The following is a 72,089-nucleotide window of genomic DNA, read 5'->3' as shown; positions in this document are numbered from 1 at the left end:
CAACTAGAGAAAGCCCTCGCACAGAAACAAAGACCCGACACAGCCAAAAATAAATAAATAAATAAATAAATTAAAGAATAAAAGAAAGTAACAAATGTTCAAGTACAATTGGTGTTTTTAAAAAAAAAAGTATCTTGGAATTCTTTATTAAAAAAACATGCCTCATAATAAAAATGATGAATACAAAAAGTAATTAAAATCTTGAATGCAGCAAGAGAATTTACTTAGATTTCATTAAAATGTCAAGTCCTTTAAAAAAAGGCACTTCAAATGTATAGCTGACAATGCTTATAAATCAGAATAAAATGGACATTTGAAAAATTTTAGAAAAAGAATCATCACAAACAAGGGGACATCATTAACAGTTGACTTCTCATTAGAAACAGTGGAATCCAGAAGGCAGTGGGACAACAAATTCAATGTAGTCAAAGTAAAAAACTGTCAACCAAGAATCCTGTATCAAGCAAAGCTATACTTCAAAACTGAAGATGAAATAAAGGCATTCTCAGATAAACAAAAACTGCGAGAATTCATTGCTAGCTGACCTGCTTTATAAAAAATACTGAAGGAAGTTCTTCAGGCTGAAAGCAAGTATTCCCAGGCACTAATTCAAATTCACATGAAAAAAAGAAAACTGTTAAGGGAAATTATGTAATTACGAAAGGCACTATAAATAGATTGAGATGTCAGCAGGATGGCAGATGAGGAGGCTCTAGGCCCTTGCTTCACCACAGAAACACTAACTAAGCGAAAAGAAATGGACTAAAATAACTTTATAGTAGCTCTAGCAATCAGTCAAAGAGCTATAGCAACCAAGTGAAAACCCAATCAAGGAAAAAGCCTAAACCTGGTAAGAATATTTTTCTTTTAGTTCTTTTATTTGCTGTATTTGAAGTCCCAACCATCAGACTTCTTAAGAATGGATTACAAATTCAGAAAGTTTGAAGTTTCTCAAATTATTTGGCTACATATTCTGAATCCATGCACTACCAATAACAACTTGAAATGATTTTTTCTTCTAAAAATCAGTTTGATGTAGACAAAGCCAACCTTTGTTAAATTATGTACAGGTGGCTTATCAGAGCTCCCTACCTATATTTTCTGTACAGTCCTCAGCAAAACTAGAGGAATGATTCTTCTTGAATTTTAGACTTCTGGTATCCTCATTCTTTGTTTCATCCTCTTTTTGCTTCCCCATTAAATCCTACAAAACTGTTAAACTTCAGGTATCCTGCTATTATGAGAAATATTATCTTGGGTCAGATTGATTATTTCTTAGAAATGAAGACCTACCATTGCAATAAAGAACTAATGATAGAAAAGGAGGGAGGGAGGGAAAGAGGGGAGGAGGGAGCAAGGGAAGTAGGGAGGAGGGAAGAAAAGAAAAAAGGGAAGGTAAGGAAAATAATCATGAATGTGTGGGGATTAGCCAACATACTTATTATATTTAATATAGTTATATACGGTAAGAAAGGGGACAGGGCTCTCACTGCTATAAAATCTGAGAAGGGAAGCCTGCCTTCGGCATGGGACAGAGACACCAATGACTGTGACTCATATTTATTCATTCATCCACCATCTATTCATATAAATTTTCTCAGTACCTATTATGGATCAAACATTGCAATAGGTCCTAGGAACACATAAATGAAGATACAATTATTGCCTACATGAATTGCTATGTTTTTTTTTTAAAAAATAGAAAATATGAATAATAGGAGAGGAATGTAAAGGACTCAAGAAGCCTGTGAAGAATTTAAGGGTATGGGCATGCTTTCCTGAAATCTGTAAGGAAAGATTAAACTTTTCTAGTGCCTTTCTAGTGAAAGTTCATACTACTCAATTTTAAATAAACCTTACCAAAGTTTATTTTATGTTGAAAGAATGCCTGAACTGTGTCTTTATAGATGTACTTTTCTGTGGTCAACCCCAAGTGTCATACAACAATAAAAACCACAGATTATACTGAAATTTAAGGGGGGGGCACAATTTTATTAACTTGATCATTTTGCTCAGATTATTAGGTACCATATTCAGCTGCCCTTTTCATTTATGTTTCTTTCAAGGAGGCTGTATCTACTTCACTTATTGGATCAAATGGATTGTTTAGAAAGCCATGGCTAGAATGACAGACTTTCAAAAATTTAGAAAAACAACTGTATTTTAAATGTGATGACTTTGTCTTCTGATATCTTTGTTCAAGCTTTGCATATGAAGAGAGTTGTTAAGAAACTTTATCCAATACTTAGAAATAAGGAAAAAGGAAAGAAGAATGTTCTTTCAATATCATGGAGGCAATATTTTTCAGTCTCACCCAAGAATTATTTAAGTTAATATACTTTGACTCACTGCTTACTATTGGTTCAAGGACCCAGAGTTATTGAAATTACGTGTTAATGTGCAAATTTTTTTCTGATGCAGATGTAAATAATTTACCTTCAATCAAAAATAAACCCCCAGAGTTTATTAATTTTGAAGGACATTGACAACTTTTGGTTTTAACTTAACAATTGTATCCTAGGCTTCATTAATTAACATTATAGGGGAGGAAAAAGTTTTCCGTGGTCCTTCTTAGGGTCATTGGCTGGGTCTGAAAATTAAACTGATGAAGACTAATTAATAGGAGAAAAGCATACAAAGTTATTTAATATAAGTTTTACATGACATGGGAGCCTTCATAAGGAAATGATGACCCAAAGAAACAGATTTGAGTATTTTCATGCTAGGCTTGATGAAGAGTGGACAGTTGTGGAGGAATATGATAGGAGTATGGGGTGAGTGTAATAAACTGGGGGAAACTTAGCAAGGTCTTTTTGTTAGAATTCTTCTTAGTGTCCCTTTGTCTTTGGAGGTAAGGATGCTCCTTTCCCCCAGGTAGAGGGAGAGTACCTCTCACGTGAGAACTTAAGGACTTGTTTCTGAGGAGATGGGCAGGGTTGAGGTGGGCTCAGGGGAAGGTCAGAGTGGACTTCCTGCTTCTGCTGTTTTCTCAAACTCTTTCAGCTTAAAATATTCAATATGTCAAGAGGCCATATTTTGGGAGTTGTGGGTTCTGAACCCCATCCACTTGCTTATAGATATCTGGCTCTCCAGATTCTTTTGGAACCAGTTTGCTAACTTACTGGTTCCCACATCAATGTCTAATTTGAATAAATATTTGATGTGTTAATTTTATATTTGTATGAATTATGTTTTTAACTTTTAGAAAGTTCTACTTTGTTAAAAAATAAGGGAGAAAAAACTACATTGTTTCAAAGAGCTGCCATATAAAATTATTTTGTTAAAGAGCTTTACTTGCTCTAGAATGTGGCCACTGTCAAATTCGTATATTCATGTCTGAAGAAAGAATGAAATTTAATTCCTTTCCTGCCCTGTATGAGCTGCAAGTAAATAGATGTATTGCACAGAAACACATCAGAGAAAAATTGTTCTTTGCCATGCTGATGTCAAGAAAAGTGAATTACGTTTTCCTCAGAGGTGAATGATATAATACCAAATTTTCTATTTTATAGGTGTTATGTTTAGAGAGAGTAGAATAATCAAATCTAAGTTCCCATGAGTGATATTGCAAAACAGATTCTATAGGAGTTGAATGCTCAATTTTAATGAAAACATAAGCAATCAAATGCAAAGGTAAATATATTTTATATTATCATAAAAAGAAACTCACAATGATAAGAAAAACATAAGAGATGTCTGAAAATGCTGATATTTTATGAATGTTCTCAGATTTTTTTCATGCCAGCATTAGTGGGACACCATGTTTGTTTATATTGCTGAAAAAGAAAAGAAAAAAATGCTATTGCCTTAAAAACATATAATAAGAGAATCCTAAAGATGCTACCAGGAAACTACTAGAGCTAATCAATGAATTTGGTAAAGTAGCAGGATACAAAATTAATGCACAGAAATCTCTTGCATTCCTATACACTAATAATGAAAAATCTGAAAGTGAAATTAAGAAAACACTCCCATTTACCACTGCAACAAAAAGAATAAAATACCTAGGAATAAACCTACCCAAGGAGACAAAAGACCTGTATGCAGAAAATTATGACACTGATGAAACAAATTAAAGATGATACAAATAGATGGAGAGATATACCATGTTCTTGGATTGGAAGAATCAACACTGTGAAAATGACTCTACTACCCAAAGCAATCTACAGATTCAATGCAATCCCTATCAAACTACCACTGGCATTTTTCACAGAACTAGAACAAAAAATTTCACAATTCGTATGGAAACACAAAAGATCCCGAATAGCCAAAGCAATCTTGAGAAAGAAAAATGGAGCTGGAGGAATCAGGCTCCCTGACTTCTGACTATACTACAAAGCTACAGTAATCAAGACAGTATGGTACTGGCACAAAAACAGAAATATAGATCAATGGAACAGGATAGAAAGCCCAGAGATAAACCCACGCACATATGGTCACCTTATCTTTGATAAAGGAGGCAAGAATATACAGTGGAGAAAAGACAGCCTCTTCAATAAGTGGTGCTGGGTAAACTGGACAGCTACATGTAAAAGAATGAAATTAGAACACTCCTTAACACCCTATACAAAAATAAACTCAAAATGGATTAAAGACCTAAATGTAAGGCCACACACCATCAAACTCTTAGAGGAAAACATAGGCAGAACACTCTATGACATAAATCACAGCAAGATCCTTTTTGACCCACCTCCTAAAGAAATGGAAATAAAAACAAAAATAAACAAATGGGACCTAATAAAGCAGAAACTAACACACCATTGTAAAGCAATTATACTCCAATAAAGAGGTTAACAAAAAAAAAATATAGTAAAGTAGTCTTAGAAAATACAGGTTAACTAGCAAATGTTGTAACTGCCATGTTTTTTTTCAAAGTAATAGGGTGATATCTTTTATACCGGAAGCTAGCAAGTTGATATTTAATATGCATCTTGAGGTACCATTTTTTGAGATAAACTACTTTTATAATTAAAAAAGTTAAGTGCCTGACTGAGGGAAAAAAGCCTGACAGCAATACAAATAACTCCTTACTGTTAAATTTTACCTATCTGGCAAGAGAAGACACTTCTAGTTATAAAACAGGAAAGAAATCCAAACTGAAAAGGAAAATCACTGCCATTTACTCAGTATTTGTGAAATTGAGGGGAAAAATGGTATCACAACATATAAATATGAGACCATGTCTTTTCCAACTATATTATGCAGAAGTATAGCCTTTACAATTTGTATAATCAAAACTAAGTATGCCATCAAAGCAAGAAATCCTATAAGTAATTGATCATGATATCCACTTATATACCCTGCAGTGTCTGTCAGTAGAATGGGACTTGATAATAGATTGTAGCCTTTAATTAAAACTACCAGTAAAATGTAGGAGACAGGAAAAGAGCAGCATTTCCCATATAACTCAAATGGTTGCAGTCATTTAAAAAATTTCATTCTCTCATTTAAAAATAATCCATGGTAGCTTAGGAAATAGACCCTTTGTTTAAAAAGATGACATTACTCATATGACTCCTTAAGGCAAGTACCCCTAGATAATATTTCCTTGCTTCAAAATATTTAGATTTTGCATCGAGCTCTTTAGATTTTGCCAACAGTGTACATTTGTACCCATATACTCCATGCTCACAGTGAGGGAATGTAGAAGTGGAAAAAATTTCCCTTCTCCCTTCTAGGTTGTTTTGGCTGGTCTAATAATTAAACTGATTTGTCAGGTTAACAGAAGAAGAATCAAACAGGAGTTTAATAAGATGTATACCTCTTGTATACATGGGAGAGACCCAGGAAAGCTGAGTAACTCACTGAAATAGCTGAACGCATCACCTTAAGTGCCATCCTCAGCTAAAGACAAAAGATGTTGGGGGTGGGAAGTCAGATATGGGAGGTGACCATGTAAATCACAGTAAACAAGGGTAAGGTTGTTATGCAGATTTAAGTTGTGCCTTCTCCATTGATAAGAGTTTCTAGAGATTCAGAGTCATCCTTCTCTTCCTAGTACACAGAGGGAGACACTGACAAATGGAGATTTTCCTTATAAATGTAAATGTTTCTTATAAAAGGTAACTTGTGCTCAGTTTTCACAGATTCTCTCATGTCTGCTGTTTTTCTTTTAATAACCAGCTTAAAATAATCGATATACCAAAGAGGCACATTTTGAGATGGTAAAATCTGCTCCCCTCAAGGAATTTTCCTGTGTCTCCTAATTGATTAAATTCTACCACTTCATTTTGAACTTATTGTTTTTTAGACTGGTAAGAAACCTACACTAATTGAGTAGCAAGATAATACTGAAATCTCTTCCCTCCTATTTACACTTATTTGTTTTAGTTTGACAATTCTTTTTGCCTTTTAATTTTAATTTTTACCTTTTTTCAATTTTATTGAATTATAATTGACATACAGCTCTGTATAAGTTTAAGATGTACCACATGATGACTTGACATACATATATTATGAAATGATTGCTGCAATAAGTTTATATTCCCAGTACTTATCTATTTTAGAACTAGAAATTTGTACGTTTCGACCATTCACTCTCCCCTGTGCCACCCCCACCCCCTGCCTCTGGTAACCACAAATCCGGTCTGGTTTTCTGTGAGTTTTTTTTTCCTTTAAGGTTGCAAGATGTGGTTTTAAATCAGTCCTTCTTTTAAAAAATTGAAGTATAGTTGACATACAATATTATGTTAGTTTCAGGTGCACAACATAGTGATCGAACAATCAAATACATTATGAAATGATCACCACTACTAGTTCAATAACCATCTGTCACCATAGAAAATTATAAGAATGTTATTGACTATATTCTTTATGCTGTATATTATATCCCCATGACATTTATTTTGTAACTGGAAGTTTGTATCTCTTAATCCTCTTCACCTATTATACCCAACCCCTCACCCCTCTTCCCCTCTGGCAACCACCAATTTGCTCTCTGTATCTATAAGTCTGTTTCTGTATTGTTTTGTTTGTTTTGTTTTTTAGATTCCATGTGTAAGTGAGATCATATGGTATTTGTCTTTCTCTGTCTGACTTATTTCACTTAACGTAATACTCTATAGATCCATCCATGTTGTCTCAAATGACAAGATTTCATTATTTTTTTGTGACTGAGTAATATTCTTTTTTGAGTGTGTGTGTGTGTGTATAATCTTCTTTATGCATTCATCTATCAATGGACATTTAGCTTGCTTCCATATCTTGGTTTTCTTAAATAATGCTGCAGTGAACATAGAAGTGCGTATGTCTTTTCAAATTAGTGTTTTTGATTTCTTCAGGTAAATACCCAGAAGTAGAATTGCTGGATGGTGCAGTAGTTCTATTTTCAATTTTTTTTGAGGAACCTCCATACTGTTTTGCATACTGGGGGAAACAATTTACATTCCCACCAACAGTGCATGAGGGTTGCAGTTTTCTCCACATCCTTACCAACATGTGTTATTTATTGTGTTTTTGATGGTAGCCATTCTGACAGGTGTGAGGTGATATTTCATTGTGGCTTTTATTTACATTTACATTAGTTTATTTACATGACTTGTGATATTAAGCATCTTTTCATGTGTCTAGTGGCCATCTGTATGTCTTCTTTGTAGAAATGTATATTGAGGTCCTCTGACCATTTAAATGGATTTTTTAAAATATTACTTTTCTGATTTCTTTATGTAATTTGGATACTAACCCCCTATCAGATATATCATTTACAAATATTTTCTCCCATTCAATAGGTTGCCTTTTCATTGTGTTGATGGTTTCCTTTGCTGTTCAAAAGCTTTTTTGTTTGATATAGTTCTCTTTGTTTATTGTTGCCCTTGCCTGAGGAAACAGATCCAAAAGTATTGCTAAGACTGATGTCAAAGAGTGTACTGCCTATTTTTTTTTCTAGGAGTTTTATGGTTTCAGGTCTTACATTTAAGTCTTTATTTGATTGCATTTATTTTTGTATATGGTGTAAGGAAATGGTCCAGTTTCATTCTTTTACATGTAGCTGTCCAGCTTTCCCACTACCATTTATTAAAGAAGCTGTTTTTTCCCCATTTTGTATTCTTGCCTCCTTTGTCAAAAACTAATTGGCCATACAAGTGTACTTTTATTTCTGGGCTTTCTATTCTGTTCCATTGATGTATGTGTCTGTTTTTAATGCTAGTACTATACTGCTTTGATTAGTATAGCTTTGTATTATAGTTTAAAATCAAGGAGTGTGATACATCCAACTTTGTTCTTTCTCAAGATTGCCTTGGCTATTCTGGGTCTTTTGTGTTTCCATACAAATTTTATGATTATTTTTTCCAGTTCTCTGAAAAATGCTATTGATACTTTGTTAGGGATTGCATTGAATCTGTATATTACTTTGGCTAGTATGGTCATTTTAACAACATTAATTCTTCTAGTCCATGAGCATAGTACATCTTTCCATTGATCTTTGTCATCTTCAATTTCTTTCATTAATTACAGTTCTTAAAGTACAGGTCTTTCACCTTCTTGGTTAAATTTATTCCTAAGTATTTTATTCTTTTTGATGCCATTGTAAATAGGATTGTTTTCTTTATTTCTCTTTCTGATAGATCGTTATTTTTGTATAGAAATTTTACAGATTTCTGTATATTAATTTTGTATCCTGCAGATTTTCTGAATTCATTTATTCTAATAGGTTTTTTTGGTAGAGTCTATAGTGTTTTCTATGTATAGTATCAAGTCATCTGCAAACAGTGACATTTTTACTTCTTCCTTTCCAATTTCAATGCCTTTTCTTTTTCTTGTCTAATTGCTGTGGCTAGGACTTCCAATACTATGTTGAAAAAATGTGGCAAGGGTGGGCATCCTTATCTTGTTTCCTGATCTTAGAGGAAAGGCTTTCAGCTTTTCACCATTGAGTATGATGTTAGCTGTGGGTTTGTCATGTATGGCCTTTATTATGTTGAGATATATTCTCTCTATGCCGGCTTAGTTGAGAGTTTTTATCATAAGTGGATGTTGAATTTTGTCAAGAGCTTTTCCTGTATATATTGAGATGAGCATATGATTTTTATCCTTCATTTTGTTAATGTGGTGTATCATGTTGATTGATTTGCAGATATTGAAAAATCCTTGCATCCCTGGGATAAATCCCACTTGATCATGGTGTATGATCCTTTTCATGTATTGTTGGATTCCGTTTGCTAGTATCTTGTTGAGGATTTTTGCATCTATGTTCACCAGGGATATTGGCCTGTAATTTTGTGTGTGTGGTGTCTTTGGTTTTGTTCTCACACTGAGGCTGGCCTCGTAGAGTGTGTTTTAAAAGCACTACTATGTATTTGCTGGCCCCATCCCCCATGTTTTGTTTTTGACATAATCTTTTACATCTTTTATTTTGTGTATATCTTACTAATTATTGTGGATATATATAATTTTAGTATTTTTGTCTTTTAACCTTCATACTAGTTATATAGTTGATCTACTATTTTTAGTATATTTTTGCCTTTACCAGTGAGATTTTTTTTCTTTCATAATTTTTATATTTCTAGTTATGTTTAAAGACGTCTTCTCCTGTTTAAAGAAGTCTCTTTAATGTTTCCTGTGAGGTCAGTTTAGCAGTGATGAACTCCTTTAGCTTTTGCTTGTCTCAGAAACTCTTTATCTCTCCTTCAATTCTGAATGATAACTTTGCCAGATAGAATATTCTTGGTTGTAAGTTTTTTTTCTTTTCAGTACTTTGAACATGTTGTGCTAATCCCTTCTGACCTGTAAAGTTTCTGCTGAAAAGTCAGCTGATAGTGTTATTGGGGCTCCCCTATATATAAGTAGTAGTTTTTGTCTTGCTCCTTTTAAGATTCTCTCTTTAACTTTTGACATTTTAATTATATTTTATCTTAGTGTGTTTCTCTTTGGGTTCACCTCGTTTGGGATGCTCTGTGCTTCCTTGACTTAGATGTCTGTTTCTTTCACTAGCTTAGGAAAGTTTTCAGCCATTATGTCTTCAAATAGGTTTTCTGTCCCTCTCTTTCTCTCTTTTCCTTCTAGGACCCCTATAATGTGAATGTTAGTACACTTGATGTTGTCCAAGAGGTCCCTTTAAACTATCCTCATTTTTTTGGCTTCTTTTTTCTTCTCCCTGTTCAAATTGGGGGAATCCACTAGCCTGTCTTCCAGATTGCTGATCCTTTCTTCTGCATCATCTAATCTACTATTCATTCTCTCTAGTATAGTTTTCTTTTCTGTTACTGTGCTCTTCAGCTCTGATTGGTTCATTTTTATATTTTCTCTTTGTTGAAGTTCTCAATGTGTTCCTCCATTCTTCTCTTGAGTTCAGTGAATATATTTATGACCATTATTTTGAACTTCTTACCTGTAAAGTTGTTTACCTCTGTTTCATGTAGTTCTTTTCCTGAAGTTTTTTTGTTGTTCTTTCACTTGGAACATATTCCTTTGTCTCCTCATTTTGCCTAACTCTATGTATTATGTAGATCAGCTACATCTCCTAGTCTTGAAGGAGTGATTTTGTGTTGAATGTGTCATGGGGGATCCAGTAATTTGTTCCCCCCAGTCACCAGAGCCAGGTGCTCCAGAAGTGTCCCCTGTGTGGACTGTGTTTGTCCTCCTGCTGTGGCTGGTCTACACTTGTTGCAGGGCCATTATTATATGGGGCTGTCCCTGGAGCAGCTGGCTGTAAGGACTGTTTGCAACTGTTGCCGGTTCTCTGGTGTGTAAGGCTGGCTCTTTGGGGGACACTGTTGCTGCCTAAGGCATCTGTTGGTTCTGATAGGGCAGGGGGCCCCTTTAGAGGTGCTTGCCAGGATTGTTGCAGCATGGAGCTACATTGAAGGGGCTCCATTGCTGGCCTACGGTGCCAGCTAGGACTGGAGGAATGGGGGATTGCTTTGGAGGAACTCTGCTTTTGGTCAAGAGCAGCCACTTGTCCTGGTGGAGTAGGTGGTGCTACTTTGGAGGAGCCCCTGATGTCAGGTCCACAGGTGAATCCAGATCAGGTTGAGTGGTACTAATTGGTTAGATGGGGAGAGTCAGAAGTAATGCCTGACAGTGCTGGGCCAGCTAAGTAGAAAGTGAGCCATAAATAAACAAACAAAATGGCACCCATCAGCTCTTCTGTACCCAGAGAAAGTTCCAACAGATCCCTGCCCCTTGGGCACACATTCTAAAATTAGTCAATGAATCTCCACATATGATTCAGATGCTTTTCAGACTGCTGCCTCTGAACTAGGACATGGTTGACTGAAGTTTTGTACCTGCTCTTTAAGAGCAGAGTCTTGGTTTCCTGCAGCCCTTCAGCTCTCTTGGATGTAAGCCCTGTGGGTTTAAAAAGCCAGATATTATGGAGGCTTGTCTCCCTGGTGCAGTTCACCTGGGCTGGGGACCCCAATGTGAGGCTCGGAGCCCTCAGTTCAGGGGAACCTCTGAAGCTGTGGCATCCCTTCTGCCTTATGTGTTTCAGTGCCAGGAATGTGGGGCCTGGCCAGACTGCATCTCTGTCCCTCCTACCTATCTCAATGTGGCTTTTGCATTTTATCTTTTAGTTGTGGAAAATCTTTTCTGCTAGTCTTCAGGTCATTCTCAGAAATAGTCTGTCTATATGTAGTTGTAATTTTGGTGTGTTCATAGGAGGAGGCGAGCCCAAGATCTTCATACTGTACCATCTTGTCTCAACGTCTTGAGTATGACACTTTGAATTTACCTTTAAAGTTAAAGTTTTCACTCTTTCCCAATTCTCTGTTTTTAAACAGTTTGATATCTCAAATTGCTTTTATAACCAATAAGGAAAATTAATTTTGCACACTCCAATAAAAATTGGAATTTCCCAGCAAGGCTGTCTTACTCTACAGTGTCACTTTTCATAACTGGCACAACATTGGAGGAATTCAAGTTATAATTTGTTCCTCAAACTCCACACCAAAATGTTCTGCCTGCTTGAATAAAACTATTCCATGACCATTTACCCAGCTCTAGTTGTCATTGTAGATATGGTACCTATGAATAGAAAAACATTATTCATTCGTTAAATCATTCCTTTTACTTCATTATCATCCCATACATATGCCATCATACTGGATAGGACTTTTAAAGACATTCACAATGCTAATGATAGCTTTTTCTAACAGCACTTTGACTATGTTAAATAGCTTGCAGTTTGCATCCCATCAAAAACGTGAAGCAACAAAAAGTACCACATTGAAAAAAATCTTTTTTCAGTTCCATTATTAAAAGTACCAGTTAGTTCTAAGGTATACAAGTGTCACAAAAGCTAGGAAGTGAAAACTGGCCTGGCCCTAGGAAAAAAATATCATTCACTATAAACTTTAACTCTCTAAAAGTAATCTTTAGAAGATTTCCAAGATACACTTGGAAATTCCAAGATTTCCAAGTATATTCCCTCTCTTGAATTTGCCAGTTCAGAATAACAAAATTGTTCTAATGTAATCTCAGAGCATCAGAGTATAGCTGATATTTCTTGATACATAAATACATTAAATATTAACATATCTTTTTTACCTGGAATTCCAGACCCTAACTCTAAATAAGTCTATCTATAATTCTTTGTAGCCCCTCCCCACCAAAAACATATTAGATGTAAAAAAGATAATATGATAATTGTCTTTAGGAATAATATTATTGTTAGAGTATTTTCTTGCTTTTTCTTTGGGGTGTGTATTTGAAAACTCACTATTAACATTTTGTTTTTATTTCAGCTCATTAAGGGAATTATTTAAGAAAATAAAAATGTTTTTGTAGAACCTACAATCACATATGCAACTTTTCATAGTCTCATATAATGTAAAAAATAAAATGAAGAAAAAATTTTCTTTAGTGTTGTCCAATATATTTATTTATATTTTCTGTTCATCCTTTTGGCTTTTCTCTCCTTTAGGGCAGTTATTCAAAATTTGTTTTTGATAATTAGAAATTTTTCTTTAAGCTTCAAAAGTTGTTATTTAATGTTTTATATTATATTTTAAATTCTTGTCAAATTTGGAAAACCTGTATAGTTTCTTTCCTATATGAGTTTTAAGATAAAGGTTAATTTTCTGCATACTGCTTTTGTTGTACCTCCATCATCTATATACTTATGCGGCTGGGTGAAATAATCTCTGTCCCTACACTCTTATGTCATGATGGTTGGGTGGCAGGATGAGCAGGAGAATTCATCGAAGCCTTCCTACCCTGGGACAGCTAGCAATAACTTAACTATCCACCACAATGATTGGCAAACACAAACATATCCCACTAAAACCAAAGTAAATGTGTCACTTTATGTGTTACCTCTCCCGAGCTGGATCCTAAAATTATCCAGAGCCATTCCAATATGAGGGAAAGTGACAATAATGTCAAATGACAAAAATAATACAATTTAGTAACAAGTTTGATATCCTTTATTTAAGGAAAACAATCCATGGATTGGGAGAGTACAGTGTCTCACAAGCAGTAGAGCACCCTTCTTGAGAGATTTTGGGCAAAAGCGAGTTTTACAGAGCATTAGAAGCAGCAACGTGGAAACAGGGCATGATTGGCTAGGAGGTCAGGGATTTCCTGGTAAGCACAGTGAGTCCTGTTTTATAGGGTAAGGTGAGCTAGCTAAAGCTGAGTTGGAGGATTGTGATTGGAATACGTTAAATTTTCTTGACAGGGCCTTCCCATAAATGCAGGCTGACTTAGGTTTAGGTTTGCGACCACTGGGGCAGCCTCCATTTTGTGGGTTCTGATGTACGGATTAACTCTATCAAACAGAAATTCAAAGTAACAGTGGTCTTAAAACAATATATGTGGAACCTAGAAAAATGGTACAGATGAATCTTTTTGCAGGACAGAAATTGAGACACAGATGTAGAGAACAAACGTATGGACACCAAGGGGGGAAAGCGGTGGAGGGGGGGGAGTGGTGGTGGGATGAATCGGGAGATTGAGATTGACATATATACACTAATATGTATAAAATGGATAACTAATAAGAACCTGCTGTATACAAAAATAAATAAAATAAAATTCAAAAATTCAAAAAAAAACAATTTGGGTTAAAGTATCATCTTTTTGATGCTTTCATTTACTAACTTTGATTTTTAAAAGCTAATTGTTCCCAACACCTTCTCTTGATTCTAAGTTAAGTTTTCCTTGACAAAGATATAATTTTTTATAGGCCACTGCTCTGTGTTTGGATTTTTTTTTGGTTGGATGGAAGATTTGTCAGAGACTGGTTTCCATTTAATGCTCTTCTGCTCATCTCCATCGTACATTTTCAATACTAATGGGTGATTACTAGAATAATATTCCCTACTTAGGCTTTACCTAGGTGTTGCTGCTCAAATTATACATTTCTTACTACATATGAAGCTGTAGTACTTCACTTTGTACAAAAATTACCTTTTAACTTTTAACTGCCCAATTAGATGGGGCCTCTGAGAGCAGCCTTTTCTAGGTAAAGGGAAGCAAAATACCATCAATAGTGAAAAGATATGAGCTTTGGACAATTGTATGATTGGATAACTTAGATGTCATAGGGCTTAAAAAACTTATAATTTAAAGTTTTATTTTGCTTTATAATTGATTACCAATGGTATCTAAGAGAGAGTGGCAACAATGATTTTTATTGACCGTAAAGTATAAAGGTCTCTTCTTATTTTCCCCATAGGAGTACCATAGCTCCCAATCAAATTTAAAACTAAGTGCAATGACAAACTCTACGCAGGCTCCTCTGAGTACTTATTCAACTAGACCTCAACTTTTGGAGTTCTGTGTTCATGTGTGCGTTGTCAAATTTTAGCAAGAATCCTAAGTCAGTTTAATCAGAATCCTCTTCCTCCATATTTGATCACTCTTGATATCTAGTTGGGTTTGTTATCTTCAACCCTCTCCTAAGTGACGTCTAATCACCCTGGCCTGCCTTCAGCAAGAATCCTATTAAGTCGGTTTAGACACACTCTGCCCTTACCCATGATGTTTTCTCTCAGTAATTTTTCATCCACTGACCACACGTTGTTCCTGGACTGTAATTTCCCATTTTTCCTTATATTCGGGGTTGAAAACAATCTCTGTCCCCTGCTGTAAGATCCCTACACCTCACGATAGTCCCCCTTTGAATAAAGTCTTCTTTACTGTCTTTAGCAAGTATCGTGAATAATTCTGTCCTTAACTCAAGTACAATAGGAAAGCAATGAGATTTTGTGGACATTTGGAATAAAAAAGGAAAAAAAAAGAACACACATGTAACAAGGGATCTAAAATTTTTTTCCCAACCAAAGAAAATACTACCTATCTAAGGCTTTTTGTTTCTATAATAAATTGTTAATTCTCTGTTCCAGACTTTTCTACACACACTGAAAGTATTCCCCAAATCACTGTTCTCTTTAATGGAATTGAAGACTAGCCTTTAGCCTCTAAATTTCTGCCAGGTTTGAAATAGCTTGAATCAAACACTGATTCAGGGGATTTAATGTAAAGAGGTTGAATCAGAGTTTCATAATTGAAATCTCAATTCAACTTCATAGAACTAGGAATATGTTTAATTGCATTTTCTAGCATGTATGTGCCAGGGTATATTGTAAGCATGGATATTCTCCTCAGGATTATTAACTTTAAGAATAAACTAGGTCATAACAAATTGCTGGCAGAAATGTTTCCCATAAGATCTTTATGACATCTATTTTTGTGTATTTCAAAAACTACATTTGTTTCAAAATGCATCATTAGGATTCCTGGTCCTGAATTTTTCTAAGGCAGTTTTATTAGATTAGCATAAAAACACAGCAAACATTCAATGAATCATAATACTTATATAGAGTTATAGAAATGTTGCTGGAAATCTAGTAACTTCCAGTGCATTCTCTTACATTCAGCTATTATACCAAAATGAAATATTTTCTGAAAAATTCTAGAGAAGACATCGCAGTTTAAAACATTTTAAATGATCTTTTCTGTCTACTTTTTCTGATTACAAAAGTGATATATGCTGATTATGAAAATTTAACTTAAAACAGTGGAGTAATATATAAGACAAAAAATGAAAGTGATCTGTAATTTTCACCCCAAATAACCTCTTAAAATAGTATTTCAAACCTTGGACAACAGAGGTAAGAAGACAGAGCTTAGGCAGGGAATTTTTTTAAATTATAACTTTCTTGGCGAGACTATCTTTGAAACAGCTGTAGCATGGAGAAACAAAGGCTTCTTGAAGAAATCAAAATCAAAATGTGTTATTTAGCTAGCACAATAAAATACATTTTGTTATTTGAGGAATTTCTACCTTTGGAAATGCTCCTTGTGTTCTGAATATATCAATATTGAGAAATTGTTTACCATAGCATTCTCTCTAAGCATTAAAATTTTGCATAAGACAATGCCTAGAATACACTTTCATTGTAGTATGATTTTTAACATAATGTAGTGATTTTGTAAGGGAAATTTCAATTATAATGAAAGGAAGAATTAGCAAAATGTCATCTTGAGAATCATGGGGCTCTATTTGTAGTTGTTTTGCAACTACCTTCACCTTTCTCTGGCTCCATTTCTTCATTTTCTAAATGATAAAATTATCTGCCATGGCCAATTTATAAGAGTGCTAGAAGTAGCAAATGAGTTAAAGATAAAATATTTTGAAATGATTTTAAGGAAAAAAACGAACAGCCATAAGTCCTTCTTTTTGTTTTAATTGCAATATTGGTGATGTTAGTTACCTGGAGCAAACATTCTAATTGCTAATCTCGTTATGCAAATCTAAAAAGTTACAGCAAATGTCCTTAGAGTACAGTTACCCAGTAGACAAGACCTAGTACTTTTCCTCAACATGCAAACTGCTATAAGATATAGAATAAACACAAGGTGTCAAGGACCAGCAGACTTTGAGTTGAGATTATGCTCTACCACTTAATAATTATTATGACCTTGGGCAATTCACATTACCAATAGGGATCTTGATTGCCTCATCTCAAAAATTGGGGATAATTGCCCCCTTCCAAACTACCTCAAAGAAGTCTCAGAAGGTGTAAATGAAATAATGTATGTGAAAGCACATTGTGATCTCTAAAGTGCAATCCTAATATAAGGTATTATAATCACTGCACCTGACTAGAATGTGAAGCAGTACTGAAGTCAGAGAAGGAGAGAAGAGGCATTCTGAATAAAGGCAGGAAATAAATTCACGCAGGTGAGAAAATCTCAATGGAAGAAACCCTTGCTTTGGCAGTTTAGTGGAAAAAGCAGAGACTTGCCTGAAAGAACAGATTACTGCTGGCAACTCCCAAACCCACCAATAGTTATTGGAGAGGCATGGGCACTAAGAAACCATCTGATTTTTTTTTCCAGGTTTAAAGTGAGGAATGGATTAAGAATTCTTTTCTGGATCAATGATGTTATGGTTCCTATGTTTCTGTTTATGTAGCAAATACATAAATAGCAACTGCCTAGTGACATTTCTACTGGCTGTCTCGTAGACTCCTCAGAATGTAAGGTCTGAAACAGAATTCTTCATTTCCTTTTTTTTCTTCAGTGCAAGTTCACTGTTCTTTAATACCCATACGGATAGCTTATAGACAACCCAGAAAATTCAGTCCAAGTTTTCAAGCTACATAACATCCAAAATCACTGCCTGAATATGGATTAGAAGATGCAGGCTTGCTGCACAGAGGGCTTAAAGAGTGTTGTAAACCATAAGCTTCGATTCTGAAAGTGGAGATTTACTGATGTATGACTTATCCCACTTCACCCCTAGCCCCCACCCCCAGTATATGATACCTCTCTTTATAGCTTATTTTTGAAAGCTTCCATTTCCCTTTTAAACACACTCTTTTTACTGTATCCCCATCCCTTAAATCGCTCTACCTTCATCTAGTTGTTCAGGCAAAGTCTTAGGACTTCTTTCTTTTCTTCTTTCCTTCAACTGAATCTCTTGTTTCTACTTCTAAAAGGAATCCTGAATATTACCACTTCTCTTTACACCTACACATTATCAAAACTCTAGCCCAAGCCACAACATCTTTCACCTTGAGTATTGTAACATCTTCCTTTAGAAGCCTGCCTATTTTTACTATGGATTTCATTTGTTCTGTTCTTCACAAAGCTGGCAGAATTATATACACCTTAAAATTGCTTTTAGTAAATACTGAGCAGATAAAAGAATAAGAAATATGTGTAAGTTATAAAGAATCATGCATGATTATCACCTATGTAACTACTACCTAAGTTAAGAAAAAAGAAAACAAACAGTGTCTCTCTAGTTTCTTTTCTGATTTCATACCTTTTCCTCCTAACTCTGAGGTAACTTACTACCTTGATTTTTGAGTTTGTCATTTCCTCTCATTTATTTATAGCTTCACTACATGTTTGTATCCTTAAACAATACATTGTTTAGTTTACATGTTTTTCCACTGTCTACACAAAGAATCATACATTATACATTCTTCTACAACTTCCATTTTTTACTCACCTAAGATTTACCCGTGTTTTTGTGTATAAATCGTTCATTTCACTGCAGCAAAATATTAATTCATGTTATGAATATACCATAATATATTTATTCATCTTAACATTGATGAATATTTCATTTCTCAACATTTTTTTTCTATCTTAAATAGCCCTGCTTTGTGCATTCTTCCATGTATGTATAAGATTTTTTTTTTTTAAGAGCAGAGTTTTTAAACTGTGCCATGAAGCTTTTTGGAAGTCTGGTTAAGCCTACTGGACTCTTTCTCAGAATAAAGTTTTAAGTGCACAAAATTATAGGACTACAAAAGAAACCAACTGAAACGCAGTTATAAAAATGCTAATACATTTGTAATATAGAAGTTGAACTGCAGTGGTGCACTTATACGAGGATGTTTTTCAGTAGTAAATACTACAATACTACATGGTCTGTGATTGGTTGAATCTGCAGATGGTGAGGAACTGCAGATATGTAGGGCCAGCTATAAGTTAAATGATTAACACCCCCACCCCTGCATTGTTCAAGGGTCAGCTGTGGTGTTGGATATCTTTATTAATGCATTAAATAACAAGATCTAGGGGTAGGTCCAATTACCTCCGTGATTTTGAAGTAATGATGAGTACAAAAGATATTTCTCTTTTTACCCAGTGATCTGCAATAATTGTAATGTGATATAAAAGAAGAAATTGACTTTTCTCAGCCTCTGCCACGAGAACAAGTGCAAGCTAGTCTGCTGAAGAATGAGAGACCTCATGGAGCAGAGACAAATAGTCCCAGCTGAGACCATCACTCTGTTTCTTTTCCTTTAGTGGTCACACTACAAATTTTAACATATATACATAACTTATCAAGCTCTAGGTTTAATTGATGTATTTAGTCCTCTTCTGAAAAAAGAAATTTTAGAATATTTTCCTGACAATTATACTTTTTCCTGACATATATGATTTTGTTATAGTTCTATCTTACTTTTTAACCTCATAAGACATAATTTTTATTGTTTATTAAAGATTGTGATCTTGCTACTCTACCCTCAAGAAGTGGAGTTTATTTACCCTCCCTTAGATTATGGGCTAGTATTAGTGACTTGCTTAACCATCATGTGGTAGCAGTAACATTCTGTGACAGATCAGCTTAGCTTTGAAAACGTCTTGAGCTTTTCTTTTTTTTTTTTTTGGCCTCTTAACATATTCCTTTTCTTGCTGTTCCCTCTTGGGACACTTCCTCTCAGCATCCAATTGCTGTGCTGTGAAAAGTTCATGACACGTGGAGAAGTTATATGCATTCTCCTTGAAAGAAGCCTTTGAGTTGAACCAGTTCTGACAATAGATATATGAATGAAAAAGGCTCCAGATGATTTCAGTCCCCAACTGTTCAAGTTATCCTAGCCATTCAAGTCTTTCCAGTTGAGGCTCCAGCTATCTCAGAGGAAAGCGAAGCCATCCCTACCATGCCTTGTCTGAATTCTTGTCCCACAGAATCCAAGAGTATAATAAAGTGGTAGTGATACTTTCTGTCTCCATGTTGGGGGTGATTTTTATGTATAATTTATAACATGAACATCTTTTTATTCAATAATTTCTCTGGTATTCTACCACTTTACTTTTCTCATCTGTCATCCTTTTACTGAAGTATATTTGGCAGAATTTTCTTTAGTTAGATTTACTCAGTAGCAGATTTCTCAGTTTTGATTTTTTGAAAATATCATTATTTCACTTTTCTTTATCAAAATATATCTTTACCACTTATAGAATCCTAAATTACCATGTGTTTTCTTTTAGCACATTGGATTTACTACTCCACTATAATCTATCTTCCTTTCCACTCTTGAGAAGTAAAAATTGTAGCTTCCGACGTATCTCTTATTCCCTATTGTCTTTTGGTGCTCCAAATCTGGAAATTCTCTTGGAATGTGTCTTCTACTTTATGGATTCTCTCCTCAGCTGAGTCAAATCTGATATCCTGTCCATGAGTTATTATTTTATATTATTATACTTAACTATACAGATTATATTTTCCAACCTGCTTAATTTTTAGTTTTTACTCAATAACCACATTTTCAAAACTTTAAAAAATTCTTTAAAATATCAAATATACAAAACATATTTTGAACCTGAGGATTCTAATATCGTAAGATATTGCAGGTTTGATTTGCTGTCTGTTGTTTCTGCTGACTCTTGGTCATAGTGTCTTTTTAGTTTTCTTTTTAACACCTATATTGGAATATAATTGCTTCACAATGTTGAGTTAGTTTCTGCTGTATAACAAAGTGAATCAGCTATATGTATACATATATCCCCATAACCCCTCCCTCTTGCGTCTCCCTCCATCCCTCCCTATCCCAACCCTCTAGGTGGTCACAAAGCACCAAGCTGATCTCCCTGTGCTATGGAGCTGCTTTCCACGAGCTATCTATTTTAAATTTGGTAGTGTATATATGTCAGTGCTACTCTCTCACTTCATCCCAGCTTACCCTTCCCACCCCCTGTGTCCTAAAGTCCATTCTCTACGTCTGTGTCTTTATTCCTGACCTGACCCTAGGCTCAACAGAACCATTTTTTTTTCAGATTGCATATATATGTGTTAGCATACGGTATTTCATTATCTCTTTCTGACTTAATTCACTCTGTATGACAGACCCTAGGTCCCTCCACCTCACTACAAATAGTTCAGTTTCATTTCATTTTATGGCTGAGTAATATTCCATTGTATATATGTTCCACAACTTCTTTATCCATTCATCTGTTGATGGACACTTAGGTTGTTTCCAAGTCCTGGCTATTGTAAATAGTGCTGCAATGAACATTGTGGTACATGACTCTTTTTGAATTATGGTTTTCTAAGGGTATATGCCCAGTAGTGGGATTGCTGGGTCATATGGTACTTCTATTGTTATTTTTTTAAGGAAACTCCATACTGTTCTCCATAGTGGCTGTATCAATTTACATTCCCACCAACAGTGCAAGAAGGTTCCCTTTTCTACACACCCTCTCCAGCAATTATTGTTTGTAGATTTTTTGATGAGGGCCATTCTGACTGGTGTGAGGTAATACCACATTGTAGTTTTGATTTGCATCTCTCTACTGATTAGTGATGTTGAGCATCCTTTCATGTGTTTGTTGGCAATCTGTATATCTTCTTTGGAGAAATATCTATTTAGGTCTTCTGCCCATTTTTGGATTGGGTTGCTTGTTTTTTTGATATTGAGCTGCATGAGCTGCTTGTATATTTTGGAGATGAATCCTTTGTCAGTTGCTTTGTTTACAAATATTTTCTCCTATTCTGAGGGTTGTCTAGTTTATGGTTTCCTTTGCTGTGCAAAAACTTTTAAGTTTCATAAGGTCCCATTTGTTTATTTTTGTTTTTATTTCCATTTCTCTAGGAGGTGGGTCAAAAAGGATCTTGCTGTGATATATGTCATTGAGTGTTCTGCCTATGTTTTCCTCTAAGAGTTTTATAGTATCTGGCCTTACATTTAGGTCTTAAATCCATTTTGAGTTAATTTTTGTGTATGGTGTTAGGGAGTGCTCTAATTTCATTCTTTTACATGTAGCTGCCCAGTTTTCCAGCACCACTTATTGAAGAAACTGTTTTTTCACCATTGTATATTCTTTCCTCCTTTATCAAAGATAAGGTGACCATAAGTGTGTGGGTTTATCTCTGGGCTTTCTATCCTGTTCCATTGATCTATATTTCTATTTTTGTGCCAGTACCATACTTTCTTGATGACTGTAGCTTTGTACTATAGTTTGAAGTCAGGGACCCTGATTCCTCCAGCTCCGTTTTTCCTTCTCAACATTACTTTGGCTATTCAGGGTCTTTTGTGTTTCCACACAAATTGTGAAATTTATTGTTCTAGTTCTGTGAAAATTGCCATTGGTAGTTTGATAGAGATTTCATTGAATCTGTAGATTGCTTTGGGTAGTATAGTCATTTTCACAATGTTGCTTCTTCCAATCCAAGAGCATGGTGTATTGCTCCATCTGTTTGTATTGTCTTTAATTTATTTCATCAGTGTCTTATAGTTTTCTGCATACAGGTATTTTGTCTCCTTAGGTAGATTTGCTCCTAGGTATTTTATTCTTTTTGTTGCATTGGTAAATGAGAATGTTTCCTTAATTTCTGTTTCAGATTTTTCATCATTAGTGTATAGGAATGCAAGAGGTTTCTGTGCATTAATTTTGTATCCTGCTACTTTACTAGAGCTAATCAATGATATTGGTAGTCTTCTGGTAGTATCTTTAGGATTCTCTATGTATAGTATCATGTCATCAGCAAACAGTGACAGTTTTACTTCTTTTCCAATTTGGATTCCTTTTATTTCTTTTTCTTCTCTGATTGCTGTGGCTAAAACTTCCAAAACTATGTTGAATAATAGCAGAGACAGTGGGAACCCTTGTGTTGTTCCTGATCTTAGAGGAAATGTTTTTAGTTTTTCACCATTGAGAATGATGTTGGCTGTGTGTTTGTCATATATGGCCTTTATTATGTTGAGGTAAATTCCCTCTATGCCTACTTTCTGGAGAGTTTTTATCATAAATGAGTGTTGAATTTTGTTGAAAGATTTTGCTGCATCTACTGAGATTATCATATGGCTTTTATCCTTCAATTTGTTAATATGGTGTATCACATTGATTGATTTGCATATATTGAAGAATCCTTGCATTCCTGGTATAAACCCTACTTGATCATGGTGTATGATCCTTTTAATGTGCTGTTGGATTCTGTTTGCTAGTATTTTCCTGAGGCTTTTTGATGTATGTTCTTCAGTGATATTGGCCTGTAGTTTTCTTTTTTTGTGACACCTTTGTCTGGTTTTGGTATTGGGGGATGGTGGACTTATAGAATGAGTTTGAGAGTGTTCCTCCCTCTGTTATATTTTGGAAGAGTTTGAGAAAGATAGGTGTTAGCTCTTCTCTGAATGTTTGATAGAATTCGCCTGTGAAGCCATCTGGTCCTGGGCTTTTATTTGTTGGAAGAATTTTAATCACAGTTTCAATTTCAGTGCTGGTGTTTGGTCTGTTCATATTTTCTATTTCTTCCTGGTTCAGTCTCGGAAGGTTGTGCTTTTCTAAGAATTTGTCCATTTCTTCCAGGTTGTCCATTTTTTGGGCATATAGCTGCTTGTAGTATTATCTCCTGATCCTTTGTATTTCTGCAGTGTCAGTTGTCACTTATCCTTTTTCATTTCTAATTCAGTTGATTTGAATCTTCTGTCTTTTTTTCCTGATGAGCCTGGCTAATGGTTGATCAATTTTCTTTATTTTCTCAAGGAACCAGCTTTTAGTTTTATTGATCTTTGCTATTGTTTCCTTCATTTCTTTTTTGTTTATTTCTGATCTGATTTTTATGATTTCTTTCCTTCTGCTAACTTTGGGTTTTTTTGTTCTTCTTTCTCTAATTGCTTTAGGTGTAAGGTTAGGTTGTTTGAGATTTTTATTGTTTCTTGAGGTAGGATTGTATTGCTATAAATTTCCCTCTTAGAACTGCTTTTTCTGCATCCATAGGTTTTTGGTCATCGTGTTTTCATTGTCATTTGTTTATAGGTATTTTTTGATTTCCTCTTTGATTTCTTCAGTAATCTCTTGGTTATTTACTAGTGTATTGTTTAGCCTCCATGTGTTTGTATTTTTTACAGACTTTTTCCTGTAATTGATATCTAGTCTCATAGTGTTGTGGTTAGAAAAGATACTTGATGTGATTTCAGTTTCCTAAATTTACCAAGGCTTGATTTGTAACCCAAGATAGGATCTATCCTGGAGAATGTTCCATGAGCACTTGAGAAGAAAGTATATTCTGTTGTTTTTGGTTGGAATGTCCTATAAATATCAATGAAGTCCATTTTGTTTAATGTGTCATTTAAAGCTTGTGTTTCCTTATTTATTTTCATTTTAGATGATCTGTCCATTGGTGAAAGTGAGGTGTTAAAGTCCCCTTTTATTATTGTGTTACTGTCGATTTCCCCTTTTATGGCTGTTAGCATTTGCCTTATGTATTGAGGTGCTCCTATTTTGGGTGCATAGATATTTACCATTGTTATATCTTCTTCTTGGATTGATCCCTTGATCATTATGTAGTGTCCTTCTTTGTCTCTTGTAATAGTCTTCATTTTAAAATCTATTTTGTCTGATATGAGAATTGCTACTCCAACTTTCCTTTGATTTCCATTTGCATGGAATATCTTTTTCCATCCCCTCACTTTCAGCCTGTATGTGTCCCTAGGTGTGAAGTGGGTCTCTTGTAGACAGCATATATATGGGTCTTGTTTTGTATCCATTCACCAGTCTATGTCTTTTGGTTGGAGCATTTAATCCATTTACATTTAAGGTAATTATCGATATGTATGTTCCTATTACCATTTTCTTAATTGTTTTGGGTTTGTTATTGTAGGACTTTTCCTTCTCTTGTGTTCCTGCCCAGAGAAGTTCCTTTAGCATTTGTTGTAAAGCTGGTTTGGTGGAGCTGAATTCTCTTACCTTTTGTTTGTCTGTAAAGGTTTTAATTTCTCTGTCAAATCTGAATGAGACCCTTTGCTGGGAGTAATCTTGGTTGTAGGTTTTTCCCTTTCATCACTTTGAATATGTCCTGCCACTCCCTTCTGGCTTGCAGAGTTTCTGCTGAAAGATCAGCTGTTAACCTTATGGGAATTCCCTTGTATGTTATTTGTTGCTTTTCCCTTGCAGCTTTTAATATTTTTTCTTTGTATTTAATTTTTGATATTTTGATTATTATGTCTTGGCATGTTTCTCCTTGGATTTATGCTGCATGGGACTCTCTGCGCTTCCTGGACTTGATTGACTATTTCCTTTCCCACATTAAGGAAGTTTTCAACTATAATCTCTTCAAATATTTTGTCAGACCCTTTCTTTTTCTCTTCTTCTTCTGGGACCCGTATAATTCAAATGTTGGTGCATTTAATATTGTCCCAGAGGTCTCTGAGACTGTCCTCAATTCTTTTCATTCTTTTTTCTTTCTTCTGCTCTGCAGTAGTTATTTCCACTATTTTATCTTCCAGGTCACTTATCCATGCTTCTGCCTCAGTTATTCTGCCATTGATTCCTTCTAGAAAAATTTTAGTTTCATTTATTGTGTTGTTCATCATTGTTTGTTTGCTCTTTAGTTCTTCTAGGTCCTTGTTAAACGTTTCTTGTATTTTCTCCATTCTATTTCCAAGATTTTGGATCATCATTACTATCCTTACTCTGAATTCTTTTTCAGGTAGGTTGCCTATTTCCTCTTCAGTTGTTTGGTCTGGTTGCTTTTTACCTTGCTGCTTCATCTGCTGCATAGTTCTCTGTCTTCTCATTTTGTTTAACTTACTGTGTTTGGGTCTCCTTTTCTCAGGCTGCAGGTTCGTATTTCCCGTTGTTTTTGGTGTCTGACCCCAGTGGGTGAGTTTCATTCAGTGGCTTGTGTAGGCTTCCTGGTGGAGGGGACTGGTGCTTGTATTCTGGTGGGTGGGGCAGGATCTTGTCTTTCTGGTAGTCAGGGCCACGTCTGCTGGTATGTTTTGGGGTGTTTGTGAACTCAGTATAATTTTAGGCATCCTCTCTGCTAATGGTGGGGTTGTGTTCCTGTCTTGCTAGTTGATTGTCATGGGGCATCCAGCACTGGAGCTTGCTGGCTGTTGGGTGGAGCTGGGTCTTAGCATTGAGACAGAGATCACTGGGAGAGCTCTCACTGATTGATATTACATGGGGCTGGGAGTTCTCTGGTAGTCCAATGTCCTGAACTTGGCTCTTCCACCTCAGAGGCTCTGGCCTGACACCAGGCCGGAGCACCAAGACCCTGTCAGCCACATGGCTCAGAAGAAAAGGGAGAAAAAAAGAAAGAAAAAAATATATATAATTAAAATAAAAAGAAGTAAAAATAAAAAAAGAAGAGAGCAACCAAACCAATAACCAAATCTACCAATGATAACAAGCCCTAAAAACTATACTATGTTAAACATAAAAATCAGAAGCAAATCAGTCGCAGACAGCAAACCCTAAAAGTCTACAGTTGCTCCCAAAATCCACCGCCTCAATTTTGGGATGATTCATTGTTCAGGTATTCAACAGATGCAGGGTACTTGAAGTTGATTGTGGGGATTTAATCTGCTGCTCCTGAGGCTGCTGGGAGTAATTCCCCTTTCTCTTCTTTTTTCGCACATCTCCTGGGGTTCAGCTTTGGTTTTGGCCCCACCTCTGCATATAGGTCTCCCTCAGGCATCTGTTCCCACCTTGACAGGACCGGGTTAAAGGAGTGGCTGATTAGGGGGCTCTGGTTCACTCATGCTGGGAAGAGGGAGGGGTAAGGTAGTTATAATTGGAATGTGGGGAGAGCCTGCGGCAGCAGAGGCCAGCATGACATTACAACAGCCTGAGGTGCACCATGTGTTCTCCCAGGGAACTTGTCCCTGGATCACAGGGCCCTGGCAGTGGCCTGTTGAACAGATTCCTGTGGGGTGTGTGGATAGTGACCTGTGCTTGCACACAGAATTCTTGGTGGCTGCAGCAGCAGCGTTAGTGTTTCATGTCCATCTCTGGAGCTCATTTAGGCAGTGCTCTGCCTTCTGTGGGCAGACAGGGAAAGAATTCCCTCTCCTTGTGCACCCCGAAACAATGATCTCTTGCCTCTTAAGCAGGTTCAGACTTTTTCCCAGACTCCCGGCTAGCTGTGGCACACTAGCCCCCTTCAGGCTGTGTTCACGCAGCCAACCCCAGTCCTGTCCCTGGGATCTGACCTCCGAAGCCTGAGCCTTCGCTACCAGCCCCCACCTGCCCTGGCGGGTGAGCAGACAAGCCTCTCCGGCTGGTGAGTGCTGCTCGGCACCTATCCTCTGTGTGGGAATCTCTCCGCTTTGCCCTCTGCACCCCTGTTGCTGCGCTCTCCTCTGTGTCTCCAAAGCTTCCCCCTGCCACCTGCTGTCTCCGCCAGTGAAGGGGCTTCCTAGTGTGTGGAAACTTTTCCTCTTTCATAGCTCCCTCCCAGAGGTGCAGGTCCCATCCCTATTCTTTTGTCTCTGTTTCTTCTTTTTTCTTTTGCCCTATCCAGGTACATGGGGAGTTTCTTGACTTTTGGGAGGTCTGAGGTCTTCTGCCAGCGTTCAGTAGGTGTTCTGTAAGAGTTGTTCTGCATGTACATGTATTTTTGATGTATTGGTGGAGACGAAGGTGATCTCTACGTCTTATTCCTCTGCCATCTTGAATGTCCCCCCAGTCATAGTGTCTTGTTCTCATTTTTAGATTTTTGTGTTGCTTTATTTTGCATGTTTTGTGGTATTAGTGATTTTTCCTTAGAAATGTATCCATTGTCATTTCTTGGGGCATGAATGAACATGGATTCCACCAGTTCATTTTTATGGATGCTTCTGATGGGGTCATGCTTTGGTGAGCACTACCAGTTGTAGAGAACTTTAATTCTAGGAATGAATTGTTTTTGGACCAGCCAAGTAATGCAAATTCTGGATAAAAATCTACACATGGCTAGCTCATGGTTATAAATTCTAAGAGAAGTAATTTCCTCCTTCTATAGTACACTTCTCCTTGAAGATCACTGAGTAAACAAGTTTATTTTTTCAATCTTCTCTCTCTCTGTCCTGTAGATTAGATTATTTTTAGTGATCTATCAAATTTACTGACTCCTCAATTATCTTTGACCTGTTGTTAAGCCTTTGTAGTGAAATTTTATTTCAGGTATTAGATTTTCAGGTTTTAGATTTTCCATTTGATTCTTTTTAACAGTTTCTAATCTTGGTTAAGATTGCTTGTATTTTATACATTAATAGCATATTTTTATTTATGTACTTGAATATAGTTTTAATAGCTGTTTTAAAATCTTTCTCTGATAATTAAAATTTCTGGTTGTCTTGGTGTTAGTATTCTTTGATTACCTTTTCTTTTGAATGAGGGTCTTATTTTCCTATTTCTTCCTATGTCTAGTAATATTTTGTTGTATCCTGTACTCTATGGTTGAAATATTTTAGAGATTCTTGATTTTATTTTCTTTCCACTGAAGGGTACTAATTTTGTTTTTGTTTTTTATTGGGGGGGTAAATAGTTGATTTGTCTGAACTCAAAACCTAAATTCAGAAACATTATTTCAATTCTTCTAGCTTTAGCTTGGCTGCTTGAACTCGGTCCTGTGTATACATTGTTCAAAAGTCAGCCAGAGATTTAGGTTGACCTTGTACACAGAATTAGAGCTCCCTATCTATGGTTTTCTACTTTATGGAATTTCCTCCCTCACTTTTCAGCTGCTGTGATTGTCCCAGATTTTGTTTTCTGGCTAAACCAGTAAAACTGTCAGGTTTCTATCTGCATTTTGGTCTTCCAGTACTAAACTTGGGACTTCTCTTCAGGCTAAAAGCCATACGAAATGTTATACTCATTGCTATTCCCTCCATCTAGCTGTCAACTCCCTCTATTATCTTTCTTCTTTGCTCACTTGCCAATGTCTTCAGGATGATTAATGTATTCTATTCAGCCATTCCCAGAAGTACAATCTAGAGGTTAAATTTTAATATTCTTGGCTAGTTTATTTCTAAGCCTCTGAGAATGGCTTTATTCCTTTGGGATTAATGCTTTATGTGGGGGTCTTATAACAGTCTTTATAATTTGAGTGGGCCCTGAGATTTGTGACATGTCTCTTAATTCCCATGAGGCCATGAAAACTGAAGTTCAAGTTCATCATATTTGGAAGATCCTCCTCATGTATAAGTTCATTTCCATGCCTGACTCATCTGTTTCAGTTTCCTACTTTCCTTCATTAAAAAAAAAATTTATTGAAGTATAGTTGATTTACAATGTTGTGTTAGTTTTAGGTGTACAGCAAAGTGAATCAGTTTTATATATACGTATATCCACTCTTTTTTTAGATTCTTTTCCCATATAGGCCACTACAGGGTATTGAGTAGAGTTTCCTGTGCTATACAGTAAGCCACTGTTGGTTATCTTTTTTATATGTAGTAGTGTGTATATGTCGGTCCCAATCTCCCAGTTTATCCCTCCCCCACCTTTCACTCTTGGTAACCATAAGTTTGTTTTCTAAGTCTGTGAGTCTCTTTCTGTTTTGAAAATAAGTTCATTTGTACCTTTTTTTTTTTTACATTCCACATATAAGCAATATCATATGATATTTGTCTTTCTCTGTCTGACTTACTTCACTCAGTATCACAATCTCTAGGTCCATCCATGTTGCTGTAAATGGCATGCATGGAGCCCTAACCTCTGGACCACCAGGGAATTCCCCTTAATTTTTTGACTTACTTTTTTACTGTGTATTTCTTAATTCCTCACCAGTACATATGGAAAAAATTAATTCAGCATTTTTAATTGGTATGATGAGCAAGTAAACTTATACAGTCCACCAGTCTATTGGAAGAGTATATCTGAGAAGAGTTTTAAAAAATAGTAAATCAAATCACATGAACTGATCACTGAACTGTTAAAATCCTCCAATAATTTCTGATAACATTTAGAATAAAAATATTTTAATGTGTTTTAGGATCTTGTGAGATCTAGCTTTAGCTTTTCTCTCTGATATCATCTCATGTCATTTTCCCTCTCTGTTCCAGTAATAAAGATCTTTCCGTTCTTTGAACATGGTACTAGCTCTCCCATCTCAAGTCCTTTTGACACGTTACTTTTTTCTACTTGGAGCCCTTCTCTTTTCACCCTTCATTCTAGTCATCTTTTAGTTCTCTACTTATTTGTAACCTTATCCAGGAATTTTTCCTTGGCCTTTTAGACCAGTAAGGGACCCCAATTTCTATTATTTTCTCCACCACTTTTTTCACTTTTGTAAGACACAGCACTTTATTGAGGTTATGTCTAACCTACTGTACTCCATGGAGATAACAACCATGTCTTTACTTTGCCACCATTCTCCAATGTCTAATACAATGCCTGATAGAGAGGAGGTGCTAAAAAATATTTGCTGATTATTTTGTTTGAATCGGTCACACAAGAATCTTATAAACTTTGGGGCCCAGAGATTTTCTAAACGTTTAGGTGCAAGTGGTGAATCTTGGATGTTAGTGAAATTACCAAAGTAATATTGGCCTAAAAACCCCAGCAGGTTGGCAGTTCTCTGCACTCTTGTTGATTGTGCACTTTCCTTTACATCAGTCTTCCCAAAAGTTATTTTATCATGTTACTCACTTACTCAAAAATCTACTGTGTTCATATCCTTCTTGTTTAGTCTAAACTCTACACTTTGGCATTCAGTTCTATCTATAATCTTATAATTTACCTAGCCAAGTCTGTCTGCCACTACTTCCCAATCAAAACTTTCAAAATAATATCAAATACATCATTCTTTTAATTGTCTTGTTTTTGTACATTATGTTGTGTTCTTCAGCTCATGTCATGCCTCATAGTAAGGACTATATGAGAATGCTTTTCTGCCTTGATTCTTTTTCACAGAACCAGCGTAGATCCTAAGTACAGAGATAATATGGTGTAGTACTTAATAACAGTTTTCTGTAACTTGCCAGATATGTATAACCTTGGATAAATTACTTAGATTTCTGTGCCTCCATTTCTTTATTTTCAAAATTGAGATAATAATAGTAACATATAATGTCTTTGAGATGATCTCGAGTTAATATATAAGTTCATAGGATAGGGTCTGGTATATAGTTAGACATCAATATTTTTAAGCTACATTTAACTCCTCTATGAAACCTTCCAAGCCCATTCATTTATTCCATCTCTCAATATTTATGTGAGCTTATTTTGTGCCGAACCCTTCACTAAACATTGCCTGTAAAGCAGTGAATAAGGCACTGTCTCTTACCTCAAGGAACTCATAGAAGACTTCATTAACCAAAACCCGGAGAAAATCAACCATTAGAAACAAACTGAACAATGTCAGAGATGATAGAATTAGTAGGCAAGGACTTTAAAGCAGCTATTATACCTCAAAATTTTAAAGGAAAAAATAACTTAGAAAAGATATAAAAGGAAGTTTTGGAAGTTTTAGACTGAAAAAATATAACATCTCAAATAAAATAAAAAATTACCAGGTGACTTAAGAGTAGGTTACATATTACAGAATAAAAGGTCAGTAACCATGAAGATATAGCAATAGAAACTATCAATATATGGAAGCACACAGAGAAAAATACTGAGAAAAAAAGAACAGCAATCTTAATGGCCTGTGGGACAATATTAAGCCACTTAACATACATGTAATTGGAGTAAGAAAAGGAGAGAAATGTGGACAGAAAACAATTTTTGAAAAATTCTCACAAATTTTCCATATTTGAGGAAAATTGTAGACCTACACATCCAAGAACATCAGCAAAACCCCCAAAACCCAAGCAGGATAACAAAAAAAGAAAACTGCATATCGAAATCCAATTGCTGAACACCAGTGAGAAAGAAAATTCTGAAAGGAAGCCAGCATAAAGAGACATAAATAGAAAAAATCCAGAAATTAAAGAGACATGAAAGTGGAGCACCATTAAAGTACAAAAGAACAAATATTAAGGTAAAACTAAAATGCTATATACTGCAAAAATACCTTTCAAAATTGAAGTGAAATAAAGACGGTTTCAGAAAAAAACAAATGTTTAGAGAATTCATCAAAGGTAGATGTTCAATTATAATAATTTAAAGGAAGTTTTTCAGATTATAAGAAAATGATAGAACTTTGGTTTTACCAGTTTGGTTACCGATATGTAAACAACTTGGAAGTTGTCATACCCATCCTTCAAGAAGAAAAAGATGAGGAAACTGAACATCAACATTACTTGTATTCATCAAAGAACTGGGCTTGCAATAGCAAATCACTCTGAAATATGAAGAGACAGGTAAATACAAAGAATCACAACTGAGATCAGTTTACCTGAAGCAGAAGTCTCTAGAGCCATAACTGATAGGAACAGTAAATGGCAATTTTGATGAATTACTGGAAGTTAAGTATGGAAGAGTATGAGAGTAAGAGGTCCTGGGGACTTCAGTCTTATGGAATTTCTCAGCTTTCATTGGTTTTACCTCCAAATACCCTACCAGGCTATCACAGTGAAAATCTGAGAAAGAACTCCTCATGGCTATGGCAGGGGAGGTAAGTATTAATCACTGTGAAATACTCCCAGAGCACTCTCCATAAAAAGTCCTACAGTCCAAGGGAAAAGACTTTAACAAAGCCTTTTCTACATGGAGGGGGAAGAAAATTCCAGACACCCTAGCCTCTTTAACCTTATTGTTTCACCTAAAATATAAAATTTTAAAAAGCTGTACCACTGGAGGATCACCTGTGAAGGTCACAGTCAAGAAACAGGCCCATCAAAAGACTGAGATTTAATCATAATTATATACAATGCTTCCCCTCTCTCACATTTCACCACCACACCAACAGGATCCCAGTATAAAAATAGTAGATTACAACCAAAGGGTATTCTTTAAAGTGTCCCTCAATTGAGATTTATTTGAGGTTTTTCTAATGATTAAAAAGAGGTTATGTGTTTTTAGAAAGACAACCAAAGACGTAAAGGGCCGTTTTCATTATAATTGGCCCTCTGTATCCGCAGGTTCTGCATATGTGGATTCAACCAACCACGGATTGAAAATATTTGGAAAAAAAAATTCCAGAAAATTCCAAAAAGCTTGAATGTGGCACAAAATAGCAACTAGTTACATAGCATTTACATTGTATTTACAACTATTTACATAGCATTTACATTGCTTTAGGTATTATAAGTAATCTAGAGATGATTCAAAGTATACTGGAGGATGTGCATAGGTTATATGTAAATATTACACTATTTTATTAAGGGACTTGAGCATCCTCAGATTGTGGTATCCTCAGGGGTTCCTGGAACCAATCCCTTGTGGATACCAAGGGGCAACTGTACATCATATCAAGGGTTATCAGCATGATTTATCACTGTTGATATAAACCTTGATCGTCTGGCCGAGGCTGTGTTTTTCAGGTCTCTCCACTGTAAATCCACTCTTTCTTCATTCTGTTCATACGGGACTATTTGGAAAGAAGTCACTATGCTTACCCCACATTTAAGGACTGGTACAATATGCTTCACCATCTTGAGGGCAGAATATCTACATAAATTATTTGGTTTTCTTCTACATGGGAAATTTGTCTCCTTCCCACTATATATTTATTCAAAAATATACGTATATTAGTGTGGACTCATGGGTATTTATTTTATACATTGAGTTATAATACACTAACATCATTTGTTTTGTTTCTCAAATTGTTCTAGCTTTATTCAATTTGTTTCAGTAGGCTCTGTGTCACTTTGACATATTCCCCTTATTGTATATGTGTGTTTTGTTCTTTTTTTTTCTTTTTTCTTTTTTTAAAAGAATTGATTAAGAGATAAGCACAGGATCCTCTGGACCATGGAGTACGTGCACCAAAGTCAACTCAGAGGAATAGTCAGAAAGTGAATTGTTAAGAAAAAATTTGTTAAAAAGAATTGCTAAAGAAAAAACTACAAGTAGTTCTTTGTGACTGTGGCATACAGTGGGAAGAAAAGAGAGGTAAGAGGTAAACTTGAAGAGATTGGAAGGTACATAAATGATCATAAATGATCTCATAAACTTGTCATGACAGGATCCTTAACCCATTAGTCTTACTTGTCAGTTGGAGCATTTTGAGAGAAATCTATAAGCAACTTATTGCTATCAAGTTGTTGAGGCGGAAGATATGCCCTTTGCACTGACACAGTATTCATCTTTTTCTCTTTTCCTCAAATAATAATAAAATTCCTAGTATATGCTAAGCCACATAGTAGGTAAGAGATACAGCAATAAATAAGGCCTGGTCCCTGCTTTCAAGGAACTCACATTTTACTGGGGTGCACAGACAAGCAAACAGGCAATTATAATAAAGAGTGAGAAGAACTGAGGCACAGGCAAGTGCCAGGAGCTGAGGAAGCACAGAATGGGTACAGAACTCAGTTGTATAGGTGCATTGTTGTAGAGGCTGGAGAGGAATAGTTCAGAAACAGCTTTACAGAGATTCCAACAATGCAGAGACCTGACATGAGCCAGGTGAAGAGAGCAGGGAAAGTAAGGGAAATCCAAGCTCTGAGAAAAATATGTGTAGGCTGGCCCATCTTCATCTCTCTCTTCTCTAGATACTGATCTTGTTTATTGTCTGAGCTACTCATTTTGGGATTGAATCATAATTTATTTTATATAGCCTTATTTTGTTTAGGATGACTATATTAATTTTGTCTTTCTAGTGAAAGTATAAACATCTTGTAATCAGAGATAATGTCCTGCAGTTTTCCCGATTATGATAGCAAGCAGCATTGGATAGGAAAAAAAATTACTCCATTAATTTACTGAATTAGTTGGTCAATATTCTCCCTCTTTAGTCAGCCATAGGTTATTTTCTAAAGCAAGTACACAATTCCCCTCTCCCTCCCCCTTGCCTGCTCCCTCTCTCTCTCCTCCTCTCTCCTCCCTTTCTCTCCCTCTCTCACACACACCAAAGAAAAAAGGTGCTTTAAACTTTTCAGTCTTTTATATTTCTTTAAGCTTTTTTATTTGCACTCTTCTAAAACAACTGTATAACACCTACATTTTTTTCCAAATACAGAATCCTAAAGTAAATGTTGTTCCATGTTCCATAGTAAGGTTTTAATCAATGCCAAGTACAAAGAGAATATTACTTACTGGGTTTTACATATTGCTTGTTTCTATCATTATTTACCATTTGTATATTCTTAAATTCTGTAAGTTGTACATTCCATACTCTTTTTTGGGGAATTTATTGAACTATAGTTGGTGTACAATATTACATAAGTTATAGGTGTACAACATAGCAATTCACAATTTTAAAAGCTTATACTCCATTTATAGTTATTATAAAATTGGCTATATTCCCTATATTGTACAATATATCCTTGTAGCTTATTTATTTTATACAAGGTGGTTTATATCTCTTAATCCCATACCTCTATCTTGTCCCTACCCCTTTCCCTCCCCAACTCATAACCACTAGTTCTCTGTATCTGTCTGTTTTTTATATTCACTAATTTTATTTTTTATATGATAGCATATAAGTGCTATCATACAGTATTTGTCTCTCTGACTTATTTCACTTAGCATAATATCCTCCAAGTCCATCCGTGTTGTTGCAAATGGCAAAATTTCGTTCTTTTTCATGAGTGAGTACTATTCCTGTGTGTGTGTGTGTGTGTGTGTGTGTGTGTGTGTGTGTGTGTTTGTGTGTGTACACCACATCTTCTTTATCCATTAATCTGTTGATGGACACTTAGGTTGCTTCCATATCACAGCAATTGTAAATAAGGCTGCTGTGAACATTGGGGTGCGTGTATCTTTCTGAATTAGTGTTTTTATTTTTTTCAGGTATATACCCAGAAGTGAAATTGTTGGGTCATATGGTAGTTCTATTTTTAGTTTTTAGAGAAACCTCCATACTGTTTTCCACAGTGGCTGCATCAATTTACATTCCCACCAACAGTGTATGAGGGTTCCCTTTTCTCCACATCCTCACCAACATTTGTTATTTGTGTTCTTTTTGATGATAGTCATTCTGACAGGTGTGAGGCGATATCTCATGTGGTTTTAAGTTGCATTTCTCTGATGATTAATGATGCTGAGCATCTTTTCATGTGCCTGTTGGCCATTTGAATGTCCTCTTTGGAAAAATTTCTACTCAGGTCTTATGCCCATTTCTTAGTTGGGTTGTTTGTTTTGTTGATGTTGAGTTGTATGAACTGTTTATATATTTTGGATATTAACCCCTTATCAGTCATATTATTTGCAAATATTTTTTCACATTCAGTAAGTTGTTTTTTGATTTATCAGTGGTTTCCTTTGCTGTGTGAAAGCATTTAGGTTTAATTAGGTCCCATTTGTTTATTTTACCTTTTATTTTCTTTGCTTTGGAGACAGATCCAAAAAAGTATTGCTATGATTTATGTCAGAGTGTTCTGCCTATGTTTTCCTCTAGGAGTTTTATTGTTTCTGGTCTTACATTTAGGCCCTCAATCCATTTTGAGTTTACTTTTGTATATGGTGTTAGAGAATGTTCTGATGTCATTCTTTTACAGGCAGCTGTCCAGTTTTCCCAGCACCACTTATTGAAGAGACTGTCTTTTCTCCATTGTATATTCTTGCCTACTTTGTCTTGTATTAATTGGCCATAAGTTTGTGGATTTATTTCTGGGCTTTCTATTCTGTTCCATTGATCTACATGTCTATTTTTTTGCCAGTACCATACTGTTTTGATTACTGTAGCTTTGTAGTACAGTCTGAAGTCAGGGAGCATGATTCCTCCAACTCTGTATTTCTTTCTCAAGGATGTTTTGGTTATTTGGGGTCTTTTTTGTTTCCATACAAATTTAAAAAGTTTTTGTTATAGTTCTGTGAAAAATGCCATGGGTATTTTGATAAGGATTACATTGAATCCATAGATTCCCTTGGGTAGTGTGGTCATTTTAACAGTATTAATTATTCCAGTCCACGAACACAGTCTATCTTGCTATCTATTTGTGTCATCTTCAATTTCTTTCATCAGTGTCTTTCCAAGTATAGGTCTTTGCCTCCTTCGGTAAGTTTACTCCCAAGTATTTCATTCTTTTTGATGCAGTGGTAAATGGGATTGTTTCCTTGATTTCTCTTTCTGATAGTTCCTTGTTAGTGTACAGAAATGCAACAGATTTCTGTATAATAATTTTGTATTATACAACTTTACTGAATTCATTGATGAGATATAGTAGTTTTCTGGTGGTGTCTTTAGGATTTTCTATGTATAGTATCATATCATCTGCAAACAGTAACAGTTTTACTTCTTTTCCAATTTGGATTCTTTTTATTTCTTTTTCCTGTCTGATTGCTATGGCTAGGACTTCCAAAACTAAGTTGAATAAAAGTGGCAAGAGTGGACATCCTTGTCTTGTTTCTGACATTAGGGGAAATGCTTTCAGCTTTTCATCATTGAGTATGATGTTAGCTGTGGGTTTGTCATATATGGCCTCTATTATGTTGAGGTATGTTCCCTCTGTGCCCACTTTGCTGAGAGTTTTCATCATAAATCGATGTTGAATTTTGTCAAAAGCTTTTTCTGCATCTATTGAGATGATCATATGATTTTTATTCTTCAATTTGTTAATGTGGTGTATCATATTGATTGCAGATATTGAAAAATTGTCGCATCCATGGGTAAATCCCACGTGTTCATAGCGTATGATCCTTTTAATATGTTGTTGGATTTGGTTTGCTAGTATTTTGTTGAGGATTTTTGCATGTATGTTCACCAGTGATATTGGCCTGTAATTTTCGCTTTTTGTGATATCTTTGTCTGGTTTGGGCATCTAGGAGATCCTGGTCTTGTAGAATGAGATTGGAAGCATTCCTTCTTCTGCAATTTTTTGTAATAGTTTGAGAAGGTAGGTATTAACTCTTCTCTAAATGCTTGGTAGAATTCACCTGTAAAGCCATATGGTCCAGGACTTTTGTTTGTTCAGATTTTTTGTTTTTTTAAACTGATTAAATTTTATTGCTGGTAATTGGTCTGTTCTTATTTTCTATTTATTCCTGGTTCAGCTTTGGGAGTTTGTACGTTTCTAAGAATTTTTCCATTCCTTCTAGGTTGTCCATTTTATTGGTGTACAGTTGCTCATAGTAGTCTCTTATGGTCCTTTGTATTTCTGTGGTGTTGGTTGTAACTTCTTTTTCATTTCTGATTTCATTGATTTGGGACCTCTCTCTTTTTTTCTTGAATAATCTTTCTAAAGGTTTACCTTTACAAAGAACCAGCTTTTATTTTCATTGATGTTTCCTATTGTTTTTTTAGGCTCTATTTCATTTATTTCTCCTCTGATATTTATGATTTCTTTCCTTCTTCTAACGTTGGGTTTTGTTTTGTTCTTCTTTTTCTAGTTCCTTTAGGTGTAAAGTTAGGTCATTTTTTTTGAGATTTTTCTTGTTCCCTGAGGTAAACTTTTATCACTGTAAACTTAACTCCTAGAACTGCTTTTGCTGTGTCCCATAGTTTTGCATCATTTTGTTTTTGTTTTCATTTGTCTCCAAGTATTTTTTGATTTCCTTTTAATTTCTTCAGTGACCCATTGGTTATTTAGTAGCATATTGTTTAGCCTTCATGTGTTTGTGTTTTTTGCATTTTTTTCTTGTAGTTGATTTCTAGTCTCATAGCGTTGTGGTTGGTAAACATGCGTGATATGATTTCAATTTTCTTAAATTTACTGAGACTTGTTTTGTGGCCTAGCATGTGACCTATAGTAGAGGATGTTCCATGTGCAGTTGAAGAGAATGTATATTTTGCCTTGGGCTGGAATGTAGTGTGTGTATATATACACACACACACACACACACACACACACACACACACATATAGCTATCGATATAGATATATAGATATCTATTAATTTCATCTCGTCTAATGTGTCCTTTAAGGCCAGTGTCTCCTTTTTAAATTTCTGTCTGGATTATCTGTCCATTAGTGTAAGTGGGGTGTTAAAAATCCCCTACTATTATTGTGTTACTGTCTATTTCTCCCTTTATGTTCATTAATATGTACTTTATGTCTTTAGGTGCTCCTATGCTGTGTGCATATACATTTACAATTGTTATACCTTCTTCTTGGATTGATCCTTTGATCATTATGTAGTGTCCTTATTTGTCTCTTGTAACAGTCTTTATTTTAAAGTCTCTTTTTTTCTGATATAAGTATTGCTACCCTGGCTTTCTTTTGATTTCCATTTGCATGGAATACCTTTTTACATCCTCTAACTTTCAGTCTGTGTGTGTCTTTAAATCTGATGTTTAAGTCTCTTGTTTGCAGCCTATATACAGGTCTTGTTTTTGTATCCATTTAGCCTCTCAGTGTCTTTTGATTGGAGCATTTAATCCATTTACATTTAACGTAATTATTGATGTATATGTTCTTATTGCCACTTTTGTTAATTGTTTGGCGGTTGTTTATGTAGATGTTTTTTGTTCCTTTTTTCTTCCTCTGTTCTCTTTTCTTGTGATTTGGTAATTATCTTTAGTGCTATGTTTGGATTCCTTTTGTGTGTGTGTGTGTGTGTGTGTGTGTGTGTGTGTGTGTGTGTGTGTATCTAGTATAGGTTTTTGCTTTGTTGTTACCATGAGGTTTACATATATATGTGTGTGAGTGTGTATATATATAAATATATATATATATACATATACATACATATATATATGATTGTTTTAAGTTGCTGATCTCTCAATTTCAAATCCGTTTTTTTAAATTTTTTATTGGAGTGTAGTTGATTTAAAATGTTGTGTTACATATATATGGAATTTAAAAAAATGGTTCTGATGAAACTAGGGGCAGGACAGGAATAAAGACGCAGTTGTAGAGAATGGACTTGAGGACACGGGGATGGGGAAGGGTAAGCTGGGACGAAGTGAGAGAGTAGCACTGACATATATACACTACCAAATGTAAAACAGATAGCTAGTGGGAAGCAGCTACATAGCACAGGGAGATCAGCTCGGTGCTTTGTGACCACCTAGAAGGGTGGGATAGAGAGGGTGGGAGGGAGATGCAAGAGGGAGGGGATATGGGGATATATGTATACATATAGCTGATTCACTTTGTTATACAGCAGAAACTAACACAGCATTGTAAAGCAATTATACTCCAATAAAGTTGTTAAAAAAAAAAGAACAAAAAAAATGCTGTATTAGTTTCAGGTGTACAGAAAAATGAATCAGTTATGCGTATACATATATCCACTGTCTTTTAGATTCTTTTTCCATATAGGTCATTACAGAGTATTGAGTAGAGTTCCCTGTGCTATACATTAGGTCCTTCATTATTAGTTATCTACCTTATATGTAATAGTGTGTATATGTCAATCCCAATCTCCCAATTTATCCCTCCCCCCTTCCCCCCGTAACCATAGGTTTGTTTTATACATCTGTGACTCTATTTCTGTTTTGTAAATAAGTTCATTTATACCATTTTTTAGATTCCACATATAAGTCAAATGCATTTTAACAACCCTGTATTTGTACTCTCCTCCCCTCACAACTACTGTTTTTCATATCATATTTTACATCTAGTTGTTTTGTATATCCCTTAACTGCTTATTGTGGATATAGATGATTTTACTACTTTTGTCTTTTAACCCTCCTTCTAGCTTGTGTGTGAGATGATTTCCTACCTTTACAGTATGTTTGCCTTTACTAATGAGCTTTTTCCTTTCATAATTTATGTTTCTAGCTTTGGCCTTTTCTTTTTCACTTAGAGAAGTTCCTTTAACCTTTCTTGTAAAGCTGGTTTGCTGGCGCTGCATTCTTTTAGCTTTTGCTTGTCTGTGAAGCGTTTGATCTCTCCATCAAATCTGAATGAGAGCCATTCTGGGTAGAGTATTCTTGGTTATAGGTTTTTCCCTTTCATCATTTTAAATATATTGTGCCACTCCATTCTGACCTGCTGAGTTTTTGTTGAAAACTCAGCTGATAGCCTTATGGGAGTTTCCTTGTATGTTATTTGTTGCTTTTCCCTTTCTGCTTTTAATGTTCTCTCTTTATCTTTAATTTTTGCCATTTTAGTTACAGTGTGTCTTGGCATTTTCCTCTTTAAGTTAATCCTTTATGGGACTCTCTGGGCTTCCTGGACTTGGATATCTGTTTCCTTTCCCAGGTTAGGGACATTTTCAGGTATTATGTCTTTAAATATGTTCTCTGCCACTTTCCCTCTCTCTTCTCCTTCTGGGAGTGCTATAATGTGAATATTATTGTTCTCGATATTGTCCCAGTGGTCTCTTAAACTGTCTTCATTTCTTTTCATTCTTTTTTCTTTTTTCTGTTCAGCATCAGTGATTTCCACTACTCTTCCAGCCTGTTCATTCATTTCTCTGTATCATTTCATGTATTGTTGATTCCTTCTGGTGTATTTTTCATTTCATTTACTGTATTCATCTCTGTTTGGGTGTTGTTTATATTATCTAACTCTGTTAAAAACTTCTAACTTCTTGCTCTGTGCATCCATTCTTTTCCTGATTTCTTTGATCATCTTTATGATCACTACCCTGAACCCTTTCTCAGGTAGACTGCCTATCTCCACTTCAGGTTTTATCTTGTTCCTTCATCCAGAACATGTTCCTCTGTTACCTCATTTTGCCTGTGTCACTGTTTGTATGTATCTGGTGTGTTAGTTACATTTCCCAGCCTTGGAAAAGTGGAGATATCCTATATATCCCAGCAATGCATTCCCCTCTCATTACTTAATCTATGTGCTCTAGGGTTTCCCCCTATAAGGACTACATGGGTCATTCTCTTATTGTGGTCTGACCATGTGGGCAATCTGGTAGACTTGGTTGGCCCCCAGTCTGGTTGGTTTCCCAGCCCTGCTTTGTGTGGAGGCTGCCAGCTGCTGGGTGGTGTGGTCAGGTCACAAGGCAACTGAATATAGAACCCCAGGGGGCCCCAGAGCTAGTGGTGGCTCACTGGTGGGTGGAATCAGGGTCCAGAAGTCTCTGAGGCTGTTGCCAACCCACTGGTGGGTGATGCCAGGTCCTGCATTAGTGCCAGCCTACTGGCAGACAGAGCTGGGTCCCAGAGTCTGGTTTCAGCATTCAGGCTTCCCAGAGCTGGTGTCAAATTGCTGGTGGGGGCGTGGTTTCTAACACATTTGGGCCTAGGGTGCCCTAAAGCTTGTGTTGACCTGCTAGTAGGCAGGGCCATGGCCCAGTTGGTCCCAGAGCAGGGTCTGGCCTACTGGTGGGCAGGCTGGGCCCACAGGCTGTGGGATTATGGCTTTCTTGCATCTGGTATCTGCCCCCTGGTGGTTGGAGCTGCTCCAGAGGCTACAGAAGGCTTCCTGGAGGGCAGGACCAGGGCCCAGGTGATTCTGGAGCTGGTGTATGCAGCTGGTGGGTGGAGCTGGATCCTGGGCCCTCTGGTGGGCAGGGCCATGTCCAGAGGTGGCAGCTGTGGGCTCAGAGGGTCTTAAGGCAGTCTGTCTGCTGATGGGTGGTGCTGTGTCCCTGCCCAGCTAGTTGCTTGGTCTGAGCCATCCCAGCACTGGTGCCTACAGGTTTTTGGGCCAGGGCAGGGCTCGGTCCTTGGGCTAAGCTAGAGGGAGGATTCCACAATAGTACTTGCCAGTGCCAGTGTCCATGTGGTAGAAGGAGATTCCAAGAATGGCTGCCACCTGTATCTGTGTCCCCATGGTGAGTTGCAGTTGCCTCCTGCCTGTCTGGGCAACTCTCCAAGATTAACAGGTAGGTTTGACCCAGGTTCCTATCAAATTACTGCTTCTGCCCTGGGTCCCAGAGTATGTGAGATTTTGAGTGTGCCCTTTAAGAGTGAAGTCTCTATTTCCCCCAGCCCCCTGGGACCCTCGAAAGTAAGTCCTGCTGACCTTCAAATCCAAATGTTCTGGGGGCTTGTCTTCCTGATACAGGACCCCTGTGCTGGGGAGCCTAATGTGGGGCTCAGATCTCTCACTCCTATGTTTCTCCTATGGGAGAACCTCTGCAATGTAATTATTCTCCAGTTCGTTAGTTGCCCACCTGGGGATATGGGACTTGACTATATTGCAAGTCTGCCCTTCCTACTCATCTCACTTTGGTTCATTCTTTATGTCTTTAGTTGTAGAAGATCTTTTCTGGTAGATTCTTGTCTTTCCCATGGATGGTTGTTTTGCAGATAGTTGTTATTTTGGTTTGTTTGTGAGAGGGGGCAAGCTTATGGTCTTTCTACTCCACCATCTTGGCTGATCTCCCCCTACATTCCATACTCTTGAGTCATTTTCTTGTCTCTTTTTAATTCTAATATGGAAAAATTCTGATTAATGTCTAGTGACTACTGTATCATGTTAGCCATTATTATTCATCTCATCATCATCTTCCTCTCAAGCCATTTTCTAATGTAATTTTTACTTCCATTTATTTGTGTTTGTGTCACAGTGTTTGTATGACCTTACACTTTAAGAAATTTCTTGTGTTTAATGAATCAGTTTGAAATGTTATCTCGAATCTGCACCTTATTTCAGTAATAGATCCAGAGGGCTGGAAGAGAGCTTCAACTTTTACAGATAGGGAAACAAACTCAGAAAGTTTATTAACTTTCTCAAAGTCACACAGCTTTTTAGTAGTGTCAAAGAGCCTTAAGCCAAAGAAATAAAGTACTAAATATTGGTAGCTTGTTTTGGAGGGCAGCGAAATCTTCCCAGAATCTCTGAAATAATACCATAACTACCTACTCTAATGACTAGCCAGAGATAAAAATATGGGAAAGATTAAGACTCGGTAATATGGAAACATTAAAATGGTGTTTGCAGCCATATAATGATCCCTTTTCCCCTTTCTATAAATAATATCAATTTAGTATAGAGGGAAATAAAATGTGCCTGATGTTATTTGTTCTTTGTGAACCCATGTTGCTCATTATTCAGCATTTTGTGCCCCTGCAGGCATTTTCACACTGATAGCGTAATGACTTTCCCCATTATCATCCCAGGTACTGAATTTAAGCTAACAGGTCTACAATTTTCCAAGATCATCCTTATAGTAAAATTGGGCATTGAACTCTATTTCAGTCTTCTGGCACTTCTGAGCAACTTCCTCAAAATAGCAGCAAAGAGCTTTGCAATACATGCACCATTGCCTTTAGAATTCTTTGTCACTGATCATTAGGACCTGCTGATTTAAATACCATCTAGAGTTTTCAAGTTATCTCCAACTATTTCCATCCTCAACTTATATTGTCTCAGTGCAGTGTCTCATAGGCAGTTATCTAACTACCTTAGACATAGGAGAAAGAAAGAAATGAGGAATAAACCTAAAAGCATTTCTAAGCAACTGATTAAAATTTAATTTTTTGAAACCCATAGTAATTTCAGATTTCTTCATTTTCTTGGCTTCTAAAAAAATTCTCCATTTCTATAGGGAGTTCTTTTTAATTAATTGTTGAGATTATTGCTCCAGATCCCCAAAAGCAAGGGATACATATTCTCTTAAGTCAGTGACCTTCAGATAGAGTATTAATTCTATGTTCTTCCAGTTGACGTAAGTAAATTGTTATATGACTCATCTAATAGGATGAATGTGGATTTGGGTAAAAGAATATTGGTTGAAACAAAAACAAAACAAAGTACTGCTTTCCAATTATGCAGCAAATCACTTTAGCTCCAAGGATACAAAATGTTTCCTTAGCAGTTGGGGGAATTTCTTGACGTTATATTAACAATAAGTGGGCTTTCCTAGTGTTCTTTGAATCCAATTATATCGTAAGTGATAAATTTTAATTATATCTTTTCCAATTTTCAAAATGTTTCCATTATGATCATAAAGGAAATAAAAGCACTCTGCATTTTATAATCAGATCAGACTATCTATGAAACTTCAAGGCATCTAAACAACACTTATTATCCTCACCACCAGAAGAGAGAATTTCAATTGTAGTTCCAACCAGGGAATATTTGGATGAGATAATTAAATGTTGTAAAGTTAGTGATGAAATTGGAAGTGAGGAATAAAATGGATTTTTAATAATTTCTAGCAAAAGGATTTAGTAAGTACCACATGATAAGCTGATACATAACTCTGCAGGATTGCTTAAGCCTTTTTTCTAGCTGCACAAAAGCCTTAGAGATAAAAAGATAAATAAAAATTAGAAATATTTGGACTAAATCTTTGCATAGTAATCAGTAATATGGTAATAAAGTTTCTCTAAAAGATGGCATACCAAATTAAATCAGGAAAAATTCACAGTAAACAAAAAATTTTATCTTAATAATCTGACCTCTGAATCATTGAATTGGTATATAACTGTAAGGGAAAGCTCTCTGCAAATTCAGGTTGATACACTAAGCAAACTCTTCCTTGGAGTGGCCAATGAGAAGGAAGAAATGATATAACAATTTGAAGATGGTGTAACTTGGCCTTCTAATATGGTGAGTCACAGTCCATGGCTTAGTCAGTTCAGGATGCTATAATAAAGTACAACAGAATAGGTGGCTTATAAACAACAGAAATGTATTTCTCACAGTTCTGGAGACTGGGATCAGGAGGCCAGCTTGGTTGGGTTCTGGTGAGAACACTCTTCTGGGTTGCAGACTGACTTCTTGTATCCTCATATGGTGAAAATAGAGCTGACTGGATCTCTGGCATCTTCTTACAAGGGCACTAATCCCATTCATCAGGGCTCCACTCTCATGAGTTAATTACTCCCTGAAGCTCCAAATACTATCACTTTGAGATTAACGTTTCAACCTATGAATTTTGGGGAGACACAACTTTCAGTCCATTGAAATCTACATTTGGGCTTTAATTTTGTAATCACGAAGCCTATTGTAATTATTTCTGGTCACTTTGACCAGGGGAATTTACATGATGATCAAGAGGTGAAGTAGCTCTTACTTGTTTTTATCTTCATAATATGATCCTTATTTTCTTCTACTATCTGGAATAAAATTTATTCTTATTAATAATCTTTATCTGAGTACAAACTATTAAAAGATAAATGAATGGTAATTCAATTATTTTAGTATAAAGAGCTTCAGGCTTTAATGTATGTTTTAATATTTCATTCAAAAACTAAAATGTCATAACATGAATATTTTAATTGAAATCTATACACCTTCCCTATTACTCATGATTTCCTGATGAAAAAAAACTGTACTACCTCTCCCACTCAACTATTAACCAATTATAAATTTAAAACTATATTTTAATTATTATGAACTGCCTTAAAATATAAATTATTAAATTATATCCCTAGAATTATTAATAATATCTTCTAGATAAACAAATGAAGGGAGTTGCCTCGCTTTGATATTTTTTTAGATTTCTCTTGGGATTTATAGGGTGGTGGTCCTAATAGTAGCTTCTGAAGTAGTGAAGAAGTTAAAAACTCAAAATATTTCATGGGTAGTCAGAAGAACAGAATGTAATAGTATTTTATATATATAAAACTGATATATATTTTATAAAACTGATATATATATATAACTGATATATATATAACTGATATATATTATATATATCAGTTCTATGAATGTGCAGAAAGCTATAATTAAACTGATTTGTAAAAGGGGATAATAGCATACATTTGTGGTCATCTTACAAAAAATGATTACTGCGAAATATCTTAACTTCCAGGTAAGTTTCCTATGGATTAAATTTGCATTTAGTTCCTTTTCCTAAGAACTTTTCCTTAGGAAGTATATTCCAAAAAATGTCGAGGGTTACATAATTAAGTAAGTTTGAGAAATGCTGCAAACTAGAGTTGCACATAAGCCAGTTTGGGAAAAGCTGTTGTGAGGAAATGATAGACTTGATATTATAGTTGAAAGAGACCTCTGAAATCTTTTAGAACAATACATATATTTTACAGATAAGGAGACAAAGTCCCATGAGAGATAACATATCTCTTCAGCACATAGGCTCATAGTGGCTACTTAAATATTGTCAGATAAATGAATGGGCAAATAAACGATACGGCTAGGGTTAGAACTCAAGGCTCATGTTGCTCTGTCTATTGAACTTTTCAAAGGACTTACATTATTTTTTCTTAAGGACAATGTACTCTTATCACTAGGGTCTTTTATAAATGGAGTTATTAACTGTGTAGCCTTGGGAACATATTCTCTTTGAGAATCAGGATAATACCTCTCTCACAAGGTTATTTATCAGTATTATTTGAGACGTCACAAGTGAAGAAGTGCTTACTACACAATGCACATTAGGATTCAGTAAATGTTAGTTTATCTTCATTTCCTTGATAATATTCTCTACAAAAATGATAGTTTATGATAGTATCATCCCATTTGCTAAAAATATTTTATGTATTATTAAGATTATAACATAAAGAGCATAAATCATAAGTGTAGAGCTTACTGAATTTTAACAAGGTGAACAAACCTGGGTAATCAGTACCTAGGTTAATAAATGGAACCCCAGAAGACATCTCCATGCCCCCTTCTATTCATTAATCCTCAGGGTTATTTTTTATAAATCAGTACATACTCTTCTCTGTTTGACCTTTTATTGCCTTAACATTAGGTTTGTGAGATACATCTATGTTTCTTTGTGTAGTTGTAGAGCATTCTTTGTTTTCCAATGTTTGTAACAATTTATACTCCCACCAGCAGTGCATGAAAGTGTCACCTTTATATTGAAAGTAAAATTATAGCCATGGATTTAAAATAGAGTAACAACATACAAAGCACATTAATTAGAGGCAGCAGGTATTAATGAAAGAACACTGGAATGACTGGTTTCTTGGGTTCTAGTGTAGGCTCTTCCAGCAACTCTCTACGTGTTCTTGAAAAAAAAAAAAAACTATTAGAGCACAGATTTAACATTTTTGATTCAGGCATTTGAAGGTCTATGGCTCCTCTCTTTAGAAAAATAAATAACTCATATATAAGCACAATGATATATATAATTTTGGGGGTAGAAGTCATAGAGCCCATAATGGGGGTGGTGATTGGATCTCATCATGAATTATGGTTAATAATATCTGAACTAAGGGACAAAATGGCTGAACAGAAAGATCCTGGGCTTGTCTCCTCCCATGGACATGCCAAAATTACAACTACATACAGAGAAACTAACTCTGAGAATGACCTGAAGACTAGAAGAAAAGATTTTCCACAACTAAAGATAAAAAGGAAAAGCCATGAAATGTGGTCTGGCCAGGATCTACACCATCACCCATCACTGCGACCCATAGGTGGAAGATATATCATAGCCTTGGAGGTTCCCCATGGAAGCCTAGGGCTCCAACCTCACATTGGGCTCCCCAGCCCAGGGAACATGCACTGGGAAGATGAGCCCCCATAACATTTGGCTTTGAAAACCAGTGGGGCTTATGTCTGGGAGAGCTGGAGGGCTGTAGGAAGCTGAGACTCCACTCTTAATGAGTGCATGCAAAAACTCATTTTCTCCAAGTCCCAGCATAGAAAAAGCTGTTTGTAAAGCATCTGGATCATATGTGGTGATTCACTGACTAATTTTAGAGTGTGTGCATGAGGGGCAGGGATCTGTTGGAACTTTCTATGGGTAAAGAGGTGGGGGGGCATCAGATTTTTTTTGTTGTTTGTTTGTGGCTCACACTCTACCTAGCTGGCCCAGTACTGGCAGGCATCATTGCTGACTCTCACCATCTAACCTATAGCACTGCTTGACCTGCCCCAAACTCAACTGCAGATCTGACACAGCTAGCGCTCCTCCAAAGTGGCCCACGTACCCTGCCAGACTGAGTAGCCATATTTGGCCAGCAGTGGAGCACCCCCAAAGCATCCCTGTGCCCCATCAGTCATAGTGGTCACCCTTTGCTAGCAGTGGAGCCCTTCTAAAACAGCCACTCACCCTGCTAGACCTGGTATACACCCTTGGCCCCACCAGCATCCCCACAAAGTGGCTCCCAACCTGGGAGCTGACCCTGTACACAAGAGCATCAGAGATAGTTGTGACCAGACCCAGAGCAAGGGCCAGACCTGCATGCTAGTGCACCAGCAACAAGGCAGCTCAGCCACAATAGGAGGACACATGCAGCCCACATAGGGGAAATCCTGGAGCACCTGGCTCTCATGACTAGATGAGACCATGCTACTGGGCCCCACATGACACCTGCTACACAAACAACTCTTTCAAGACTGGGAGACATAGCTGATCTACTAATATGTAGGAACAAACACAGAGAGTTAGGCAAAATAAGAAGACAAGGGAATATATTCCAAGTGAATGAACAAGATAAAACCTCAGAAAAAGAACTAAATAAAATGGAGAAAACCAACCTTCTAGATAAGGAGTTGAAAGTAAAGGTCATAAAGATACTCACCAAACTCAGGAAAAGAGTGGAGAAAGAGAATTTCAACAAAGAGATAGAAAGTATAAAAATAATCTATCAGAGCTGAAGAATACAATAACAGAAGTGAAAAATACACTAGAGGGAACCAACAGCAGATTAGATGATGCAGAAGAAAGGATCAGCAGTAGGAAGACAGGCTAGTGAAATCATGCATTGGAACAGCAAAAAGTAAAAAAATGAGGCTAGTTTAAGGGACCTCTTGGACAATATCAAGAGTACTAATATTCATATTACAGCAGTCCCAGAAAGAGAAGAGAGAAAGGGACAGAAAACCTATTTGAGGAAATAATGCCTGAAAACTTTCCTAACCTGGTGAAGGAAACATACATCTATGTCCAGAAAGCACAGAGAGTCCCAAACAAGATGAACCTAAAGAGACCAACATGTAGACACATTATAATTAACATGTCAAAAATTAAAGATAAAGAGAGAATCTTAAAAGCAGCAAGAAAAAAGGAACTAGCTACATATAGAGGAGCCCCTATAAGACCATCAGCTGACTTTTCAGCACAGACTTTACAGGCCAGATGGGAGTGGCATGGCATATTCAAAGTACTGAAAGGAAAAAAAACCCAAAAACTTACAACCAAGAATGTTCTATCTGACAAGGTTATCCTTCATAATTGAAGGAGAGATAAAGAGTTTCCCAGGGACTTGCCTCGTGGTGCAGTGGTTAAGTGTCCACCTGCCAATGCAGGGGACACGGGTTCGAGCCCTGGTCCGGGGAGATCCCACATGCCATGGAGCAACTAAGCCGGTGTGCCACAACTGCTATAGCCTGCATGCCTAGAGCCCATGCTCCGCAACAAGAGAAGCCACCGCAATGAGAAGCCCATGCACCGCAACAGAAAGCAGCCCCTGCTCGCCGCAACTAGAGAAAGTCTGCACACAGCAATGAAGACCCAACACAGCCAAAAATAAATAATAAAATTAATTAATTAATTAATTAATTTAAAAAAAAGTTTCCCAGATAAGCAAAAGCTAAAGGAGCTTATCACTATTAAACTGCCCTCACAAGAAATGTTAAAAGGACATCTTCAAACAGAAAAGACTGTAGGTAGAAATATTAAAAATTATGAAAAAAAAATCTCACCAGTAAAAGCAAAAATATAGGTAGTGGATCAACCAACTATAGCGCTAGTATGAACATTAACAGGCAAAATTAGTAAATGTATACATCTATAATAATTAAGGGATATGCAAAATAAAAAGATATAAAAAAATGACATCAAAAGCATAAAATGTTGTGTTGGGAGTAAAAATGTAGTGCTTTTAGAATGCACTCAAACGTAAATAACCATGTAAGCATCAACCTAAGATAGACTGCTATATACACATGTTGTTATATAAGAACCTCATGGTAACCACAAAACAAAAACCGATAATAGATACACATAACATAAAGAGACGAGTATAAACATGATACTAAAGAAAGCCATCATAAGAGATTATTACAAAAAATTATATACCATCAAATTGGACAGCCTAAACAAAATGGATAAATTCCTAGAAATATACAATCTTTCAAGACTGAATCAGGAAAAAATAGAAAATCTGATTAGACTAATTACTAGTAATGAAATTGAATCAGTAATCAAAAAATTCCCAACAAACAAAAGTCCAGGACCAGATGGCTTCCTGGGTAAATTCTACCAAACATTTAAAGAAGACTTAATACCTATCCTTCTCAAACTATTCCAAACAATTGAAGAGGAAGGAGCACTTTCAAACTCATTCTACAAGGGTCATGTTACCTGTTTACAAAACCAAAGACACTACAAAAAAAAGAAAATTACAGGCCAATATCCCTGATGAACATAGATGAAAAAATCCTCAATGAAATATTGGCAAACTGAATTCAACAATATTAAAAGGATCATATACCATGATCATGTAGGATTTATTCCAGGGATGTAAGGATGTTTCCATATTTGCAAATCAATATGATAAATCACATTAACAAAACAAAGGATAAAAATCATGATTATTTCAACAGATGCAGAATAAGCTTTTGACAAAATTCAACATCCATTTATGATAAAAACTCTCAGCAAAGTGGGCACAGAGGGAACATACCTCAACATAATAAAGGCCATATATCACAAATCTGCAGCTAACATTATGCTCAAAGATGCAAATTTGAAAAGTATTTCCTCTAAGATCAGGATCAAGACAAGGATGCCCACTCTTGCCACTTTTATTTGACATAGTATTGGAAATCCTAGCCACAGCAGTCAGATGATAAAAAGAAATAAAAACCATACAAGTTGGAAAAGAAGAAGTAAACCTGTCACTGTTTGCAGATGATGGGATACTATATATAGAAAATCCTATAGACCAGCAAAAAAAAAAAATTAGAACTAATAAATGAATTCAGAAAAGTCACAGGGTACAAAATTAATATACAGAAATCTGTAGCCTTTCTATACCCTAATAACCATCTATCAAAAAAGAGAAATTAAGAAACAGTGCCACTTACAATTGTGTCAAAAAGAATAAATATCTAGGAATAAATTTAAACAAGGAGGTGAAAGACTATACTCTGAAAACTATAAGACACTGATGAAAGAAGTTGAAGATGACACAAATCAACGGAAAGACATGCCATGCTCATGGCCTGGAAGAATTAATATTGTTAAAATGACCATAGTACCTAAAGCGATCTACAGATTTAGTGCAATTCTCATCAAAATACAATTTTTAACAACTAGAACAGGTAATCCTAAAATTTGAATGGAATCATAAAAGATCCCAAATAGCCAAAGCAATCTTGAGAAATAAGAACAAATCTGGAGATATCATGTGCCCTGATTTCAAACTATACTACAAAGCTATACTAATCAAAACAGTATAGCTCTTACTACACAAAAACAAACACATAGATCAATGGAACAGAATAGAGAGCCCAGAAATCTTTAGTAAATGATGTTGGGAAAATTGGACAGCTACATGCAAAAGAATAAAACTCAACCTTTTTCTTACACCATATAGAATAATAAACTCAAAATAGACTAAAGACTTAAATGTTAAACTTAAAACCATAAAATTCCCAGAAGAAAAAATAGGCAATATACTCCTTGATGTCGATCTTAGCAATATTTTTCTGGATCTGTCTTCTCAGGCCAGGGCAACAAAACCAAAGATAAACAAATAGGACTACACCAAAGTGAAAAGATTTTGCATGGTGAAGGAAACCATCAATGTAACTAAAGGCAACCTACTGAATGATAGAAAATATTTGCAAATGATGTATCTGATAATGGGTTAATACACAAATTATATAAAGGATTCACACCACTCAATATCAACAAAACAAACAATCTGATTATAAAATAGGCAGAGGACTTGTATAGATACTTCTCAAAAGATGACATACAGATGGTTAACAGACACATTAAAAGATGTTCAACATCACTATCAGAGAAATGCAAGTAAAAACCAAAATGAGATATATCTTCACACCTATCAGAATGGCTGTCATCAAAAAGACAAAAAATAACAAGTGTTGGTGAGTGAAGAAAAGAGACCCCTTGTACACTGTTGCTGGGAATGTAAATCGGTGCAGCCATTATGGAACATTTTTTGAGGAACCTCCACAGTATAGAGGTTCCTCAAAAAATTAAAAATGGAACTACCATATGATCCAGCAATTCCACTTCTGGGTATTTACCTGAAGAAAACAAAACCACTAGTTTGAAAAGGTATATGCATCCCTATGTTCATTGCAGCATGATTTACAATAGCTGGAAACAAGGAAGCAACCTACATAGCCATTGATATTTGAATGGATAAAGAAGATTACACACACACACAAACACAAACACAGACACAGGAATATTACTCAGCCATAAAAAAGAATGAAATCTTGCCATCTGCAACAACATGGATGGACCTAGAGGCTATTATGCTAAGTGAAATAAGTTAGAGAACACAGTATTATCTCACTTATATATGGAATCTAAAAAGAAAACAAATGAACAGAAATAGACTTATAAATACAGAGAGCAAACTGGTGGTTTCCAGAGGGGAGGGGAGTGAAGGGTTGGGTGAAATAGGTGAAGGGAATTAAGAGATACAAACTTCCAGTTATAAAATATAAAATATATAAGGCACAGGATATAACATATAACATATGGAATATAATAAATAATACTGTAATAATTTTGTATAGTGAAAGACAGTTACTGGACTTGTCATGGTGATTATTTTATAATATACTTGGTTGTCCCATCACTATGTTGTGCAGCTTAAACTAAAAATATTGGAAGTCAACTATACTTCAATAATAAAAAAATGAATAAAAATTATCTGAACTAGTTACTCCAAGTCTCTTCCAGTGGCAATAATAATATTTATTTTTTAAAAAGCCAATATATCAAGTATTATTTAAGGTTATATTTCAAATATATATCTGCTATAAAATGTTTCTGAGGTAAATTGTAACTAACGGTGCCAGCAGTGGTAAATATTTCCGAACTAGCCATCATTTTAAAAAATCGATTTAAATCATACTAAACAAATACATTTATGAAATCATTAAAACCCAATTGATAAAATCCTAAAACATAGATAATACTGTTATTACTGAATGCCAGCTTATGCCATCATTTCAATAAAATTATGAGGGCATGGAAATAACCAGGTTTTTAAAATCTTCTGAAATTATCAATTTTTAAAAAAGACTAGATTTGATATTGTTTCAAACCAAGGAAAATTTAACATTCTTTACATGAATGCTACTGACTGGGTATTTCTACAGAAGTCCCTTATGATATATTTAATAGAAAATTTCTCTGGTAACAGTATTGGCTTTTGTTTATTATATACTTTAATATGCAAATATTCCCTTTATGAAATCACTTCTAAGTTTTTCAATCTAATGTATGTGGAATAATTTGAAAAGAAATCAGAGGTCTTATTGCACAGAATTTTACAACACAGTTTTTATATTATTGTCAGCATTTGTCACTCTTTAAGGACTTTAATTGCACATTAAGAGAATGAAAACATTAAAAGCAATATGTCACCTAACCATCACATGAGCTGGGATCCATTTGTCTGGTCACCCTCATTATCATCCATCTTAATGTTGGCAGACAACAGATCTCTAGGAGAAAGGGATGATGGATGGGAAAATACCAAAGGGGAAAAAGTTTGGGATCATAAAATCTGAAACTGAGCTAGAAGGTTACTGTTGTACTGGGTTGGTTATCTATAGTGGAAACAAATAGGATAGGGTATAGAGAATCCTGAAAAGAGATGTGATTTCCAAATTTCTGAGTGGAATAAGCTCATTTAAAACAGATACCTGGATCTTCTCCGTAAAAACACCAAATGGCGGATGACGCCGGTGCAATTGTCGCCACTGGGGATTACAATGGACATGTTGGTTTGGGTGTCAAGTGCTCAAAGGAGGTAGCCACTGCCATCTGTGGGGTCATCATTTTGGCCAAGCTCCCCACCGTCCCCGTGCAGCGAGGCTACTTGGGTGTCAAGATCAGCAAGCCGCATACCATCCCTTGCAAGGTGACTGGCCACTGTGGGTCTGTGCTGGTGCACATCATCCCTGCTCCCAGGGGCACTGGCATGGTCTCAGCCCCTGTGCCCAAGAAGCTACTGATGATGGCCGGAATTGACGACTGCTACACCTCTGCCAGGGGCTGCACCGCCACCCTGGGCAACTTTTGATGCCATTTCCAAGACCTACAGTTATCTCACTTCTGATCTCTGGAGAGACGGATGTTCACCAAGTCTCCGTATCAGGAATTCACTACCATCATTTAAAGACCCACATCAGAGTTTCCATGCAGAGGACACAAGATCCAGCTGTAGCCACCACATAGTTTTATACGAGAAAAATAAAGTGAATTAAGCCATTTTAAATAAATAAATAAATAAATAAATAAATAAATAAATAAATAAATAAATAAAACAAATACCTAAAAAGAGAACCATATCCTTCTTTTCCAGAACAGTAAGAATAATCTGTATCATTATTTCTAGAGTTCAGAAATAGTATATTGCAAGTATTCCCTTGCCCTGTAGTGTTTAATAATAGAATAGATAAATTTAGTTAGGTGCTATCTTACCTGGGAGCTGGTGGCTAGACTATTTGAACTCCCCAGTTCCTTTTTAACAGCAGGACTCTTTATTTTGCTCCTGGGATACAGAATAAACATTGTGCACCTGGAAATGTCAGCAAAAAGCACTTTCAATATTTTTCTATATTATTTTAGTGAAAGATAACATTCCTTCATGTACAATTGCTAAGACTGCCCATGCTTGCTTTCAAAATAGAACTCTCCAAAGGATCATTCAGACTCCCATCATCTTCAAAAATCAACCCTAGAAATCAATAGGAGCCAAAAAATAATTTCATATAAATCTGCCGTGAAAAAAACTCACCATTCATTTTAACCAAGGGAATGTACAAAGCATTAAATTGTCATGTTTTCTCTCTTACATAGCTTTTGATGATGAAAACATTACACTGTAAAATTTTCAAAAGTGGATAAATCACTATAAGTATTTAAAAACTTAAAAATAAAAGCTTATAAATAGGTAAATGGGCAAGTGGAATAAACATTAGATGTAATGATAATAAAATTTGTGATTGAACGGTTGATGTCTAAAGGGTTAACAGTCATTCTATTTCAGCACGATATGTAGTATCAATATATCCTATTATGTTTGTCTGAAGATTATACATATTTCATATGATAAATATATGTACGATACATATAGGAACTAAGACTTAATTTGACCTCAAGCTGACTCTCCATTCTTAGACATTACTATATCTGTTCTTACTATTCCCCTCGTTCCAGCCACACTGGTCAAAAACTGTATATTTTAGAATATGTCCTATTTCCTATCTATGCTTTTGTTTATATTTTGTTCTCACTGTAAGATGCTTTCCCTCTAGGATTCCTGCCTTCCATGCTAATCTGTCTTTCCTTATGGTTTACATATTCATTTAAGTATTTTTTTTCCACTTCAGTAAACATTTATTGAGAACCTACTTTGTACAAGGTAATTTTGAAACTTCTGGAGATATATTGAAAAGAAAGTATTTTTTTCCATAGTAGAAATTAGAGTCTAGTGAGGGAGAGAGACATGAAAAACATGAAAATAAAAATGTAAACATATTCTAGGAAGGAAAGCAAAAAGCTAGGTGTAATATGGGGGAGCAATTTTGTGACGTAATTTAGGTTAGACGATCAGGAAAAGCCCCAGAAATATGAATAAGGCACCAACCAAGTGAAATATAAGGGGAAAAATACGTAGATGGAGTAGCATGTGTAAACTTCCTGAAGTGGGAATATGCTACATGAATTTGGACAGAAACAATAGAAAAGCCAGTGTGACTGCAGTATAGTGAGGGGGAAAAGTGGCACAACCTGAGGTGTGAGAGATGGACAACCATCAAGTCATATAAGATCGTATATATCATGGTAAGTGTTTTACTGCCTAGAGTAATAAGATCATAAGAGTATCAGAAATTGTTGTAGGTATTTTACTTGTATCATCACTTTGAATCCTCATGAAGACTCTATTTGATAGGTACTATCAATACTCCCATTTTAAAGATAACAAAAGTGAGGAGCACAGAGGTTAAGTGACTTGCCCACAGTCACTAGTAAGTAGTACAGACAGGATTCAAACTCAATTGGTCTGGCCCTAGGACCAGAGTTCTTTATCTCTCAGTAAGTATGATAGGAAGCAGTAGGAGGGTTTTAAACAGGAGGCTTATATGTTGAGATTTACAGGTTTTAAAAATAATTCTGGTTGAATTGGGAAGAACTGCTTGAAAGTGAGCAAAAGGGGAAGTAGGGAAAATATTAGGAGGCTATTACAATAGTCTAAGTGAGAAATGACAGTGCCTTGGCTCCTGGTAGAGTAAGAAAAAATAAATGGATTAAAAATATATCTTTTAAAAATATTTTTTCAATGTGTAGGTAAAATGAGTGCGTTTTGGTAATGTACTAGATATGGGGAAGGAAGAGAGAGTGCAAAATAACGTATTTGATGCGTGGTCGTCTTGCAGATCATCATGATATCCTTGGTTTGCTTGCAGTTATAAGTGAACTCAGTTAGGCATTCTTTAAGTGGTAACTGTGAAGTAGGCTTTTTTTTTAAACTAATTTATTTTCCCCAATTTCTGCTGTATGAAACCTAATGTGGCATATTTAATTTATCAAAATTTCATTTTTTACACCAAGAATATTAAATATAAAAAAGAAACAAGAACACTTCCTCACCTCCAATGTCATCAATAATCTTGAATCATAAGGATCGTAAGGCTTAACACCCGAAGAACATCAACTGCCTCATCCTGATTGTTAAGTTTCACATTGAATCCTTGGCAACTAGTATGCATCATGGATTTATCTATCTACTATCCTTTTGACTACTACCAATGTCAAATAGAATTTTATATTTTGTGGCAAAAAGCTCACCAAATTTACCATGTAATTTCCATAGCAAAAGTCAGTGATCAATAGGTGGGGTAGAGGAAAACATGATCCTTTCCAATTTGATTCTAGAAATTGAATGCGAAAGGTCACCATATGCATGTGGAGATGTCATGTGTTCTCTACACACCTGGGTCTCTCTATAGAATCACATATTAGTAGTGATTACCAGTTAATATATAGCAGATCTCTGGTCTGTCACTTGATTTCTCAGCATCCTTTTATAAAACAATATTATGCAAAATAATAATAGAATTATACTTTTTGTACTGTTTACAGTACCAGAGTTTGCTTTAGTTTCTCCTTTGATCTTCCGCTCATTCAAAATCTCTCTTTTTGTTTTGTTGATGGAGGGATGGGTGAAATAGGTGAAGGGAATTAAGAGGTGTGAACTTACAATTATAAAATAAATAGTCAAAGGGATGTAATGTACAGCATAAGGAACATGGTCAATAGTACTGTAATAACTTTCTATGGGAACACATGGTGATCATTTCATAATGTATTATCATAATGATCATTTTGTTATGTATTTATATGTAGAGTCACTATGTTGTATACCTGAAACTAACATAATATTTTATGTTAACTATATTTCAATTAGCAAAAAATCTGGCTCTCAGTATCATGTATCCTTGTAATATGTGGTTATTTTATGCCCCCTGATTTTCCAAAAGCTTACATACATGTATGTATGTATATAGATGCGTATGAATGCTGAGAAATGCTTTAGTTCACTTTAAAAATCACTATTGTTTTAAAATTTGAGTATAACTTTCTCCAAAGATCAGAATTTTTGATCACTACAGTAAATATCTATCACTGGCTTTTGGTGAGGTTGAGCTATATACAGTGTAAGACAGATGGAAGCCTCTCTACCAAACTGTCACTATTTTCAGGAACTAAAATTCTCCCTGAATGTGTCCCATATTTATAAAATGTTATTGAAAGTGAATGGTACAAATGGAGAAGCAGTATATGTGAAAATTAACTGATTCATCCCTATGCCTATTGGATTCACATCTGAGGAGTTTATTTTACCTAGTGGGAAATTATTTCACTCTTACTTAACTAATAGGACCTCTCCAGTGCCTATCAGATAAAGTTGAAACTTTTCAACATGATGTTCAATGCCCACACACAATCAGGGACCCCTACTTCTTTAGCCTTACCTTCCACTTTTCCTGTACACGAAACCTCTTCTTCAATTAAACCAAGCTCCTATTGACCCCTGAAATTTAAAAATATGTATATATATAAAATTTACCATATGCCTAGAATATTTTCCTTTTGCTCATAATATTGGCTAGTCTTATATAGCCAATCCAAATTCATTCAATTATTCACTCATTCAATAACTGAAAACCACCTGCTTTGTATGTGGTTATGAATGAGATAACCAGATAAATAAATTCTAAGATTTTAACAAATATAATTCTTGTTTGTTTTTTCTGACATGTTAGAAACAGGATTCAAGGACTCAAAAATAAATATTGTGGGTTTTCTAAGCAAAGTGCTTAAATGATTTCAAACTGTCTTTTAGCAATGAATACACATGTTTTAGGGCAAGGATAATGTTTTGCCATTTTTAATCTCAAACAACTCCCTCGTAATCTCTTTTACTGTAGATGATTTCACATTTAAAGAACTCTTGAAGAAAAAAATAGACTCCTTATGTATGCACTGTGACCCCACAGTAATTCTGTTTTGGGAACGAAACTATAAGTAGCATATATCCAGAAGTGACTGAACTAGGAACCAATTAAATGACCTCAAATCAATATTCCTTTTGAGAATAGCATGCAATCCAAAAGCACAATGAATGCTAGTTAGATCAAGAATAGAAACTCTCAGTCACTCCTGTTGATTTCTAAAGTAGCCTAGTAATGTCTTACCGAAGACAGGGAATCTACCAGTGATACTACCAATTGTGGACAGTGAAGCCAAATACATAATAGTGACTCCACTGAATATATCTCTAGACTCATAATTACCTTTAAAGGCAATGGCTTCATATTGTATGGCCTGTTTTTAAATAAACCTTTTATTTTGACTTCATTGTGGATTTGTATGAAATTGTAAAAAATAATATAGATTCCATGTACCTTTATCCAGTTTCCCCAATCGTAACATGTCAGAAAACTATAGTATAATATCACAACCAAGACAATGACATTCATGTAATCCACCTATCTTATTCAGCTTTCCTTAGTTTTACTTGCACTCATTTGTGTGTATATATTTGTGTGTTTAGTTCTATGCAACTTTATCACATGTATTACTTCCTTAATTCACATAGTGATTGTGAAATTTATCCACATTGTTTCAAGTTCATTCTTTTCCACTGTGATATAGTGTTCACAGATATGAATATCCAAAATGTATCTATTTTACTATTGATGAGATATTGTGATTATTTCAAGTTTTACTCTATTACCAAGAATATGGCTATGAATATTCCATTTCTTTTGGTGCACATGTATAAGTGTTTCCATTGGGTATATACCTAGGAATCAATTTGCTAGTCACAGGATATATGTTCAGCTTTATTAGGTACTGCCAAGAGTAGCTGTACCAATTTCCTTACTCTCCAACGATATATAGGATTCTTATTGCTCTCTGTATTATAACACTTGGTAATATCAGTATTGAAAATTGAAGCCATTGTGGATGCTATGTACCATTATCTTATTGTAATTTTAACTTGCATTTGCCTAAGGACTAATTAGATTAAGCATCTTTATATATTTATATATATTTATAATATATATTTATTGGACATTTGGATATTCTCTTTTATGAGTATTGTCTTTCCTTTTCTTACTGATTAGTAGAAGTTCTTTAAGCATTCTGGATATGATCTATGGAAAGTTTTAAGTCATTTTTGTCTTTGGTTTTGAGAAACTATGAAGTATCTTGTGGGTTTTTTTTCCTACTTAACATCAACTTTCAAATACTATTAATAGTAATTTTTAAAATGTGAAAGTAAAGGTAATTCATTCAATTACTTTTAAAAATGGACATTAGCATAAAACAAACGTTAAAATAAAACATAGAATCTCTGGTCTTATATGTATGTAATTGTTACCTGGGCATCTTTTTCAAAATATCCTGAAAAGGGAAATATCAAGCAAATTTTTCCTTTATATTAACCTATTGATTCATATTCTGTTCACTACAAGTTTGTGATAAAAAGTTAACTAAATTGGTTTATCAATTTCACAACATGCTAGTGTATATAACATTGTTATAAAAAAATCTCAGATTTTAGAATCATCCAATTACATACAGTTTTATTTAATTCAACATTCTTTACATCAATCAGGAAGTATTGTATGATTTCCTTTAGATCTTGAAGATCATAAATCTATCTCAGAATTTTCTATATAGATATTTAAGTCAGAGGCCCAATTCTACATTTAAGGAAAATCAATGATGCCCTAGAACATTCCATTTCCTACAGTTAAAATTGTTAAATAGACCTGTGAGGAAGTAGCCTATGTCCCTTTAAGTATGTTATTTTTCTTATTCATATAACTCCTGTTTTACTTGTACTCATCTGTATTGTGCGCGTGTGTGTTTAGCTCTATACGATTTTATCACGTGTAGGTTTGTGTATTCACCACCACAGTCAAGATACAGTACAGTTCTGTTATCACAAGGACCCCTTGTGTTGTCCTTTTATAACATGCCAACTTCCCTATGGCCACCCATCCCTAATCCCTGGCAACCACTGATCTGTTCTCCATCTCTATAATTTTGGTATTTCAAGAATGTTATATAAATTGAATCATGTAGTATGTAATCTTTTGAGATTTTTTTTTCACTCAGCATAATATCCTTCAAGTTCATTCAAGTTTTGTGTATCAATAGTTCATTCCTTTGAGTTATGAGTAATATATTCCTTAGTAAGAATGAACCACAGTTTACCCATTCTCTCATTGGAAGACATCCAGGCTATTTACAGTTTGGGGCTATAACAAATAAAGTTGCAGTGAACATTCATGTATAGGTTTTTGTGTGAACATAAGCTTTCATTTCTTTGGGCTAAAAAACTACTGCCTAGTCCAAAGTCATGAAAATTTATTCCTTTTTTTCCACAGAGTTTTATACTTTCACCTAATACAGTTAGGTCTATGATGTATTTTGAGTTAATATTTATATATGGTATGAGGTAGTCATCTAAATTCATCTTTTTGCATGTGGATGTACAATTGTCCCAGCACCGTTTTTCAAAGTCTATTCTTTGCCATTGAATTTTCTCGGCACCCTTGTCAAATATTCATTGACCAGAATATAAGGGTTTACTTCTGGGCTCTCCATTATGCTCCTTTCATCTTCTTGTCTATTTCTATGGCAGTGCTAAACTGACTTGATCACTGTAGCTTTGTAGAAGGTTTTGAAATCAGAGATCATAAAACTTCCAACTGTATTCTTTTTCAAGAATGTTTTGGCTATTTTGGGTCCTTTGAGTTTCCCTATCAGTTTTAGGATCATCTTGTCAATTTCTACAGAGAAGCCAACTGGGATTCTGACAGGTATTTCATTGAATCTGTAGATCAATTTGGGGAGTATTGCCATCTTAACAAAATTAGTTCTTGCAATCTATGAACACATGATGTCTTTCTATTTATTTAGATTTTCCTAAACTACTTTCAACATTTTTTTATAGTTTTCAGTGTATAAGTCTTGTATTTCCTTTGTTAAACTTATTTCTATTTTTATTTTTGATGCTTTTTGAATGAATTATTTTTTTAATTTAATTTTTGATATTTTATGGCTAGTATATAGAAATACAACTAATTTTGTATATTGGTTATGTATCCTTCAACCTTGCTGAAATTGTTTTTAGCTTTGGCTAGAACTTCAATCCATTGTTGAACAGAAGTGGGAAGAACAGACATCCCTGTTTTATTCCTGATATTATGGCAAATTTTCAGTCTTTCATAACTAGTATGATGCTAGCTATAGATTTTCTGTAGATGCCTTTATCAGGTTTAGAAAGTTCCCTTCTACTCATAGTTTTTGAGTACTTTTTTTTTTGGATCATGAAAGGGTTTTGAATTTCAGATGAATAATTGGTTATTAATTTTATTGAAGCTGCCTTGTGTTAAGTAACTTTGCTCTCGCTGCTTTCAAGATTCTCTCTTTGTCTTTCAACAGTTTGATTATGATGTATCTATTTGTGGGTCACTTTGAGTTTATCTTATTTAGAGTTTGTTGAGCTTCTTGGATGTATGTATAAATGTTATTCACCAAAACGGGGATTTTTTGGTCATCATTTCTTCAAATACTCTTTTTGCCTCTTTCTTTCTTCTTCTGGGAATCTAACTATATGTATGTTGGTGGCTTGATGATTTGCCACAGGTTTCTGAGGCTCTGTTTATTTTTCAACATTTCTTTTTCTGTTCCACAGGCTAGATAGTCTTTATTAACCTATATTCAAGTTGACTGCTTATTTATTCTACCAGCTCAAATCTGAAGTTGAGTCCCTCTAGTAAATTATATTTTATTTCAGTTTTTATACTTAAAACTCTAGGGTTTCTATTTTTAAAATAATTTTATTATATATATGATAAGGTTCTAGTAAATATATAAAAGCCTCTTACTAATTATCAATTAAAAAACATAATGCTAAGAGAGTAAATTTTAAAAGTTCTCACCACACCAAAAAATTTGTAACTCTGTGAGGTGATGAATGTATTAACTAACCTTATTGTATTAACCATGTTGAAATACATTTATCAAATCATTACACTGTATACCTTAAACTTACACACTGTTATATATCAATTATATCTCAATAAAACTGGAAGAAAAAAACAAAAAGACCCATTTATTTAATTTTGCAAACTCAGCAATAATAAATGTATATGTATCTTCCCACCCCACCGAAAAAAGAAACACGTTATCTCCGTGTGTGTGTATGTATATGTGTATAAATGATGTTTAGCAACATAGGGTTTGTACTGTATATGCTTTACTTATTGGAACTACATAGATGATTTCTTAGAGTGATTACATATTTTTGTATTATAAGCAATACTGTATTTGAATATCCTTATACGTGCTTCTTTGCATACCTTTGAAATTGTCCTTTCAATGGAATTATCTATTTATGGTAAATTTCTAGTAGAGTTGCTCAGCCAATTAATCCATATAATTTTTATACATATTGCCAAAATATTTTACAGCAACATCAAATCAATTTATACTCTAATCAATACCGAAAGACATTGTCTACTTCCTCATCCTTTTACCAATATACTGGGTGAAAGATGATCACATTCTTGATTAATCCATATTGATTAGTAATGAAATCAAATAAGTTTATAGCTTTTTAATAGATAGCTAGTGGGAAGCAGCAGCATAGCACAGGGAAATCAGCTCGGTGCTTTGTGACCACCTAGAGGGGTGGGATACGGAGGGTGGGAGGGAGGGAGACGCAAGAGGGAAGAGATATGGGGATATATGTATATGTATAGCTGATTCACTTTGTTATACAGCAGAAACTAACACACCATTGTAAAGCAATTATAATCCAATAAAGATGTTAAAATTTTTTTTGTATTTTTTTCCTTTTTATTATTATTTTTTTACAATTGTCTGTACATGCCCTCTGTACATTTTCCTACTAAGTATTTTTCTCTCTTGGATTTAAAATATTGTAGCAGATTTTTGCATATATAATATGGAATAGTCTTGTCATATGCAGATATTTTCCAGGTAGTAATTTGCATTTAAATTCTGCTTATTTTCATCTTGGGGCACACAGCATATAGCTGCTTATGTTCATATAATGCAGTCTTTTTTTTTCATTTTTTCTTCCAGTTTTATTGAGATATAATTGACATAGAGGACTGTATAAGTTTAAATTGTACAGCATAATTATTTGACTTATTTACATAATGAACAGTTTACCACAAGTTTAGTGAATATCCATCATATCATACAAAGATGATATAGATACAAAGATACAAAGTAAAAGAAAAAGAAAATGTTTTTCCCTTGTGATGATAATTCTTAGGATTTATTCTCTTGACAACTTTCATATAAAATATACAGCAGTGTTAATTATACTAATCATGTTGTACATTACATCCCTAGTACTTATTTATCTTATAACTGAAAGTTTGTAACTTTTGACCACCTTCATCCAATTCCCCATTTCCCACCCCCTACCTCTGGTAACCACAAATCTGATCACTTTCCCACCCCCTACCTCTGGTAACCACAAATCTGATCACTTTCTCTATGAGTCTGTTTGTTTTTGAAGTATAATTGACCTGCAACACTATGTTAGTTCCTGGGGTACAACCTAGAAATTTGACATTTCTATACATTACAAAATGATCACCATGATAAGTCTAGTTACCATCTGTCACCATGCAAAGATACTACATTATTATTGACTGTTATTGACTATATTCCCCATTCTGTAAATTTCATCCCTGTGACTCATTTATTTTGTAGCTGAAAGTTTGGACTTCTTAATCTCCCTCATCTATTTCACTCATCTCCACTCCCCCCACTCCTTTGGCAACCACCTGTTTGTTCTCAGTATCTAGGACTCTGTTTCCATTTTGTTATGTTTGTTCACTTGTTTTGTTTTTAAGATTCCACATATAAGTGAAATCATACATTATTTTTCTTTCTCTGACTTATTTCACTTATCATAATTCCCTAGAAGTCCATTCATGTTGCTGAAAATGGCAAAATTTTGTTCTTTTTTATAGCTGAGTAGTATTCCATTGTATGTGTATACCACATCTTCTTTATCCATTCATCTATTGATGGGCACTTAGGTTGCTTCCATATCTTGGCAATTGTGAATAATGCTGCAGTGAACATCGGCATGTGTATATCTTCAAATTAGTGTTTTTGTTTTCTTCGGATAAATACCCAGGAATAGAATTGCTGGGTCGTATGGTAGTTCTATTTTTAATTTTTTGAGGAATCTCCATACTGTTTTTCATAGTGGCTGCACCAATTTACATTCTCACCAACAGTGCACAAGTGTTCCCTTTTCTGCACATCCTTACCAACACTTGTTATTGGTTGTCTTTTTGGTAATAGCCATTCTGACAAGTGTGAGGTCGTAGCTCACTGTGGTTTTGATTTGCATTTCCCTGATAATTAGTGATGTTGAGCATGTTTTCATGCGTCTGTTGATCATTTGTCAGTCTTCTTTGGAAAAATGTCTATTCAGGTCCTCTGCTTATTTTTAGTCAGATTTTTTTTGATATTGTGTTCTAGGACTTATTTGTATGTGTTGGATATTAACCTTTATCCGATATATTGTTTGCAAATATCTTCTCCCATTCAGTAGGTGGCCTTTTTGTTTTGTTGATAGTTTCCTTTTCTGTGCAAAATCCTTTTAGTTTGATATAGTGCCATTTGTTTATTTTTGCTTTTGCTGCCCTTGCCTGTAGAGATAGATAAAAAAAAAATATTGTTAAAATCGATGCCAAGGAGGGTACTACCTATGTTTTCTTCTAGGAACTTTATGATTTCAGGTCTTACATTTAAGTCTTTAATCCATTTTCACTTTGTTTTTGTATATGGTATAAGAAAGTAATCCAGTTTGATTCTTTTGCCTGTAGCTATCCAGTTTTCTCACCATCATTTATTGAAGAGGCTGTCTTTTCCCCATTGTATATTCTTACCTCCTTTGTTGTAGATTAGTTGACCATATAAATATGGGTTTTTTTTCTGGGCTTGTTATTCTGTTCCATTGATATCTACATGTCTGTTTTTGTGCCAGTACTATACTGTTTTGATTACTGTAGCTTTGTAATATAGTAGAAATCAGTGAGCATAATACCTCCAGATTTGTTGTTCTTTCTCAAGATTGCTTTGGCTATTTGGGATCTTTTGTGTTTTCACACATGTTTTAGAATCATTTGTTCTAGTTCTGTGAAAAATGCTATTGGTTTTTTGATAGAAATTGCATTGAATTTGTAGATTTCCTTGGTTAGTATGGTCATTTTAACAATATTAATTCATCCAAATCCATAAACAGGGTATATCTTTCCATTTGTCTGTGTCATCTTCAAATTCTTTCATCAGAGTCTTCTTTTACTTCCTTAGTTAGATTTATTCCTAGGTATTTTATTCTTTTTGATGCAATTGTAATTGGAATTGTTTCCCTAATTTCTTTTTTGATAGCTTGTTGTTAGAGTATAGAAATGCAATAGACTTCTGTATATTAATTTTGTATCCTGCAACTTTTCTGAATTCATTTATTAGTTCTATGGGTTTTTGGTGGCATCTTTAGGATTTTCTATATATAGTATCATATCATCTGCAAACAGTGGCAGTTTTACTTTTTCCTTTCCAATTTGGATTCCTTCTATTTCTTTTTCTTGTCTGATTGCTGTGGCTAGGACTTTCAATACTATGTTGAATAAAAGTGGTGAGAGTGGGCATCCTTGTCTTAATCCTGATCTTAGAGGAAATACTTTCAGCTTTTCACTGTTGAGTATGATGTTAGCTGTGGGCTGTTTTTTTATGGCCTTTATTATATTGAGGTATGTTCCCTCTATATCCATTTTGTTGAGAGTTTTTATCATAAATAAATGTTGAATTTTTGTAAAAGCTTTCTCTGCATCTATTGAGATGATCATAAGATTTTTATTCTTTTCTTTGTTAATGTGGTGAATCTGACTATCAGTCTTTTTCTTAATGGTCTCTGCCTTTAATGCCATACTTAGAATGGCAGTTGTCCTCATCTTTATATTTAAATATTCACCAATATTTTCTGGTTCTTTAAATTTTTTCATTTTAGACCTTCATCTTTTTATTATATCTGGAATTTATTTGTATACACTATATGAAAAAGGGATTTAAGTTTTTGTCAAATTATTAACTAGTTTTTCCACCTACTAAATGATTCATGTTTTCCCCACTGATTTTAAGCTACCTTTAGCATATACTAAAAACTTGCATGTAATTGTATCTGTTCCTGGCCTTTCTATGCTATTCTAGAATTTTGTTCTTGCAGCAATGAGATTTTAAGTTTTTTTTTTTTCTTTTATACTATGTTTTGGAAGTCTGTCACTAATTTTTGTTATTCTTAAAAATATTTCCACACACTTGTCATTTTTCATTTCAAATAAACGTAATCATTTTAAATATTTATGACCTTTAGTAAAATTGTTAGATCTTTATCATGAGTCTTGTACATTGTTTATTTAGTTTTATGTCTAGGTACTTTCCTTTGTTTGTGTATGTTTAATGTGAAGGAGATTTCTTTTTTCTTTTTTTTTTCACACACACACTGTATTTTATTTTTACAAGAGATAAATACACTGACACCAAGCATTGTAAATGGATGACCACAACAAAAACGACAATGATTGCAATCATTGTCAATGATTCCAAACACGAAACACACTCATACTATGTAATAATATTGACATTCAGTCCAGCAATCCTCCACTGTAACAACTCCTTTACTTTGCAGTGATAATTGATTTGTATATTTTTTGCCTCTGAGTCCTTGTGGGATTTTTTTTTTATTCAAACAGAACGTCACAAAAATTATAATCATCCTCATCAGTTCACTCAGTCCCATGTAATTAATTTTTTTTTCATCTTGATCTTTTGTTAGCATTTTTATGAATTCATCAGTTTTCCATTAGAGTTCTGAAAATGCTTATTCATTCAGTTCAGCAGTATAGTCAGTTACCAGAAACCTGTACTTGACAGAGTCTTTTCGATGAATTCCTTGAAGATGAAACCCTTTTATAGGAACATTTTTGCAAAAGCATCAGAGTACACCCAGAACTGTCTGTAAATGACAAAAGACTTAAAAATGACCACGGTTAAAGATTTGATGAAAGTTCATAATAATGCAATTGACAAGGAAATTTAGTTATTTCTGAGATATACATATTAAAGTAATAACTAGAATTATGACTTATAACATTATACCAGAGCATATAAGATTTTTAGAAATTTCATGTAATGTCTGAAACATTTATGTTAACATATTTCCATACAAATAACCCAAAGAAAGTTTAGTATTAGTTGTTTTTTTTGTTCGTTTGTTTTTTTATACTGCAGGTTCTTACTAGTCATCAATTTTATACACATCAGTGTATACATGTCAATCCCAATCGCCCAATTCAGCACACCACCATCCCCACCCCACCGCGGTTTCCCGCCTTGGTGTCCATACGTTTGTTCTCTACATCTGTGTCTCAACTTCTTCCCTGCAAACTGGTTCATCTGTACCATTTTTCTAGGTTCCACATACATGTGTTAATATACGATATTTGTTTTTCTCTTTCTGACTTACTTCACTTTGTATGACAGTCTCTAGATCCATCCACGTCTCAACAAATGACTCAGTTTCGTTCCTTTTTATGGCTGAGTAATATTCCATTGTATATATGTACCACACCTTCGTTTTCCATTCATCTGTCGATGGGCATTTAGGTTGCTTCCATGACCTGGCTATTGTAAATAGTGCTGCAACGAACATTGGGGTGCATGTGTCTTTCTGAATTATGGTTTTCTCTGGGTATATGCCCAGTAGTGGGATTGCTGGATCATATGGTAATTCTATTTTTAGTTTTTTAAGGAACCTCCATACTGTTCTCCATAGTGGCTGTATCAATTTACATTCCCACCAACAGTGCAAGAGGGTTCCCTTTTCTCCACACCCTCTCCAGCATTTGTTTGTAGATTTTCTGATGATGTCCGTTCTAGCTGGTGTGAGGTGATACCTCATTATAGTTTTGATTTGCATTTCTCTAATAATTAGTGATGTTGAGCAGCTTTTCATGCGCTTCTTGGCCATCTGTATGTCTTCTTTGGAGAAATGTCTATTTAGGTCTGCCCATTTGTGGATTGGGTTGTTTGTTTCTTTAATATTGAGCTGCATGAGCTGTTTATATATTTTGGAGATTAATCCTTTCTCCATTGATTTATTTGCAAATATTTTCTCCCATTCTGAGGGTTGTCTTTTCGTCTTGTTTGTAGTTTGTTTTATTTGTTTTATTTTATAATTATTTCTGATGTAAAGAAAAGTTTTTGATTTTTCATATTTTATTCATATAAAGTACTTGAATTAATTTTAAAAGTTCTTTTATTTGAATTTTTTGTGTTTTCCTTTTAGGCAGTCATATTATCTGCAATTAATGTTAACTGATAGTTATACCTTTTATTTATGTATTTATGTATTTATTTAACTTTACTTCATTGATAAAAATCTCCAACATATATTTTCATATAATAATCAAGGTACTATTATATCCCATTATCTTTTTTTCTTTGACTTAATGGGAGTGACTGTAGTATTTTATAAATAAGATATTGTTCATTTTATGTTTAGAATATATATTTTTGTAATGTCAAGAATTATTCCTTCCGTTCCTAATTTGTCAAAAGTTTAATTTTTTTCAACTAAGAATGCATTTGGAATTTATCAGATAGGTTTTTGGTATCTGTCAACATCATCATATGGTTTTTCTTCTGTGATATGCTAATGTAATTAATCACAGTAAATCCAGCTTCCTAATATTTTTCCATTCATGCTATTATTTTCTAAGGAGTCTTAAAGAGTTTTTTTCTTGTCTTTTAAATTAGTCATACATTTTAAAGGATTCAAAGGGATAACCTTGACTTAATAACATATTGTGGAACAACAGATATGCAAATATGATTGCATTTATATTTTATGGAAATGCATAATCAGGATATTTACTGGGTGACGTTGATCTGTAAAAGACAAGAGAAAAGCTGGAATATATTGCCATTTCTACCCCTACTTGTCTTTACTTCTTTACCTCTAAAGAAGTGCTCTGTTAAAGTACTTAACTCATTTAGATGTTGTTGTATAAGTGGTCTTAGGAATTTGTATGCATTTTTGTCTGTCTATGCCTATCTATGTGCATACTATGTATACAGTATTTTTTATCTTAGAACATAAATGTTCTCTCCTCCTCCAGCCTATCAACATTGCTGTCCAACTGATTCCTAGCCCCACTGAAACTTTTTAGGGTTTCCTAAGTTATATGTCTCTATCTTGTTGAATGGCTGTTTGTACTTCTTTTTCTTAGTCTTAGAAAATAAGAGAATCTAAAAACCAATAGAAGCTACTGTATTGAACACAATGGTTGTTTCTGTGGGAACATAAGACTGTCATTTACCATTGACTCAATTCCTTTTCAACTCTGTCTCACTCTGATCTGTCAGTCAGATCCCCAGTCATTAGCTCATTTATTCTTTTGTAATAAGTTAATTGAGATAAAGTAATTAAATGATTCAGTTAGCTTTCTAAGTCTTGTTCAAGCACCATGATTATCTACATTTTAGTTTGCTCAGTGAATTTCTTCAGTATTCTTAAGTTTGCTTATAATTTGTTTAATTTTATAAGGAAAATGACTAAGCATCATGACTTGTAGCATATTACAACATACGTGTTGCTGTTTCTTACCCTAGATGTTTTTTCCTAAATGTCCACTTTAATGATGTTTTATGTACCCCACCTAGCACAGTAAATGATTATTAGTGTGGCAAATCATTCAAAAAGAAGAAGTTTCAATGTGATATCTATAAATATCTATGTATATTCTTAATTCAAAGTAGTGCTTTCTGTTCTTTTTAAGAGTTCCAATTATAAATTATTAGTCACAAAATATAATTTAGAAGTAAACCCAAAAGTGTTAATTTAGATCAATTTCACATTTGTAAAGCAAAAGAAAAAAAAACTTCATAAAGAAAAAAAGGAAAAATGCATTAAAAATATATCTTTCATGAGCTTTTAATTCTACCTACAGTGTATGCTATAATACCATAATCCAATCAGGTAATTATTTGGACTTAAAATAAATTTTAGGACTTTTTTTTTGTCCTTGCTATTTTTCCATGGTATGCATTTAGAACTTCAAGTACAACACCAATAATAAATTACTGTGTAGATAACAATTCACGTTCCTTGTTTCTCATGTTTTCCAGGACTGTCAAGAGATAGTAAACTAAATTGAATCAGTAATATTTTTGATACCTTCTTATATTGTAGTTGATTTTGTTAATAAAGTAGCAGTAACATAATGTTTGTTTGGTTAATGGCAATGTGCATCAAAGTTGAAAAACATTCTTGTAAGGTGGCCTTGTTTAAATTTGACTTTAGTTTGAAAAAATTCAGAGCTACCTAGAAGCAGATTTATATGGTATTTTTATCAGTAGAGCGGAAGATTGTTTTCTTGCTGTTGTTAACATTTTCAGTGTAAAAAAAGAGTAATTTAAATTCACACAGACTCATCTACAGCTTATTTGTCATGACAGAGATTACTTCTGAATTTAATTACCTTGTATCAAAGAATGATCATAGGAATTAAGTCTGCAACATCAATATCAATTACCTTTTCTTTTTAAGGGTTAGCTAGAATGCTAAATGGA

At 34.9% G+C, this 72,089-nt stretch overlaps 1 pseudogene across 1 annotated transcript; it reads left to right on the top strand.

Moving 5' to 3' along the window:
• The first annotated feature begins 42,266 nt into the window (after positions 1-42,266).
• LOC309652090 (small ribosomal subunit protein uS5 pseudogene) lies at positions 42,267-64,870 on the top strand (annotated as a pseudogene). The gene has a single exon. The product of its transcript is annotated as a small ribosomal subunit protein uS5 pseudogene (transcript).
• Positions 64,871-72,089: the final 7,219 nt, after the last annotated feature.

This window comes from Balaenoptera physalus (genome assembly GCF_965194825.1).
Source record: "Balaenoptera physalus genome assembly, chromosome: X".
Lineage (NCBI taxonomy): Eukaryota > Metazoa > Chordata > Mammalia > Artiodactyla > Balaenopteridae > Balaenoptera > Balaenoptera physalus.
The sequence above is the reverse complement of the archived record's forward strand: the minus strand, read 5'-3'. Positions and strand labels throughout refer to the sequence as shown.